Here is a 72,089-nt window from a genome sequence, read left to right as displayed (position 1 = left end):
GAAGGGGGGGGGACTGGGATGTGAAGGTATAACTATGAGGCATGAATGGGGGGGGGAGGAAACCATGTGATGAAAGAATTGTGATGTAGAAGGGGGGGGTTTACTGTGATGTAAATAGAGAACTGTGATGTGAATGGGAGGGGGGACTGTGATGTGAAGGGGGAACTGTGATGTGAATGAGAGGGGGGGACTGTGATGTGAAGGGGGAACTGTGATGTGAATGAGAGGGGGGGACTGGGATGTGAATGAGAGGGGGGGACTGTGATGTGAAGGGGGAACTGTGATGTGAATGGGGCGGGGGGACTGGGATGTGAAGGGGGAACTGTGAGGTATGTGTGTGGGGGGGGGGACCATGTGATGAGAGAATTGTGATGTAGAAGGGGGGTTACTGTGATGTAAATAGAGAACTGTGATGTGAATGGGAGGGGGGACTGTGATGTGAAGGGGGGACTGTGATGTGAAGGGGGAACTGTGATGTGAATGGGAGGGGGGACTGTGATGTGAATGGGAGGGGGGACTGTGATGTGAAGGGGGAACTGTGATGTGAATGGGAGGGGGGACTGTGATGTGAAGGGGGAACTGTGATGTGAATGGGAGGGGGGACTGTGATGTGAAGGGGGAACTGTGATGTGAATGGGAGGGGGGACTGTGATGTGAAGGGGGAACTGTGATGTGAATGGGAGGGGGGACTGTGATGTGAAGGGGGGACTGTGATGTGAATGGGGAACTGTGATGTTATTGGGAGGGGGAACTGTGATGTGAATGGGAGGGGGGGAACTGCGATGTTAATGTGAAGGGGGAACTGCGATGTTAATGGGAGGGGGGACCATGTGAAGAGAGAATTGTGATGTAGAAGGGGGGTTACTGTGATGTAAATAGAGAACTGTGATGTGAATGGGAGGGGGGACTGTGATGTGAAGGGGGAACTGTGATGTGAATGGGAGGGGGGACTGTGATGTGAAGGGGGAACTGTGATGTGAATGGGAGGGGGGACTGTGATGTGAAGGGGGGACTGTGATGTGAATGGGGAACTGTGATGTTATTGGGAGGGGGAACTGTGATGTGAATGGGAGGGGGGGAACTGCGATGTTAATGTGAAGGGGGAACTGCGATGTTAATGGGAGGGGGGACCATGTGAAGAGAGAATTGTGATGTAGAAGGGGGGTTACTGTGATGTAAATAGAGAACTGTGATGTGAATGGGAGGGGGGACTGTGATGTGAAGGGGGAACTGTGATGTGAATGGGAGGGGGGACTGTGATGTGAAGGGGGGACTGTGATGTGAATGGGGAACTGTGATGTTATTGGGAGGGGGAACTGTGATGTGAATGGGAGGGGGGGAACTGCGATGTTAATGTGAAGAGAGAATTGTGATGTAGAAGGGGGGTTACTGTGATGTAAATAGAGAACTGTGATATAAATGGGAGGGGACCCTGGAGTGAAGGGGGAACTGTGAGGTAAGTGGGGGGGGGGGACCATGATGTGAAGGGAGAATTGTGATGTAGAGGGGGGGGCATGATATTAAGGGAGAAATATGATGTAGAAGGGGCGTTATTGTGATGGAAATGGAGGGAGGGGCTGTGTTGTGATGGGGGAGCTGTAATGTATATGGGGGGGGGGGGCGTGATGTAAATTAAGAACTTTGATTTAAATGGGGGGGTGGGCGACTGTGATGTAAATGAAGGGAATTTGATGTGAAGAGGGGGCCAAAGACAAATAAAAGTCCATTCTTTTGCTCTCAGCCTCCTCCAGATCCCTTTTTTTCTTTTTTTTTGCTGCTGTGATCCGACTTCCTGTTAGAAGGTGACTACGTTCATTCATCATTGTCCCATGGAAGCAAGAATGTAGCCACTCCCACCTGCTCGCTTCCGAGATGTACTATGGGATTTGTAGTGTGCATAGAGCAGTGCACGTGAGCCCAACTAATGTGCACTGCTCATTCCAGGAATTCACGAAGGACAATACCAGGAGGAAGAAAAACCCAGTAAGAAACAATTCCATGAGAAATAGATGACTGGGCTCATAGTTGGATGGATGTGGATGGATATTGCTTAGTGTCACTCTAAACTTCCTAGTCAATGAGATGCATATAGTAAGTTTTTTTCTTTACATTGGTGCCATCTAGTGGTGATTTAGTACATCTACAGTCTATCACTTTGCTTTAATCTGATTTCTTATTACAATCTTTTATTGAAAAAATAATTTGCATTACAAAGAATCGTATTATATGACAAAAACCGACACGGTTTTCAAATTTAAGCAAAACATTGCAGATAGTAAACAAAATATTATTTGTACAATCACAATTCCCCTTATTTACATCACAGTCGCCCCCCCCTATGGTCATACTTTTTATATCCTTGGATTATAGCAAACGTATCAAGTTGTATAATGAAAAGTGCCAATAAAAATAAACCCCCCCCCCCAAAAAAAAACAAAAAAAAAAACAAATTCTGATTTCTTTGCCTTAAAAAAGTAAGGCTGGCTTACTTCTCTCTTTTTTTTTTTTTTTTTATTTATTATTTTTTTAATGTGAATAGTCACGTTAATTATCCAATCATGTGAAAAGAAAATTCCTGTTCACCTTATATATGCAAATGAAAGTATAGAACACTAAAAATAATCAAACATTTTAAATGTGAATTAAAATATACAAATAAAAAAAAGGGTTTTCCCCCTTAATGACCAGGCCATTTTTTGTGCTTCAGCACTATGTTGCTTTAACGGACAATTGCGCGGTCGTGCGACGCTATATCTAAATAAAATTGATGTCCTTTTTTCCCATAAACAGAGCTTTCTTTTGGTGGTATTTGGTCATCTATACGATTTTTATTTTTTGCGCCATAAACAAAAAAAGAACGACTTTTCTGAAAAAAAAAAAACAATATTTTTCACATTCTGCTATATAACATTCCTAAAAAAAAATTAGAAAATCTAATTTTTTTTATCATTTTAGGCCAATTTGTTGTCTGCTACATATTTTTGGTAAAAAAAAAAAAAAATCGCAATAAGGGTTGTGCAAATAAAATGTATGTCCTTTTTTCCCCCACAAACAGAGCTTTCTTTTGGTGGTATATGGTCATCTATGCGATTTTTATTTTTTGCGCTATAAACAAAAAAAGAGCGACAATTCTTAAAAAAAACCAATATTTTTCACATTCTGCTATATAACATTCCCCCCAAAAAATTTAAAAATCTCAATTTTTAAAAAAAAAATAAAAAAAATTAAATTTAAATAATTTAAAATTATTTAAAATAAATTTAAATTAAAATTTTAGGCCAATTTGTTGTCTGCTACATATTTTTGGTAAAAAAAAAAAAAAAAATCGCAATAAGGGTTGTGCAAATAAAATGTATGTCCTTTTTTCCCCCACAAATAGAGCTTTCTTTTGGTGGTATTTGGTCATCTATACGATTTTTATTTTTTGCGCTATAAACAAAAAAAGAGCGACAATTCTGAAAAAAAACTATATTTTTCACATTCTGCTATATAACATTCCCCCCAAAAAATTTAAAAATCTGAATTTTTAAAAAAAAATTTAAAAAATTAAATTTAAATTATTTAAAATAATTTAAAATTATTTAGAATAAATTTAAATTAAAATTTTAGGCCAATTTGTTGTCTGCTACATATTTTTGGTAAAAAAAAAAAAAAAAAAATCGCAATAAGGTTTGTGCAAAAGTTATCACGTCTACTAACTACGGGAAAGATTTATGTAATTTTTTTTTTTTTTACTAGTAATGGCGGCGATCTGTAATTTTTAGCGGGACTGCGACATTGCGGCGGACAGATCGGACCCCTAATTGACATTTTTGACACTTTTGGGGGTAACCAGCGACATTACTACAGTAATCAGTGCTAAAAATATGCAATTGCGCGGTCATGCGAAGCTGCACCCAAATAAAATGTATGTCCTTTTTTTCCCCACAAATAGAGCTTTCTTTTGGTGGTATATGGTCATCTATGCGATTTTTATTTTTTGCGCTATGAACAAAAAAAGAGCGACAATTCTGAAAAAAAAAAACAATATTTTTCACAATCTGCTATATAACATTCCTAAAAAAAAATCAAAGTTAGGTATTTGGTAATCTATATGATTTTTTTTTTTTTTTGCGCTATAAACAAAAAAAGAGCGACAATTCTGAAAAAAAAAACAATATTTTTCACATTCTGCTATATAACATTCCTAAAAAAAAAAAAATCTAAATTTGGTATTTGGTCATCTATACGATTTTTTTTTTTTTGCGCTATAAACAAAAAAAGAGCGACAATTCTGAAAAAAAAAAACAATATTTTTCACATTCTGCTATATAACATTCCTAAAAAAAAAAAAAAAAAATCTAAATTTGGTATTTGGTCATCTATACGATTTTTTTTTTTTTTTTGCGCTATAAACAAAAAAAGAGCGACAATTCTGAAAAAAAATAAAAAATATTTTTCACATTCTGCTATATAACATTCCTAAAAAAAAAAAAAAAAATCTAAATTTGGTATTTGGTCATCTATACGATTTTTTTTTTTGCGCTATAAACAAAAAAAGAGCGACAATTCTGAAAAAAAAAAAACAATATTTTTCACATTCTGCTATATAACATTCCTAAAAAAAAAAAAAAAAATCTAAATTTGGTATTTGGTCATCTATACGATTTTTTTTTTTTTTTGCGCTATAAACAAAAAAAGAGCGACAATTCTGAAAAAAAATAAAAAATATTTTTCACATTCTGCTATATAACATTCCTAAAAAAAAAAAAAAAAATCTAAATTTGGTATTTGGTCATCTATACGATTTTTTTTTTTGCGCTATAAACAAAAAAAGAGCGACAATTCTGAAAAAAAATAAAAAATATTTTTCACATTCTGCTCTATAACATTCCCAAAAAAAAAAAAAAAATCTAAATTTGGTATTTGGTCATCTATACGATTTTTTTTTTTTTTTTTTTTTTGCGCTATAAACAAAAAAAGAGCGACAATTCTGAAAAAAAAAACAAATATTTTTCACATTCTGCTATATAACATTCCCAAAAAAAAAAAAATCTAAATTTGGTATTTGGTCATCTATACGATTTTTTTTTTTTGCGCTATAAACAAAAAAAGAGCGACAATTCTGAAAAAAAAAAAACAATATTTTTCACATTCTGCTATATAACATTCCTAAAAAAAAAAAAAAAAAATCTAAATTTGGTATTTGGTCATCTATACGATTTTTTTTTTTTTTTGCGCTATAAACAAAAAAAGAGCGACAATTCTGAAAAAAAATAAAAAATATTTTTCACATTCTGCTATATAACATTCCTAAAAAAAAAAAAAAAAATCTAAATTTGGTATTTGGTCATCTATACGATTTTTTTTTTTGCGCTATAAACAAAAAAAGAGCGACAATTCTGAAAAAAAAAAAACAATATTTTTCACATTCTGCTATATAACATTCCTAAAAAAAAAAAAAAAAATCTAAATTTGGTATTTGGTCATCTATACGATTTTTTTTTTTTTTTGCGCTATAAACAAAAAAAGAGCGACAATTCTGAAAAAAAATAAAAAATATTTTTCACATTCTGCTATATAACATTCCTAAAAAAAAAAAAAAAAATCTAAATTTGGTATTTGGTCATCTATACGATTTTTTTTTTTGCGCTATAAACAAAAAAAGAGCGACAATTCTGAAAAAAAATAAAAAATATTTTTCACATTCTGCTCTATAACATTCCCAAAAAAAAAAAAAAAATCTAAATTTGGTATTTGGTCATCTATACGATTTTTTTTTTTTTTTTTTTTTTGCGCTATAAACAAAAAAAGAGCGACAATTCTGAAAAAAAAAACAAATATTTTTCACATTCTGCTATATAACATTCCCAAAAAAAAAAAAATCTAAATTTGGTATTTGGTCATCTATACGATTTTTTTTTTTTGCGCTATAAACAAAAAAAGAGCGACAATTCTGAAAAAAAAAAAACAATATTTTTCACATTCTGCTATATAACATTCCTAAAAAAAAAAAAAAAAAATCTAAATTTGGTATTTGGTCATCTATACGATTTTTTTTTTTTTTTGCGCTATAAACAAAAAAAGAGCGACAATTCTGAAAAAAAATAAAAAATATTTTTCACATTCTGCTATATAACATTCCTAAAAAAAAAAAAAAAAATCTAAATTTGGTATTTGGTCATCTATACGATTTTTTTTTTTGCGCTATAAACAAAAAAAGAGCGACAATTCTGAAAAAAAATAAAAAATATTTTTCACATTCTGCTCTATAACATTCCCAAAAAAAAAAAAAAAAATCTAAATTTGGTATTTGGTCATCTATACGATTTTTTTTTTTTTTTTTTTTTGCGCTATAAACAAAAAAAGAGCGACAATTCTGAAAAAAAAAACAAATATTTTTCACATTCTGCTATATAACATTCCCAAAAAAAAAAAAATCTAAATTTGGTATTTGGTCATCTATACGATTTTTTTTTTTTGCGCTATAAACAAAAAAAGAGCGACAATTCTGAAAAAAAAAAACAATATTTTTCACATTCTGCTCTATAACATTCCAAAAAAAAAATCTAATTTTTTTAACATTTTAGGCCAATTTGTTGTCTGCTACATATTTTTGGTAAAAAAAAAAAAAAAATCGCAATAAGGTTTGTGCAAAAGTTATCACGTCTACTAACTACGGGAAAGATTTATGTCATTTTTTTTTTTTTTTTTTTTTTTTTACTAGTAATGGCGGCGATCTGTGGTTTTTAGCAGGACTGCGACATTGCGGCGGACAGATCGGACCCCTAACTGACATTTTTGACACTTTTGGGGGGAACCAGTGACATTACTACAGTAATCAGTGCTATAAATATTCACTGTTACTGTAATAATGCCATTGGCAGGGAAGGGGTTAACCCAGGGGCGATCAAAGGGTTAATATAAAAGAAGAAGGGGATATATAATATCCTCCCACGTTTAGTGCGCTTGCAGTATGTCTATAAGGTATATTAAAGTGCATATAGGACCTCATGAAATTGTGAAAACAATGGGTGCCACTATACAAACATATACAACAATCAGCAAATAAATTCCAAAGAAAATAAAAAGTATTGACTACAATCCACAATAGGTCAATCTATGTGGTATGTGCACCATACATATAAGAAAACATAAATAAAATGAATCCAATGTTCCCAATGCTGTTATTCCAAAGACAAAGAAAAATAGGAAAATACGCTTATTGCAATTTTTTTTTTTACCAAAAATATGTAGCAGAAAACAAATTGGCCTAAAATGTTAAAAAAATTTTGATTTTTACTTTTTATTTTTAAGAATTTCATATTAAAAAAATGTGAAAAATATTATTATTTTTTCAGAATTGTCGCTCTTTTTTTGTTTATAGCGCAAAAAATAAAAATCGCACAGGTGATCAAATACCAGCAAAAGAAAGCCCTGTTTGTGGGGAAAAAAGGACATAAATTTTATTTGGGTACAGCATCGCACGACCGCGCAATTGTCAAAGTAACGCAGTGCCGAATTGCAAAATAAGGCCTGGTCATTAAGGGGGCAAATCCTTCCGGTCTTAAAGTGGTTAAAAATTGCGTTTGAAAGACCACAGCGCAAATACCGCGTGACCAAAAAAAATTGCAACGACCACCATTTTATTCTCCAGAGTTTGCTAAAAAAATATATATATATATATAATAGCCTTGTGAATAATGAACTCGAAATGTTTTTGTTGTCTTAATTACTAATTGATGGCTTAACGGTTTTCCAATTATTGTTGAATATATAAGGGTGTGTATACATAACATAATTGAGATGTTTATCTGAAGAAGGGCGTTATCATGTCAGCTCGAAATCGTCATGTGAAATACTTCTGATTAATTTGTATTCTATGGATCTTTTCTAATAAATCTTATGTACAGTAATCCCTGTGGACTTTATATATATATATATATACATTGGTAAAAATAAATAAATAAAGGAACACTATTTAATGAGAGTATAGCATCCTGGGATATTGATCTGGTCAGTTAAGTAGCAGAGGGGGTTGTTAATCAGTTTCAGCTGATTTGGTGTTAATGGAATTAACAGGTGCACTAGATAGGCAACAATGGGATGACCTCCAAAACAGGGATGGTTTTACAGGTGGAGGACACTGACATTTTTTTCCCTACTCATCTTTTCTGACTGTTTTTCTCTAGTTTTGCATTTGGCTGGGGTCAGTGTCACTACTGGTAGTATGAGGAGATACCTGGACCCTATAGAGGGGGTCAGTGTCACTACTGGTAGTATGAGGAGATACCTGGACCCTATAGAGGGGGGTCAGTGTCACTGCTGGTAGTATGAGGAGATACCTGGACCCTATAGAGGGGGGTCAGTGTCACTGCTGGTAGTATGAGGAGATACCTGGACCCTATAGAGGGGGTCAGTGTCACTACTGGTAGTATGAGGAGATACCTGGACCCTATAGAGGGGGGGCAGTGTCACTACTGGTAGTATGAGGAGATACCTGGACCCTATAGAGGGGGGTCAGTGTCACTACTGGTAGGATGAGGAGATACCTGGACACTATAGAGGGGGGGCAGTGTCACTACTGGTAGTATGAGGAGATACCTGGACACTATAGAGGGGGGTCAGTGTCACTACTGGTAGCATGAGGAGATACCTGGACCCTATAGAGGGGGTCAGTGTCACTACTGGTAGGATGAGGAGATACCTGGACACTATAGAGGGGGGGCAGTGTCACTACTGGTAGTATGAGGAGATACCTGGACACTATAGAGGGGGGTCAGTGTCACTACTGGTAGCATGAGGAGATACCTGGACCCTATAGAGGGGGTCAGTGTCACTAATGGTAGGATGAGGAGATACCTGGACCCTATAGAGGGGGACAGTGTCACTACTGGTAGTATGAGGAGATACCTGGACCCTATAGAGGGGGGTCAGTGTCACTACTGGTAGGATGAGGAGATACCTGGACCCTATAGAGGGGGGTCAGTGTCACTACTGGTAGTATGAGGAGATACCTGGACCCTATAGAGGGGGTCAGTGTCACTACTGGTAGGATGAGGAGATACCTGGACCCTATAGAGGGGGGTCAGTGTCACTACTGGTAGTATGAGGAGATACCTGGACCCTATAGAGGGGGTCAGTGTCACTACTGGTAGGATGAGCAGATACCTGGACCCTATAGAGGGGGGTCAGTGTCACTACTGGTAGGATGAGGAGATACCTGGACCCTATAGAGGGGGGTCAGTGTCACTACTGGTAGTATGAGGAGATACCTGGACCCTATAGTGGGGGGTCAGTGTCACTACTGGTAGTATGAGGAGATACCTGGACCCTATAGAGGGGGTCAGTGTCACTACTGGTAGGATGAGGAGATACCTGGACCCTATAGAGGGGGGTCAGTGTCACTACTGGTAGGATGAGGAGATACCTGGACCCTATAGAGGGGGGTCAGTGTCACTACTGGTAGTATGAGGAGATACCTGGACCCTATAGAGGTTGTACAGGCAGTCCAACTCCTCCAGGATGGCCCATCAATACGTGTCATTGCCAGAAGGTTTGCTGTGTCTCCCAGCACAGTCTCAGGAGCATGGAGGAGATTCCAGGAGACAGGCAGTTACTCTAGGAGAGCTGGACAGGGCCATAGAAGGTCCTTATCCCATCAGTAGGACCGGTATCTGCTCCTTTGTGCAAGGAGGGACAGGATGAGCTCTGCCAGAGCCCTACAAAATGACCTCCAGCAGGCCACTGGTGTGAATGTCTCTGACCAAACAATCAGAAACAGACTTCGTGAGGGTGGCCTGACGAACTGACATCCTCTAGTGGGCGCTGTGCTCATTGCCCGGCACCGTGGAGCTCGATTGGCATTTGCCATTGAACACCAGAATTGGCAGCTCCACCACTGGCACCCTGTGCTTTTCACAGATGAGAGCAGATTCACCCTGAGCACATGTGACAGACGTGAAAGGGTCTGGAGAAGCCGTGGAGAACGTTATGCGTCCTGTAACATCGTTCAGCATGACCGGTTTGGTGGGGGGTCAGTGATGGTCTGGGAAGCAAATCCATGGAGGAACGCACAGACCTCCTGGGTCCTGGGTTCCTCCTGGTGCACAACAATGCCCGGCCTCATGTGGTGAGAGTATGCAGCCAGTTCCTGGAGGATGAAGGAATTGATACCATTGAATGGCCCCCACACTCACCTGACCTAAATCCAATAGAACACCTCTGGGACATTATGTTTCAGTCCATCCGATGCTTCCAGGTGACACCTCAGTCTGTTCAGGAGCTCAGTGATGTCCTGGTCCAGATCTGGGAGGAAATACCCCAGGACACCATCCGTCCTCTCATTAGAAGAATGCCCCGATGTTGTCAGACATGCATACAAGCATGTGGGGGCCATACAACTACTGAGGACCATTCTGAGTTGCTGCAATGAAATTTCAGCAAAATGGACTCGCCTGCTGCATCATTTTTTCACTTTGATTTTCGGGGTCTTTGAATTCAGCCCTCTGTAGGGTGATAATTCTCATTTACATCAAACAATGTGGCATCCTTTCCTTCCTAACACATTACCCAGTCCATACCAGTATAGATCCTAACACATTACCCAGTCCATACCAGTATAGATCCTAACACATTACCCAGTCCATACCAGTATAGATCCTAACACATTACCCAGTCCATACCAGTATAGATCCTAACACATTACCCAGTCCATACCAGTATAGATCCTAACACATTACCCAGTCCATACCAGTATAGATCCCAACACATTACCCAGTCCATACCAGTATAGATCCCAACACATTACCCAGTCCATACCAGTATAGATCCCAACACATTACCCAGTCCATACCAGTATAGATCCTAACACATTACCCAGTCCATACCAGTATAGATCCTAACACATTACCCAGTCCATACCAGTATAGATCCCAACACATTACCCAGTCCATACCAGTATGGATCCTAACACATTACCCAGTCCATACCAGTATAGATCCTAACACATTACCCAGTCCATACCAGTATAGATCCTAACACATTACCCAGTCCATACCAGTATATATCCTAACACATTACCCAGTCCATACCAGTATAGATCCTAACACATTACCCAGTCCATACCAGTATAGATCCTAACATATTACCCAGTCCATACCAGTATAGATCCTAACACATTACCCAGTCCATACCAGTATAGATCCTAACACATTACCCAGTCCATACCAGTATAGATCCCAACACATTACCCAGTCCATACCAGTATAGATCCCAACACATTACCCAGTCCATACCAGTATAGATCCCAACACATTACCCAGTCCATACCAGTATAGATCCCAACACATTACCCAGTCCATACCAGTATAGATCCCAACACATTACCCAGTCCATACCAGTATAGATCCTAACACATTACCCAGTCCATACCAGTATAGATCCTAACACATTACCCAGTCCATACCAGTATAGATCCCAACACATTACCCAGTCCATACCAGTATAGATCCTAACACATTACCCAGTCCATACCAGTATAGATCCCAACACATTCAGCACAAGATTTTTCCCCATTGAGATCTGATGTGTTTTCAAAGTGCTCTTTTCATATTTTTTGAGCAGTATATATACTGTATATATGTGTGTATATACACACACACACTATACCACCAAAAGTATTGGGACGCCTGCCTTTACACACACATGAACTTTAATGGCATCCCAGTCTTAGTCCGAAGGGTTCAGTATTGAGTTGGCCCACCCTTTGCAGCTATAACAGCTTCAACTCTTCTGGGAAGGCTGTCCACAAGGTTTAGGAGTGTCTATGGGAATGTTTGACCATTCTTCCAGGAGAGCATTTATGAGGTCAGGCACTGATGTTGGATATATAGTTTAGTTTTTTTCTAAATTGTCAGTCGTTTGTTTCTAGTGCGAAAAATAAAAATCGCAGAGATGATCAAATACCACCAAAAAAAACTTTATTTATGGGGAAAAAAATTACATAAATTTCATTTGTGTACAGCATCGCACGACCGCGCAATTGTCAGTTAAAGTAACGCAGTGCCGTATTGCAAAAATAGCCTGGTCAGGAAGGGGGGTAAATTTTCTGGAGGTCAAGTGGTTAAAATATATATATTTTTTTTTTTTTCAAAGAAGTAAAATGATTTTTCATTTGCTTTGATATATAAAAAAAAAAAAAAAAAAAGACAAACAAGCTCTCCTCCTGGCCATACAGTGCATGCACAGTCCTCTATCACCTGTCCTATACACAGCACAGCCCCGCCCCTACAGCCTACACAGCTCCGCCCTCCAGCAGAGGCTCAGGCCGAGAACACAACCGCTCTAACTCCGCCCACTACACCTCCACCGAAATCGCCCCTCCCACCGCACAGCCGGTCACGTGAGCCTGACGTCGGCGTCCTCATGTGTGTAGTCATGTGACGGAGGAACATCCGGGTGTCGGTGCGCGGTGTGTGAGGTGGAGTGGAGTTCTGGGATAGGGATGAGTATTGGGGGGGTATAAGGGTGGGGGGAGGAGAGGGGTGAGCAGGTGTGACGGAGAGCAGAGAGACCACTATGGCGGGGGAGGGGAGAGACATGGAGCCTGAGGGGGAGGACAGAGAGGAGGCAGAGAGACCAGGTACAGCTACTGACCCCCCCCCTGTACTTCATTTATAGGGACACCCCCCCCGTCCTTCATTTTTATAGGGACCCCCCCCATCTGCCCTTCATTTATAGGGACCCCCCCCCCATCTGCCCTTTATTTATAGGGACCCCCCTGTCCTTCATTTTTATAGGGACCCCCCCTGTCTGCCCTTTATTTATAGGGACCTCCCATCTGCCCTTTATTTATAGGGACCCCCCCCCCCCATCTGCCCTTTATTTATAGGGACCCCCCTGTCCTTCATTTTTATAGGGACCCCCCCATCTGCCCTTCATTTATAGGGACCCCCCCATCTGCCCTTCATTTATAGGGACCCCCCCATCTGCCCTTCATTTATAGGGACCCCCCCATCTGCCCTTCATTTATAGGGACCCCCCCCATCTGCCCTTCATTTATAGGGACCCCCCCATCTGCCCTTTATTTATAGGGACCCCCCGTCCTTCATTTATAGGGACCCCCCCATCTGCCCTTTATTTATAGGGACCCCCCCATCTGCCCTTTATTTATAGGGACCCCCCCATCTGCCCTTCATTTATAGGGACCCCCCCATCTGCCCTTCATTTATAGGGACCCCCCCCATCTGCCCTTCATTTATAGGGACCCCCCCATCTGCCCTTTATTTATAGGGACCCCCCGTCCTTCATTTATAGGGACCCCCCCATCTGCCCTTTATTTATAGGGACCCCCCCATCTGCCCTTTATTTATAGGGACCCCCCCATCTGCCCTTTATAGGGACCCCCTGTCCTTCATTTATAGGGACCCCCCCTATCTGCCCTCTATTTATAGGGGCCCCCCGTCCTTCATTTATAGGCACCCCCTCTGTCTGCCCTTTATTTATAGGGACCCCCCATTTGCCCTTTATTTATAGGGACCCCCTGTCCTTCATTTTTATAGGGACCCCCCCTGTCTGCCTTTTATTTATAGGGACCCCCCCATCTGCCCTTTATAGGGACCCCCCGTCCTTCATTTATAGGGACCCCCCCATCTGCCCTTTATTTATAGGGACCCCCCGTCCTTCATTTATAGGGACCCCCGTCCTTCATTTATAGGGACCCCCCCCATCTGCCCTTTATTTATAGGGACCCCCCGTCCTTCATTTATAGGGACCCCCCCCCATCTGCCCTTTATTTATAGGGACCCCCGTCCTTCATTTATAGGGACCCCCCCCCATCTGCCCTTTATTTATAGGGACCCCCCGTCCTTCATTTATAGGGACCCCCCCATCTGCCCTTTATAGGGACCCCCCCGTCCTTCATTTATAGGGACCCCCCGTCCTTCATTTATAGGGACCCCCATCTTCCCTTTATTTATAGGGACCCCCGTCCTTCATTTATAGGGACCCCCCCCCCATCTGCCATTTATTTATAGGGACCCCCATCTGCCCTTCATTTATAGGGACCCCCCATCCTTCATTTATAGGAACACCCCCCCCCCCCATCTGCCCTTTATTTATTTATAGGGACCCCCCCCACTGTCTGCCCTTCAATTATAGGGAAACCCCCCCCCCCGTCTGCCCTTCATTTATATGGACAGCCCCCCCCCCTCCCTGTCCTTCATTTTTATAGGGATCCCCCCTCCCTGTCCATTTATAGGGACCCCCCTCTGTCCTTCATTTTCAGGGAGCCCCCCCCCCCCTTCTCCAGTGTCCCTCATTTGTGGGCACCTAGCTCCCCCCCCCCCCCCCCCCAGTGTCCCTTGTTTATAGAGACTAAACCCCCCTCCCCCCAGTGTCTCGCGTTTGTAGGGACCCAGCTCAACCCCTGACCCCCCCCCCCCGGCCGGTGTGCCTCGTTTGTATGGACTAATCCCCCCCCCCCCCCTCCTTCTCTGTTTGTTGGGACTAAACCCTCCTGGTTTGCCTCGTTTGTAGGGACAAATCCCCCCCCCCCATGTGCCTCGTTTGTAGAGACTAAACTCCCCTCTTGTGTGCCTTGTTTATAGGTTCTAAACACCCCGCACCCTCCTCCTGTTGCCCCTCATTTATAGGGGGCCTAACCCACACCCCTCCTCGGTGTCACTCATTTGTAGGGACTAAGCACCATACTCCAACCCCCCCCCCCCCCCCCCCCAGATCCATAGGATCTAAATCTCTCTCTCCCTTTTGGGGGGGGGGGGGGCTGTCTTTTTCAACCAAATTCCCTGTCCTTTGTAGGGACTGTCACTGCTTTGGAAATGGATGCCTCTGTCCTTCATTTGGGGGTGGGAATATCGGTTTCAGAACTAAATCCCTCTGTGCCATCTGTAAGGAATGTCCCTCTTCAGGAACCAGATCCCTACATTCCTCCTTGGTAAGGACTCCCTATGAGAACTAATTCTCTCTCTCATTAGTAGAGACCGTCCCCCTATAGGAAACCACTCTCTTGCTGGGACCTCCTTTTATGGGACCGATCTCCCTGGGTGCTTAATTTGGGCAGGCTGTACTGCTTGCAGTGCCAAATACCTCCCTTGGTGGGGGCCGAGCCCCCCCCTCTGTGGTCCTCCCTTGGTGGGGGGCCGAGCCCCCCCTCCCTCTGTGGTCCTCCCTTGGTGGGGGGCCGAGCCCCCCCTCCCTCTGTGGTCCTCCCTTGGTGGGGGGTCGAGCCCCCCCTCCCTCTGTGGTCCTCCCTTGGTGGGGGCCGAGCCCCCCCTCTGTGGTCCTCCCTTGGTGGGGGCCGAGCCCCCCCTCCCTCTGTCGTCCTCCCTCTACAGATATCAGATCTCTGTCCCTCTATAGATGTCGGGGGCTGTCCTTCTATAGCTATCAAATCTGTCCCTCATTTGTCGGGGGGCTGTCCCTCTATAGATGTAGGGGGGCTGTCCTCCTATAGATATCAGATCTCTCTGTCCCTTATTTGTCGGGGGGGGGGGGCTGTACCTCTATAGATGCCAGATCCATCTGTCCTTTATTTGTTAGGGGGCTGTCCCTCTATATAGATATCCAATCTCACTGTCCCTCATTCTTCGGGGGGGGGGGGGGGGGGGCTGTCCCTGTATAGATATCATATCCCTCTGTCACTTATTTGTCGGGGGTTTTTCCTTCAAAACATCAGGTCCCTCTATAGATGTCGGGGGGCTGTCCCTCTATAGATATCAGATCCCTTTGTCCCTCATTTGTCAGGAGGACTTTCCCTCTTTCAGAACCAGATCCCTGTGTCTCTCATTTGTCTTGGGAACTGTCCCTCTATAGATACCAGATCCCTCTGTCCCTTATTTGTTGGAACTGTCCCTCCTCTAAATTCCAGATCCCTCTCTCCCCTATTTGTCGGGGCAATGTCCCTCTAAAGATACCAGATCCCTAACCCAAGCTGTACTAAATAAATTTAAAGGGGCAACTTGAATTTTCTGGTGTAATCCGCCGTGATCTCTGTTATTGGGTGGTGCCCTTTGGCTAAATCTTCATTTCTGGGAGTATTGGGGGGGGGGGGGGGACTGGCACTATGTATAGTAATCTGACTTTGTGTTCTTTGTGCAGATTCTTCCCTCTGTGTGATGCCCAGCTCAGCCATGAAGAAAAAGGTAACCATCACCGAGTCATCCATTTCTCTGCTTGTTTAGGGCTGATGCAACCACTACACTGCATGCATGTAATCTCTGCACTAAAGTTCCATCAGTGTTTTGTGGACGAAAACCTTGTCGACTTTATTAACCACTTAAGCCCCGGAAGTTTTTACCCCCTTCCTGACCACGGTGTTTTTTGTGATTTTAACTGCGTTATTTTAACGGACAAATACGCGGTCGTGTGACGCTGTACCTAAACTAATTTGACGTCTTTTTTTTTTTCCCCACAAACAGAGCTTTCTTTTGGTGGTATTTGATGACCTGTGCGATTTTTACTTTTTGCGCTATAAACACAAAAAGAGCGCCAATTTTGCAAAAACAACAATATTTTTCACATTTTTTTTTTATATGAAATTCCCCAAAATGTAAAAATTAACATTTTTTTTTTAACATTTTTGGCCAATTTGTTTTCTGCTACCTAAGCGTATTTTGATTGGTTTGCGCAAAAGTTATTGCGTTTACTAAGGGAAAGATTTCTGTCATTTTTGGTGTTTTTTTTTTTTAACGCGTAATGGCGGCGATCTGCGATTTTTTTTTTTTTTTTTTTTTTTTTTTTTGCAGTACTGCAACATTGCGGCGGACAGATCGGACCCTTGACTGACATTTTTGACACTTTTGGGGTTACCAGTGACATTACTGCAGTAATCAGTGCTATACATATGCACTGTTACTGCAAAAATGACACTGGCAGGGAAGGGGTTAACTTTATTTGAGGGAGGGGTTATGTGTGTCCCTAGGGGCGTGATTCCTACTGTGATTGGCTGTGGCTTGAAGTGTAGGAACAGTGATCAACGGTCCTACATAGTAGAACCGTATGAACACTGTTTCTACACAGGGGAGAATGACAGGCGGCTTGTTTACATCAGCCGCCTGGCTTTCTCCCTGCCTTTCTCCCTCTGCACCGACGATCGGTGAGTGACCGGCGGACATCGGGTCCGCCGGTCAGACGCACGGACTTGCTGGGGAACGAGCCGGGGCGGGAGCGCGCCTCCGCGGGCGCGCACTCGCCCGCTATTGGCTCCCAAGCAAGTGACAGGCTAGTGAAGTGTATATATACGTCACTTTGCCTGGCCGGGGCTGACTGCCGACGTATATCGTCGTGCGGCGGTCGGCAACCGGTTAACACTGTTTAAGATGACTAAAATGCAACTAAAACTGCAAAAAAAAAATCTAAGTTTGACGTCAAAAGTAACCCTGCGTATTATTATTATTTATCATTTATTCTTCATTATTTATTCAATATTCTTTATTCATTAAACGCCAGTGCTTTACAAAATGAGTGCAGACAGTACAGTTATCATTCAATACAGGAGGAATCGGAGGGCCCTGCTCATTAGCACTTATGATTTAAAAAGGAGGGTCAAGAGATACAAAAGGTAATAACTGTGTGGGATGGGCTTATAGAGGAAATTAAATGCAGTTGTTAGGAGGGGGCAGAATAGACTTCTCTGAAGAGAAGGGTTTTCAAGGATTGCCTAATAGTGGACAGAGTAGGGGGTAGTTGGATAGATTTGGGCTAGGTAGTTCCAGAGGATGGGAGAGGCTTGGGATAAGTCCTAATGGTGAGCATGGAAGGAGTTGCTCAGGGAGCTAGAAAGCAGGAGGTCTTGGGAGGAACGGAGAGAACAATTTAGTTGGTATTTAGGGACTAGGTTAGCGATGTAGCTGGGGGGCAGAGTTGTGGATGGCTTTGTAAATTGATATTAGTATTTTGTATGCAAGTCATTGGGTAATGTCAAGGCAGTGGAGTGATTTGCAGAGAAGGGTAGCAGACGATGAGTGGTGGGTAAGGTGGATGAGTCTGGCGGCAGCATTTATGATGGAAATTTATTATTTAGCGCCAACAGTTTGCGCAGCGCTTTACAATATAAGGGGGGACAATACAATTACAAAACAGAAGGAATAGGAGGGCCCTGCTCGTGCAGCTTGCAAAGGAATAGGAGGGCCCTGCTCGTGCAGCTTACAAAGGAATAGGAGGGCCCTGCTCGTGCAGCTTACAAAGGAATAGGAGGGCCCTGCTCGTGCAGCTTACTAAGGAATAGGAGGGCCCTGCTCGTGCAGCTTACTAAGGAATAGGAGGGCCCTGCTCGTGCAGCTTACTAAGGAATAGGAGGGCCCTGCTCGTGCAGCTTACTAAGGAATAGGAGGGCCCTGCTCGTGCAGCTTACTAAGGAATAGGAGGGCCCTGCTCGTGCAGCTTACTAAGGAATAGGAGGGCCCTGCTCGTGCAGCTTACTAAGGAATAGGAGGGCCCTGCTCGTGCAGCTTACTAAGGAATAGGAGGGCCCTGCTCGTGCAGCTTACTAAGGAATAGGAGGGCCCTGCTCGTGCAGCTTACTAATGGCCCGTACACACGATCCGAAAATCGGACGAAAATTAACGCTTGTGAAAGGATCGGACGATAATCGGATCGTTAGTACACAGCTTACGAGAGGCGATCAAGACAGTTCACCCGATATTATCCGGTCGTGCAAGCATAAAAATTTTGATCGTATTATAACACATCGTACGATAATCGTATTATCAGTATGTTGTTTGTCCGAAAAAAATGGTGAGCAGTAGACATCATTTTCCCCTCACACGCTACAGCGTGGTTACGCATACCGGAAGCTAAGAATTATCGTCCGAGAAAATTCGTATCGTGAGTAACCTCTCCCGTTAGCGAATATTATTGAGAGCTGCTAGAATACGAAAAATAACGGATGGAACGTCGCCCGATTTTCGGATCGTGTGTACTGGGCATAAGGAATAGGAGGGCCCGGCTCGTGCAGCTTACAAAGGAATAGGAGGGCCCGGCTCGTGCAGCATACAAAGGAATAGGAGGGCCCTGCTCGTGCAACTTACAAAGGAATAGGAGGGCCCTGCTCGTGCAGCTTACAAAGGAATAGGAGGGCCCTGCTCGTGCAGCTTACAAAGGACTAGGAGGGCCCTGCTCGTGCAGCTTACAAAGGACTAGGAGGGCCCTGCTCGTGCAGCTTACAAAGGAATAGGAGGGCCCTGGTCGTGCAGCTTACAAAGGAATAGGAGGGCCCTGGTCGTGCAGCTTACAAAGGACTAGGAGGGCCCTGGTCTTGCAGCTTACAAAAGAATAGGAGGGCCCTGGTCTTGCAGCTTACAAAGGAATAGGAGGGCCCTGGTCTTGCAGCTTACAAAGGAATAGGAGGGCCCTGGTCGTTCAGCTGACAAAGGAATAGGAGGGCCCTGGTCGTGCAGCTTACAAAGGAATAGGAGGGCCCTGGTCGTGCAGCTTACAAAGGATTAGGAGGGCCCTGCTCGTGCAGCTTACAAAGGAATAGGAGGGCCCTGCTCGTGCAGCTTACAATCTAAAGGGTGGGGGGAGATGGTACAAAAGGTAATATCGCAAATGTACCCTCCTTCCTGGAATGCAGGCAGCTTCTGACAGTATACAGTGGCAGTAGCAAACATTTACACCACGCATGTTAAGAGATATTAAAGGCTTTTTTTTTTTTTTTTTCCTTTTTGGCTACAAAAGACGATCCACTTACTAGCTCTGTGCAGCAGTATAGCACAGAGCCGTCCCTTGCCAGCACTGTCCACTGCTTCTTCCTTGGATGCCCCCTTAGCAAGCCACGTGCTATGGGGGCACATGTGCGCATGCCCTTCTAAGAAGGGATGTGTGCGTCCAAAGACACACAGCGCCAGCAAGCGATCTCCCCCACCCCTCCATCCTCAGTTTGGGGATGGCCCCTCCCTGTTCCAACATGACTGCACACCAGTACACAAAGCAAGGTCCATAAAGACATGGATGAGCGAGTTTGGGGTGGAGGAACTTTACTGGCCTGCACAGTCATGACCTCAACCCGACAGAACACCTTTGGGATGAATTTGAGCGGAGACTGCGAGCCAGGCCTTCTCTCCAACATCACAAATGCGCTTTTCTGGAAGAATGGTCAGACATTCCCATAAACACACTCCTAAACCTTGTGGACCGCCTTCCCAGAAGAGTTGAAGCTGTTATAGCTGCAAAGGGTGGGCCAACTCCATATTAAGACTAAGACTTGGATGCCATTAAAGTTCATGTGTGTGTAAAGGCAGCCGTCCCAATACTTTTGGTAATATAGTGTGTATGGTGACTTATGAAGAGAACAATTCTGTTTACAGGTGCTGTTGATGGGGAAGAGTGGGTCTGGGAAGACCAGTATGAGATCCATTATCTTCGCAAATTACATTGCACGGGACACTCGTCGTTTGGGAGCCACAAGTAAGTTTTTGCTTCGGGAAAAACCTTTTTATATTGATTTAAACCAACATCCACCTCAATCTAATCATTCTGTCTTTTCCATGCAGTTGATGTTGAACATTCTCATGTGCGATTCTTGGGTAACCTGGTGTTGAATCTTTGGGATTGTGGTGGGTAAGTACAGTTTTCCCAACTGCTTTACCTGTGGAATGTTTTTAGGACTAGTTCACACCACACGCAGTCCAGTGTGGGGGGGGGGGGGGGGGTTCTGCATCAAAAATGACTGGAAAGAAGGTTTAATGGTTTTAAATTGCACGCCAGTTCACACCAGTGTGGTAATTTCCAGTGCGTTACAGAAAAAAGTAGAACATACTGCGTTTTTTTTATTGCACTGGAACACCTCAAAAAATGCACCAGACCCCAGTACAAAAAAAAAAAAAGGAATCCAGAAACTCATTAAAAAATGCACCGAAACGCTCCAAAAATGCACTCCAGATCTGTTCCAGATGCATTTCTGCGTGTGTTTATACCAGCCGTTACCCCAAGAAGCGGAGCGCCTCTAAGTGCAGTATTTATTCCAAGGAAGCACACGACAATCATAACTCGCATAGGTCGGTTCGGTGGTCTGCGGGAAGGGCTATAGGGTCCAGCGTAGCAGCCAGGAGATGACGCCGGGAGACGGAGAGGCCTGCTGCGCCTCTTCCAGGTTCGGCTGTTTCCGGGAACCAAGCTGGAACGCAGCGTGCGCGGCGTGACGTCACTGGGGCCGAGAGAATGACACCATGGAGAGGTGTTCCAGAGCGCTTGCTTTCTTTCCATTATGTTAACCTCTTCATCAGTGGTCCTCAACCCTGGCCTACAGGGCCCACTAACAGGCCAGGTTTGCAAGATAACTGAAATACATCCCAGGTGATATCATTTGCTGCTCAGTGATTGCAGTACTCTAGTCTGCATCTCCCCAAGGTAATACTTAAAATCTGGCCTGTTAGTGGGACCGGAGTTGAGGACCACTGATCTTCATGACCCGAGTATTTTTTGCTATTCAGCACTTCGCTGTTTTAACTGGCAATTGTGCGGTCATGCAACGCTGTATCCAAATAAAATTTTATATCAATTTTTTATATCAATTTTTTTTTTCACGCAAATGGAGCTTTTTAGTGGTATTAAACACTACTTTTTTCGTTATCGTAAAAAAAAAAAAAAAAAAAAAGACCAACATTTTTTTGTTACAGCGCATCCAATAAAATTAAATTTCTTAATTTAGGCCAAAATGTGTTCTTTTGGTTAAAAAAAAAAAAAGGAAAATCCCAAATAGCGTATATTAACCACTTAACCAACATACCTGTACATCTGCTTGAGACAGTCCTTGTACCGGGGTGATGCCTGCAGCTAGAGGCATCACTCTGGTTCCGTTTTCTTTGAGTCGGCGGTTGGCTTTCTAGTGATAACCACCGGCTCAGCAGCCACTTGGCCGTTCTGCCCGGGTCTCTCATCCCACTGGGGTCCCAAACTAAGTCACGTCGTCCCTTCCGGTTTACTTGGCTGCCGATGGCGCCGATTTAAAAAAAAAAAAAACGAATTCAAAAATGCAAATGTTGGCGTTTTCAATACTTTTAAGTGCAAAAGAGGGATTTTTAAGTGCATAAAGAGTACCTGACTTTTACTGTCACAAGGGATGTTCACATTCCTTGTGACAGCAAATAAAGTGATCAGATTTATTTATTTTTTTAAAGGGATAGTGAAGAAAAAAAAAAGAATAAAATTTTAAAGCCGTCGTTCCAAACCCCCCCCCCCCCCCCCCCGGTCCCTGCGTGCTCAGCCGCACCTGCAAATGTAAACTGTGTTCAAATCACACATGTGAGGTATCGCCACGATAGTCAGAGCTAGAGCAATATTTCTAGCAAAAGACCTCCTCTGTAACTCTAAACTGGTAACAGTTTAAAAAAATTTTAAAGTGTCGCCTATGGAGATTTTTAAGTATTGTAGTTTGTTGCAATTCCACTTCCAAGTGTGCACAATTTTAAATCGTAACATATTTGGCATCTATTTACACGGGGTGACATCTTTCACAATATACAAAAAATCAGGCTAACTTTATGGTTTTTCTTTTGTTTGTTTTTTTTAATATTTAGGGAAGTGTATTTTATTCAAAAAATTGTGTTTGAAAGGCTTATGCGCAAATACCATGTGACATAAAATATTGCAACTACTGCCATTGTATTCTCCAGAGTGTACACACACCACACACATTATATATATATATATATATATATATATATATATATATATGTGTATATGTATATGTGTGTGTGTGTGTGTGTGTGTGTGTGTGATTTTGGGGGGGGGGGGGGGTTTCTAAGTAATTTTCTAGCAAACAATACTGATAACTTGTAAGCAACAAGTATCAGAAATAGGCTTGGTCCTTAATTGACTTGTGTGAAAAGTTATAGCGTCTACAAACTATGGTAAATAATTGAAAATTGATTAATTCTGATGTACTGATCTCATATCTTGAGTCACATGACACCGGAGAGGGAAAATGGCTAATTAGGCCCAATTTGGACATGTTCACTTAGGGGTGTACTCACTTTTGTTGCCAGCGGTTTAGACATTAATGGCTGTGTGTTGTTATTTTGAGGGGACAGCAAATTTACACTGTTATACAAGCTGTACACTCACTACTTTACATTGTAGCAAAGTGTCATTTCTTCAGTGTTGTCACATGAAAAGATAGAATAAAATATTTACATAAATGTGAGGGGTGTACTCACTTTTGTGAGACACTGTATATGCGTACAGCTGGCGTCTGTTCTGGGAATAGTGTGACCGTGCTGACACTGACCGCTTCTGGTCACTGTTTATAATCAGGAGCCTGGTAGGATGGGCTCCCGATAACTGTTTATAATCAGGAGCCTGGTAGGATGGGCTCCCGATAACTGTTTATAATCAGGAGCCCGGTAGGGTGGGCTCCCGATAACTGTTTATATAATCAGGGGCCCGGTAGGATGGGCTCCCGATAACTGTTTATAATCAGGAGCCCGGTAGGGTGGGCTCCCGATAACTGTTTATATAATCAGGGGCCCGGTAGGATGGGCTCCCGATAACTGTTTATAATCAGGAGCCCGGTAGGGTGGGCTCCCGATAACTGTTTATATAATCAGGGGCCCGGTAGGATGGGCTCCCGATAACTGTTTATATAATCAGGAGCCCGGTAGGATGGGCTCCCGATAACTGTTTATAATGAGGAGCCTGGTAGGATGGTCTCCCGATAACTGTTTATAATCAGGAGCCCCGTAGGATGGGCTCCCGATAACTGTTTATAATGAGGAGCCCGGTAGGATGGGCTCCTGATAACTGTTTATAATCAGGAGCCCGGTAGGATGGTCTCCCGATAACTGTTTATATAATCAGGAGCCCGGTAGGATGGGCTCCTGATAACTGTTTATGAGGAGCCCGGTAGGATGGTCTCCCGATAACTGTTTATAATCAGGAGCCCCGTAGGATGGGCTCCCGATAACTGTTTATAATGAGGAGCCCGGTAGGGTGGGCTCCCGATAACTGTTTATATAATCAGGGGCCCGGTAGGATGGGCTCCCGATAACTGTTTATAATCAGGAGCCCCGTAGGATGGGCTCCCGATAACTGTTTATAATGAGGAGCCCGGTAGGATGGGCTCCTGATAACTGTTTATAATCAGGAGCCTGGTAGGATGGGCTCCCGATAACTGTTTATAATGAAGAGCCTGGTAGGATGGGCTCCCGATAACTGTTTATATAATCAGGAGCCTGGTAGGATGGGCTCCTGATAACTGTTTATAATCAGGAGCCCGGTAGGGTGGGCTCCCGATAACTGTTTATATAATCAGGGGCCCCGTAGGATGGGCTCCCGATAACTGTTTATAATGAGGAGCCCGGTAGGATGGGCTCCTGATAACTGTTTATAATCAGGAGCCTGGTAGGATGGGCTCCCGATAACTGTTTATAATGAAGAGCCCGGTAGGATGGTCTCCCGATAACTGTTTATATAATCAGGAGCCTGGTAGGATGGGCTCCCGATAACTGTTTATATAATCAGGGGCCCGGTAGGATGGGCTCCCGATAACTGTTTATAATCAGGAGCCCGGTAGGATGGTCTCCCGATAACTGTTTATAATGAGGAGCCTGGTAGGATGGTCTCCCGATAACTGTTTATAATCAGGAGCCCCGTAGGATGGGCTCCCGATAACTGTTTATAATGAGGAGCCCGGTAGGATGGGCTCCTGATAACTGTTTATAATCAGGAGCCTGGTAGGATGGGCTCCCGATAACTGTTTATAATGAAGAGCCTGGTAGGATGGTAGCCTGGTAGGATGGTCTCCCGATAACTGTTTATATAATCAGGAGCCCGGTAGGATGGGCTCCTGATAACTGTTTATAATGAGGAGCCCGGTAGGATGGTCTCCCGATAACTGTTTATATAATCAGGAGCCTGGTAGGATGGGCTCCCGATAACTGTTTATAATCAGGAGCCCGGTAGGGTGGGCTCCCGATAACTGTTTATATAATCAGGGGCCCGGTAGGATGGGCTCCCGATAACTGTTTATATAATCAGGGGCCCGGTAGGATGGGCTCCCGATAACTGTATATAATCAGGAGCCCGGTAGGATGGGCTCCTGATCACATGATCATTGTGATGGCTAAGCATAGTGACCACATGATTGGGAAGCCACGGAAACACCTCTGGCGTTGGAAGTAAAACTTATGAAATGCAAGTAGTGTCTGTACATGTGTGACCTGGTATCATTGTTGTAGTCTCTTTACAGCAGGGCTGGAATGTGAAAGAAGCAGCACAAGGAGCCAATTAGTTCATGTGCTTACAAGCGTACTGATGGGAGGAGTTCATGTGCTTACAAGCGTGCTAATGGGAGGAGTTCATGTGCTTACTAGCGTACTGATGGGAGGAGTTCATGTGCTTACAAACGTACTGATGGGAGGAGTTCATGTGCTTACAAACATACTGATGGGAGGAGTTCATGTGCTTACAAGCATACTGATGGGAGGAGTTCATGTGCTTACAAGCATACTGATGGGAGGAGTTCATGTGCTTACAAGCATACTGATGGGAGGAGTTCATGTGCTTACAAGCATACTGATGGGAGGAGTTCATGTGCTTACAAGCATACTGATGGGAGGAGTTCATGTGCTTACAAGCATACTGATGGGAGGAGTTCATGTGCTTACAAGCATACTGATGGGAGGAGTTCATGTGCTTACAAGCATACTGATGGGAGGAGTTCATGTGCTTACAAGCGTGCTGATGGGAGGAGTTCATGTGCTTACTAGCGTGCTGATGGGAGGAGTTCATGTGCTTACTAGCGTACTGATGGGAGGAGTTCATGTGCTTACTAGCGTACTGATGGGAGGAGTTCATGTGCTTACTAGCGTACTGATGGGAGGAGTTCATGTGCTTACAAGCGTGCTAATGGGAGGAGTTCATGTGCTTACAAGCATACTGATGGGAGGAGAGAGAGCAGAGTGACCAATGCTGTGCTGCTTCTGAGGGGATAAGACTTAGGCTGGCCATACATGTTCAATTTTCTTGTAAAGTTTTCCCTTAAATTTTACCAAAAACCACATAATATGAGGTCAAAACTAACCTTTTTAATTGTATCCTATAAGGCAGACCTTTGAAGGTAAATCTAAAGAAAATTGTACAGAAAATTGTAGAGTGTATGGCCAGCCTTAGATTAGGAAATGTCTTTTTCCTGACACTAGGTGTCTGAGTATTGCCGCTAGAGCTCGCTCTTTGCCTTTTTAACGGGTTATGCATTTTCATTTTTTTTTTTTTTTTTTTTTTTTTTTTTTTCTTCCTGGAATTCAGCTCTAATGTCGATTTTATAGAGATGTTCTCTAATTTTGAGTTCTGCTATTTAGAAAAATGAAGCTTAATTATTGCAGAGAAAATCGGAGTAATCCGTCTCTCCTTTTCTCGTTCTGTTATTCAGTCAAGACACGTTCATGGAGAATTACTTTACCAGTCAGCGGGACAACATCTTCCGCAACGTTGAAGTTCTCATCTACGTTTTTGACGTTGAGAGCCGCGAGCTGGAGAAAGACATGCATTACTATCAGTCCTGCTTAGAAGCCATCTTACAGAACTCTCCCGATGCCAAAGTGTTTTGTCTGGTACACAAGATGGATTTGGTGCAGGAAGATCAGCGAGATCTGGTGAGTGGAGAGGAGTCAGTCCTGTAAGTTCTCTCACGGCAAGGTAGCAGCAAGAACTACAGCCCCCCCCCATGAGCAATTGCAGCAGGCGGGGCTAGGTGTGTTTAAAAGTGGAACTTTAGGCTAAAAATAAAAAGGGGTGAACCAGCAGGAATCTTGCTGCAGAAGAGACATGTGGTGTCTCTTCTGCATTAAAGTGATACTAAAGTCTCGTGTGTGGGGGTTTTTTTTTTTTGTTTTATACTTTCCTCCTCTTTGTAGCTGGTTTTGCAAAGAGGAGCCCAGATCTTCATTTTCTTGGGTCCCTCTTTGGTGCTCCTGGCTCCTCCCTCCTGACGAGTGCCCCCACAGCAAGGAGCTTGGTGTGGGGGACACCTGAGCCGAGCCACAGCTCCCTGTGTCCATTCAGACATGGAGCCGTGGCTAGGCCCCGCTGCCCTATCTTCATTGGCTCACAGCGGGAAACAATGGCGCCACACTGCTCTCTGCTGCCTGGGACTCCCCTCCTTCTTATTGGCTGAGAGTCTCTCCTGCAACATCGATGGATCAAGTTGGGCTCCGGTAAGTATTAGGAGGGGGGGCTGCTGCACACAGGGGTTTTTTTTTTTCTCTTACTGCATGGAATGCATGAAGATTAAAAACCTTCTGCCTTTACAATCCCTCTAACCATGTGACCTCCGGAAGAATTACCCATTACCCCCCCATTCATGACTATACCATTATATGGCACTGCATTACTTTAACTGACAATTGTGCGGTCATGCGATACTACACAATTTGTCGTGTTTTTTTTTTTTCACACAAATAGAGCATTTCTTTTGGTGGTATTTGATCACCTCTGCGTTTTTTTTTTTTTTTTTTTTTTTTTGGGTGTCAGTAAAACCGTTGCTCAGCTGCCTGCTTTTACATCCCCCCCCCCCCCGGCTCTAAGGGGTTTGTAATCAGAGGTGACTAAGCTAATAGGCACCCCCTGAGATGTCATTGTATTGTGCTATAGTCCTAGTGGACATAGCAGACACAAGGGACTACGCTGCTTTGAACTGAGAAAGAGGAGTGCAACGTTGTCACCCTGTGAAAGGTGGAGCGGAGGAGTTTCTTACAGAATCAATAGGTAACTGACGTATTGGTAGGGCATTAGATGCAACCTTTAACACTAAAGGCTGCATTATATTTACTTGCAATTTCCCAAAGATGCACAAAAATTTCTCCACCGAAAATGGTGTTTTGGTAATTTTTGCCGATCAAGACAAAGGTGGCAATAATGCCGCCGAAAACTCGCGCAATTTTTTACTGTGCTTATGGTGTGTGTTTCACCATAACACGGGTCCATTTTATTGATGCATTCTTGCTGTATTTTCAATGCATTTCAACCAAAAATGCAGCAAGAGTAACACTGCAACAGACCAGTGTGAAGGCATTACATAGAATTTAAAGGTTATAAAACGGCGCTACCAGGCGTGTGAAAAAATATTCAAATAAAGTGCACTAATGATAAAAACTAGATCACTCAATAATAGCAAGCAATAATAATAAAGTGCATCAGTGATAAAAAATGTAATGCCATACAATCATATAATTATTATTATTATTAAAGTGAAAGAAAATGCTTTTTGAAGTAGAGTTCCAAAATGTGCAAAAAGTGCCAAGTATAGTGCAGTCCAAAAATTAAAAACAGTCCACTTGTATAAAATAAGGTGGTGAATATCGTGCTCCACACAAAGTGCCAAGTGCTTCCAGAGAAACCCTTTTGGGATCCTCTCACCAGACTTAGGATAATTCTGAGCCATTCTATCTATCTATCTATCTATCTATCTATCTATCTATCTATCTATCTATCTATCTATCTATCTATCTATCTATCTATCTATCTATCCAAGCGTATAACCAATAGGAAGGGATGAGATGGCTAAGCCTCCGAATCAGCTTCCAACCTCAGGTGCGGGATATAATACAGCCTTAGTGTCCCCCAGGATATCTATATGGATGAGCCTTCAATATACCTCCAATCTCCTCTGAAACTCCTCCACGCTTAAATGCTCAAACAAAAGAGGGAAGGAGCCGACAATAGTGAAGCCCGTAGGGTGTTTTTATTATAAAAAGTATTTTGAGGCTACTCGCAAACCTAAATCAAGTATCAGCGTTGCATTGGGATCAGTAGTTACAGTAAGCCGATCCACTTCTGGGTACGCTGCCGGCGTGCGTTCCACGGTGGTTTGAGGAAGTGACGTTGTGTGATGAATATCTGCCAGGAAGTTACGTCGACGCGTTTCGTCTATCAGGGGCGTCATCAAAGACTTTGATTTTATATGTGTGTATGTATGTATATGTGTGTATGTATGTGTAATATATATATATATATATATATATATATATATATATATATATATATATATATATATATATATATATATATATATATATACACACACACATACACACACATACACACACACACACACACACACACACACACACACACACACACACACGCGTGTATATATATATATATATATATACAGTAAAACCTTGGTTTGAGAGTAACTTGGTTTGAGAGCGCTTTGCAAGACAAGCACATTTTTTAAATACATTTTGACTTGATATACAAGTAGCGTCATGTATAAAAAAGAAGAGAGGAGCCTCTAAAGTGTAGCAATACGGTTACATTTAATGAAGGTTCAATATTTAGCAACTCACATGGTTGATGATTAAAACAGGCACAGCTAAGGATGCAGGCATCTGGGGTAAAGCTGTCCACATAGACCGTCCTCTGCACAGCCATCTTTGCCATCCCTTCCCCGCTGCGCTCCACGAGTGATTCAAAGCCTCACTTTCAGATCACTCTACTGCAGGCTATTCTTCCCGGTCACGATTGCAGACTGACAGTGGTGAGAGTCGGTGGTTCAGAAGATGGTCTATGTCAGGGGTCTTCAAACTACGGCCCTCCAGTTCAGGAACTACAATTCCCATCATGCCTGGTCATATCTGTGAATGTTAGAGTTTTACAATGCCTCATGGGATGTGTAGTTCTGCAACAGCTGGAGGGCCATAGTTAGAGGATCCCTGGTCTATGTGGACAGCTTTACCCCGGATGCCTGCATACTTGGGTGTGCCTATTTTAATTATCAACCATGTGAGTTGCTGAATGTTGAACCTTCATTAAATGTAACCATATTGCTACACTTAGAGGCGCCTCTCATCTCTCTTATATTCTGTAGCTCTGCTAGATTTTGCTTCTAATCCCCTTGGGAAGGCTGCATATTGTGGATGGACATTTTATGGTTACACAACCTATCACATTGCTATAATCTTTGTATACAGACTATAAACCGAAGGACTTGTGGAACGAATCATCTGAGTTTCCATTATTTCTTATGGGGGAATTCGCTTTGATATAAGAGTGCTTTGGATTACAAGCATGTTTCCAGAACGAATTATGCTCACAATCCAAGGTTTTACTGTGTATGTGTGTGTGTGTGTGTATATATATATATATATATATATATATATATATATATATATATATATATATATATATATATATATATATATATATATATATATATATATATATATATATATATATATATATATACACACACACTAATATATATGTGTGTGTGTGTGTGTGTGTGTATGTATATGTGTGTGTGTATATATATATATATATATATGTATGTGTGTGTGTGTATGTAATATATATATGTATGTGTATATTAGTGTGCCATTTTCGTGTTTTTGGCCAGGTGCATTTTCGGTTTCGGCACCAGTTTCCATTTGGTCGTGTGTGTGTGTTGGGTTTTCTTATATCTAACCTCCCCAGTCTTTTCAGTCTTGCACAGTTGTAGCGGCTCCTCTCCTGGACTGAAATGGCTTCCTCTGATTTCACCGCACACTGCGAGCTTCTCATGATGTGCATCAGAAGCTGCAGCAAGTCGGGTAGATCTCTCCTTATTTCCTGGCTGGAGGACATCTATTATCTAGCTTTTTCCTCCCCTGCCTGCTGTTTTTATTCATTGATTTCAGTTCTTTCATTCATGAAGCCTTGGCATCACATGTGGGCGGTCTGCCTGCAAATACAGCCTGCCTAGGAACGCCCATTCCTCCCGATTGACCTGCCCCAAAAAAGCATTTTGACATTCACACGATTGTCAGCCCCCTGCTTGTATCAGAACTGAGGGCTCTTGGTAGGAGTACAGAGCCCCTCCCACCAGCCACGATCTGCCTGCATTTCATGGAGCAGCACAAAGACCCAGTGATGACATCACTGGGTCTAAAAAAGAAGCATGTCATTCAAATGTTAAAGTTTAAAAAAAAATGTGCTTGTTGATGGGAGAAGTTAGAGGGAGGAATCAGGGAAGGAAAATTGATTTAGCTTCAAAGTGATTGTAAAGTCTTTTTTATTTTTGAGGAAAAAAAAAAAGTTATTTACCTCCTCTGTGCAGTTGGCTTTGCACAGGGCAGCCCAGATCCTCTTCGGCTCTCCTGGCCCCTCCCTTCTGTCGAGTTTCCCCACAGCAAGCAGTTTGCTATTGGGACACTCGAGCCGAGCTGCAGCTCCCTGTGTCCAGTCAGACACGAAGCTGCCATTTGGCCCCGCCCCCTCTCTCTTCTAATTGGTTGAGACAGAGCCGCGATGCCTTTGGCTGTCAAAGTCAGTTACCCAATCGGGAGGGAGAATCCCGGAAGGTGGAGGAATTCACGGACCTTGCAGGACAGAGATGGGGCTCAGGTTAGTATTAGGTGTTTTTGGGGCGGCTGCTACATCCTGAAGGTTTTTTTATCTTAATGCATAGATTGCATTAAGATAAACTTCTGACTTTACAACTCCTGGTTCCAAGTCATAAAGTTTTTTTACCTTAATGCAGTCTTTGCTTTAACCTCTTCCAGCCTGCGCTATAGCCAAATGAAGGCTACGGCATAGGCTTCCTTTGCCGGAATGGCATCTATTGAGGTCCTTCTGTGATTGTGCTTTCCAAAGGACTCACGTGATCAGCTGTGTTCAATGACCGCTGATCACGGATGTCGACAGCTAGTTATCGGCTATTTTTCTCCTCACACTGTAAGCATGACCAGAAAAGAAGGCTGATAACCGGCTTATGTTCAAGGGACGTGGACACTAATTACCAGTGCAGCGCCCGCCAGTGCAGCGCCCGCCAGTGTAGTCCCGCCAGTGCAGTCCCGCCAGTGCAGCGCCCATCAGTGCAGTCCCGCCAGTGCAGCGCCCATCAGTGCAGTCCCGCCAGTGCAGCGCCCATCAGTGCAGTCCCGCCAGTGCAGCGCCCGCCAGTGCAGCGCCCGCCAGTGCAGCGCCCATCAGTGTAGGCAAAACAATTACCTGTTTGCAAAATTTTTATAACCAACTGTGAAAAATAAAATGTGTTCAAAATGTTTGCTTAAAAAAAAACCCAGTGGTGATAAAATACTACCAAAAATTTTTTTTTTTGTATGAAAAACGCAGAAAATTGGCCTGGGCGGGAAGGGGGTAAAAGTGCCCAGTAGGCAAGTGGTTAAGGTAAAAAAAAGCTGAAATGGAAAGCCGCTCACGTGAGACAAAGCACTGCGGTGCAGGTCGGATCCGCCATTCAAAACTCGATAAACCAAAAGGAAAATGGACTGCACTCAGAAGTAAATGAAATTAGAAGTGCCTTTTATTCCTCATGAAGAACCAATACAGACAGTGCATCACAGGGACATGCAACAGGTTGACGCGTTTCACGATACACTAGTGGTTGAGTAAGCGGTCTTCTGTATCGTGAAACGCGTCAACCTGTTGCATGTCCCTGTGATGCACTGTCTGTATTGGTTCTTCATGAGGAATAAAAGACACTTCTAATTTCATTTACTTCTGAGTGCGGTCCATTTTCCTTTTTGGTTTATGGAGTTAAAAAAAAAAAAACTGTGTGCAGCAGCTCCCCTCAGTCATCCTAATACTTACCTGAGCCCCATCTCGATCCAGTGATGCTGCATGAGAGTCTTAGCTGTCCTGGACACGAAAAAAAACGGGACTTTACAATGAAATAATAATAATTTGTCTTAGAGGTTCTAACAACATCCCATTTTACTGAAGAGAAAACGTGTTGCAGCGTGTGTCCCCACTTGAGATATTTACCATTACTTCCTGTTCCGACAATCTCATTTCTTTCCGTTCCCCCAGATATTTAAGGAGCGAGAGGAAGATTTGAGGCGTCTCTCCAGGCCTTTGGATTGTGCGTGCTTCAGGACCTCCATTTGGGATGAAACGCTATACAAGGTACCTAATCCTGCCATTGCCATGTAACATGCATAGCTTAGTACTGGATCTGCACGATTCTGGAGAAAAAAAATCACAACTTTTTTTTTGCTTAGTATAAAGCTCACGATTCTCTCACGATACTGAACTTTATTTTAAAGATTTACAACTCCTGAACATTAGGTTATGAAATGAGATGGCAATAAAGTAAGACCTAATACTCTGCTCCAGTCAAATTTTAAAGAAATGTAACGTGTAAAGAAATAAAATAAAAAAATGCCTTTTTAAGTTATATTAGGGTACCAATGAGGCCCCGTTCACATAGGGGCGACCTCGGAGCGGCCGCCACGGACTTCATAACATTGAAGTCTATGGCAGTCGCCTCCTGGTCGCCCCAAAGAAGCTCCGGACCCTTTTTCTAGGTCGGAGCGAATTGTGTCGCTCCTATTAGAACGGGTCCGTAGCTTCCCTATGGGAGGCGACCTGTGAGGCGACCAGGTCGCCCTAGTGTGAACCGTGACTTACAGATACCTACTGCAACATTTGTTTACACTTCATCTGTCAGCAATGGTACAAAGCACTGAATGCCGGTGTTGTAAAATTTTGTCGGACCCGTGAAAAAATCGGACCTCGTCACTTCCGGTTATGGGAGTCTCAAGTGCGCATGCGCACCAGACATTATCTTGGTTTGGTAAACTTATAACACAGAGCGACCAGTTGAATGAGAGGAGGCGGGGCTGAGGTGGGATGGAAGACACCGCCGCGTCATCTGCAGAGCTGAATAGAGGAGGCGGGACGGAGGCGTGGCCGTGTAATATATGCAGGACTTTAGCGACTCCTTCTGTTTTATTATCTTTACTAATTATCGTATTATTTACCCTTAGGATTTCATTACATTTAGTATTTCTTATTTTGCATTATAGAAATACTAAATGTCATGAAATCCGTAGGATAAATAATACGATAATTACTAAAGATAATAAAACAGGGAGTCGCTTAAGCCCTGCATGTATTACACGGCCGCACCTCCGTCCCGTCGCACCTCAGCCCCGCCTTCTCTCAATCAGCTGTCCGTTCTCTGTTATAATTTTGCCAAACCTCGAAAAATGTCTTCTGCGCATGCGCACGGACGACTCCTATCAACTGTTTTGTGACGCTCTGTCACCGGAAGTGACGAGGTCCGATTTTTTCACGGGTCCGACGAAATTTTAGAACACCGGTTTACACTTATGTGATGCGGGAAGGCTGCGAATTCGCAGCCTGTTCCCGCATCGCACACGCACCCCAGGCAGTTAACACTGCCATATGCGATACGCTGGGGGTGTCAATGTAATCTTAACGACACCCCCAGTTTGATCGCATATCGCAGTGCGATCGTGCAGTTCGCACAGGATCGGATCGCACAAGTGTGAACCACTGTGCGATCCGATCCTGATGCGGCTGCAAAAATGCCTCCTGTGCCTCCAGCCATACAAACTGTATGGCTAAACTCGCACCGCACAGCCGATCGCATGTAATGTCAGAGCAGTGCGCTCCGATATTACGTGCGAACCCCGCACACGCAGAAGTGTGAACCGGGACTAAAATGTTATTTTACAAATTAATTTTTCTCTTTTTTTTTTTTTCTTTGCGCTTTTTTTTTTTTTTTAAATGTGAAACCTGTAAAAATATGTTAAAGGTGTAAAAAAAATTTTTGTTAATAGTTATTTATATATATATATATATATATATATATATATATATATATATATATATATATATATATATATATATATATGAAAACGGGGGGGGAAAAATCAGCAGGAAAAAAAAAAAAAGAAAATGGGGGGGGAATCAGCAGGAAATAAATTGGGGGAAAAAAATCAGCAGGAAATAAAAAAAAAAGAAATGGGGGGGGGGAAATCAGCAGGAAATAAAAAAAAAGAAAATGGGGGGGGGGGGGAAATCAGCAGGAAATAAAATAAAAAAAATGGGGGGGGGGGGGATATCAGCAGGAAATAAAATAAAAAAAAATGGGGGAGAAAAAATCAGCAGGAAATAAAAAAAAAAAAATGGGGGGGGGGGGGAATCAGCAGGAAATAATAAAAAAAATATTCCTGCTGATCTTCTTCTTTTTTTTTTTCCCCCTTCTATTTTATAAATTATTAAAGAGGAGTTCCGGCCACATACACATTTTTGAGCTAAAAGTACCCCCCCCTAATTCTAAGCTATCCCCAATTACCCTAACACTAACCCCACATTACAGTACATTACAGTTAGAAAATAAAGATAAATTCTTACCTTTAAAATTGATTGCAGAGCGCGGCCATCTCCGGTGTGGGCATCTGAAGCCTCTGTGTCCCTCTTCCTGTTTCTGGGCTACCCAGAATGCCGATCGCAATCTTGCGCATGCTCTGTAGATTGCGGCCGGCCGTTCACATTGCATTCATGATTCTCATCTCTCAGGACGCAATGCAAAGGAGGAAGTGACGTCGGGGGGGGGGGGGGCTGCGGCCGCACAAGGAGGAAGAGGAAGAAAGGTAAGTTTATTTTCAAGGTAAAAACAAGGTAAGTGAAACAAAAAATAAAAATATTAATTATCCAATTCTTTTTCATGTTTTTTTAAGCTAACTGATGCTGGAACTCCGCTTTAATAATAATAAAAAAAAAAAACTGTTTGCTTCGTTCATTAAAATTTTTACACCTTTAACATATATTCACACGTTTCAAATTGTAAAAAAAAAAAGCAAAATGTATTCTTTTAATTGACAGCTGTGAGCAGGGAACTGCTGACAACTGAATGAGTCATCAGTAGTTGAAATAACCGAGCCTAAAAGTATCGTAGAAATGCTGGATTAGGATCGTGTTTTGGGGGGGTCGAATTGGGATTGTGATCTTTTAATGATTTATCATGCAGCTCTAGTTAGTACAGTGACCGCTGTATGAATGATTGCCGCTCTCCTGTATTCAGGCCTGGTCCAGTATCGTCTATCAGCTCATTCCCAATGTGCAGCAGCTGGAATCCAACCTGCGTAATTTCGCTCAGATCATCGAGGCTGATGAAGTGCTGCTATTCGAGAGAGCAACTTTTCTGGTGAGAGATCTGTGCAGCATTGTTACTAATATAACTATTCTATAAAATGTTTTGTAACTGAAATTTCCATTTTTTTTTTTTTCTCAGGTAATATCTCACTACCAGTGCAGGGAACAGAGGGACATTCATAGGTTTGAGAAGATTAGCAACATTATAAAACAGTTCAAATTAAGCTGCAGGTAAGAAATATGAACTATTTTCATTTGCTAACACCGAAGGCCTCCTTTCGCAAAGGGTGGAAATAATGATAATAATATTGTTGTTATACAGGATCAGATTTGCTCAGCAGGGGATCTGTCTGCTGAGCTGATTGGATGACAGGTTTGTGTCTGCTCAGTTAATGCAGAGCAGGCGAAGTCAGCCGCTCTGCTCTATTGGTGGGCGAGTGTAAACGGACTGCTTGTCCCTTTTTACATACGACTGCCCTCGGATTTGATGTGCCTAGATAAAGAAGCGGATCCATCCCCCTCTATCTAGGCAGATCAAATCAGAGGGCAGTCATGTGTAAAGAAGCGGATCCATCCCCCTCCATCTAGGCACACGCTTCTTTACATACGACATATTTACATACGACTGCCCTCTGATTTGATGTGCCTAGATAGAGGGGGATGGATCCGCTTCTTTACACATGACTGCCCTCTGATTTGATGTGCCTAGATAGAGGGGGATGGATCCGCTTCTTTACACATGACTGCCCTCTGATTTGATGTGCCTAGATAGAGAGGGATGGATCCGCTTCTTTACACATGACTGCCCTCTGATTTGATCTGCCTAGATAGAGGGGGATGGATCCGCTTCTTTACACATGACTACCCTCTGATATGATCTGCCTACATAGAGGGGGATGGATCCGGTTCTTTACACATGACTGCCCTCTGATTTGATCTGCCTACATAGAGAGGGATGGATCCGCTTCTTTACACATGACTGCCCTCTGATATGATCTGCCTAGATAGAGGGGGATGGATCCCCTTCTTTACACACGACTGCCTTCTGATTTGATCTGCCTACATAGAGAGGGATGGATCCGCTTCTTTACACACGACTGCCCTCTGATATGATCTGCCTAGATAGAGGGGGATGGATCCGCTTCTTTACACATGACTGCCCTCTGATATGATCTGCCTAGATAGAGGGGGATGGATCCGCTTCTTTACACATGACTACCCTCTGATTTGATGTGCCTAGATAGAGAGGGATGGATCCGCTTCTTTACACATGACTGCCCTCTGATTTGATGTGCCTAGATAGAGGGGGATGGATCCGCTTCTTTACACACGACTGCCTTCTGATTTGATCTGCCTAGATAGAGGGGGATGGATCCGCTTCTTTACACATGACTGCCCTCTGATTTGATCTGCCTAGATAGAGGGGGATGGATCCGCTTCTTTACACATGACTGCCCTCTGATTTGATCTGCCTAGATAGAGGGGGATGGATCCGCTTCTTTACACATGACTGCCCTCTGATTTGATCTGCCTAGATAGAGGGGGATGGATCCGGTTCTTTATGCCCCATACACACGTGCAGATTATCTGCAGACTTTTGTCAGCAGACTTACCTTTTCTATGTAGTGCAAGGGCCTGCCGGATTGCATACAAATTGAAAGTGTTTAGGTTTGACCTCATATTATATGGTTTTGGTAAGTCTGCAGACAAAAGTCTGCAGATAATCTGCACGTGTGTATGGGGCATTACACATGACTGCCCTCTGATATGATCTGCCTACATAGAGGAGGATGGATCCGCTTCTTTACACATGACTGCCCTCTGATTTGATCTGCCTACATAGAGGGGGATGGAGCTATCAGCCAAAACCCCAGATGTTTTTTTTTTTTCCCCAGCTGACTGCAGGCGCTTTTAATTAAAGTGGTCCAAGCGGCTCTTTAGCCACTGAACATCTCTTAGACCCCCCCCCCCCCCCCCCACCAACACGTTTTCTCAGGCTTACCGTTTTTACCGGAATGCCCCAGAAACGATCCAACGGTGCGGCCGGCAGGTCATAGAGGCGAACAGAGACCAGATTGTCTCTGGTTTCCTCTGTGGCCTTGGGGGACTGGAGCGACCTCAGAACGTCACTTCTGGTCTAGGGTGGAAGTAAACCGTTTTTTTGCAAAAAAAAAAAAAAAACCTTTACGTTTTTAGAAAGAGAAAAAGAGATTTGGGGTCTTGTTAATCCAAAAAAAAAAAAAAAAATGATTTTGATAATTTGAAAACTCCCTGAGCTCTCGCGCAAATTGCACCACACATATGTAAGGTATCCTCGCAAAGGTAGGTGGCATCATCCGAGTGAGAGCAATAATTCTAGCACCAGACTTCCTGTGTAAAGCCCCGTACACACGTAGCGATCGTCGGCCGAACGATCGGCCGTCTTTTGTCCGAGGGCTGTCTTGTCTGTTGAAAAGTGCAAAAGACTGCACACAAATTTTGTCGGCCAACAACAGCCGACTGCAGAAGTGATGTCATGTGATGGTTAACTTTCCCTGTGTTTTTTCTTTTCTGAGCATGCCCAGTCTTGCAAATCTGCTGTCTGTCGGCCGAATTCTGTACTGACTGACGAACAATCGGCCGTTCTGCGCTGTTGGCTGTCGGAAGCATCATACTAACAAGCCGAAAATCGGCCGATCATTCGGCGGCCGAACAGTTTCGGCCGACAATCTGCACGTGTGTACGGGCCTTAACTCTAAACTTGTATCCTGTAAAATCCTTTAAAGTGTCTCCTATGGAGATTTTGGAGGTACCATAGTCGGGGGCGGTTCCAAAAAATGTTTGGTACCTAATTTACTTGGCGAAACCAATTTTTTCCGAAAAAAAAATTGGTTATATCGTTTGTGCGCTTAAAGCGCGTGGTTTCTTTTTTTCTTTTTGCTGTTGCGAAACTGCTGCACAAATATTGTGCGACAAACAAAATTGAAACGCCAACCATTTTTATTCTCCAGGGTCTCTGCTTAGAATTAATAAAATGTTTGAGGGTTTCAAAGTAATTTTCTAGGAAAAGGAAAAAATGCTGATTTTTTTATATGTATGACAGAATTGACTCCGACTGCCTGTGGGAGTCATAGCTCTGGCTGTCAGTCTTGCAGTGCCTCATGGAATTTGTAGTTATGCAAAATCTGCAGGGCTGAAGTTTGCCTAGCCCTGTTGTAAATGTAAACCCAGCCTCTACCACTGAACTTCTACAGTAAAGTTTTTGCTCTGTTACACCTTTTTTTTGTCTCACTCATTTCTTGTTGTTTACAGTAAACTGGCGGCCTCTTTCCAGAGCATGGAAGTCCGGAATTCCAACTTTGCTGCTTTTATAGATATCTTCACATCCAATACCTATGTCATGGTTGTAATGTCCGACCCCTCAATTCGTAAGTTTGTATGGTGGTTTTTTTTTTTTTAATAAAAAAAAAAAAGCATAGTTTTGCAAAAAAGTTTCAAAAACTACTGCGCAAATACCGTGTGACATAAAAAAATTGCAATGATTACCATTTTATTTCATAGGATCTCTGATCGAGAGCGAGAGATCATAAAAAAAAAAAAATTAAAGGAATACTTTGAAAAAATCAGATCTCAATGGGGGAAAATATCATGCTTGATAGCTATACTGACATGGACTGGGTAATGTGTTAGGATCTATACTGGTATGGACTGGTAATGTCTTAGGATCTATACTGGTATGGACTGGGTAATGTGTTAGGATCCATACTGGTATGGACTGGGTAATGTGTTAGGATCTATACTGGTATGGACTGGGTAATGCGTTAGGATCTATACTGGTATGGACTGGGTAATGCGTTAGGATCTATACTGGTATGGACAGGGTAATGTGTTAGGATCCATACTGGTATGGACTGGTAATGTGTTAGGATCCTTACTGGTATGGACTGGTAATGTGTTTAGGATCCATACTGGTATGGACTGGGTAATGTGTTGGGATCTATACTGGTATGGACTGGGTAAGGTGTTGGGATCTATACTGGTATGGACTGGGTAATGTGTTAGGATCTATACTGGTATGGACTGGGTAATGTGTTAGGATCCATACTGGTATGGACTGGTAATGTGTTAGGATCCTTACTGGTATGGACTGGTAATGTGTTTAGGATCCATACTGGTATGGACTGGGTAATGTGTTAGGATCCATACTGGTATGGACTGGGTAATGTGTTAGGATCCATACTGGTATGGACTGGGTAATGTGTTAGGATCCATACTGGTATGGACTGGGTAATGTCTTAGGATCCATACTGGTATGGACTGGGTAATGTCTTAGGATCCATACTGGTATGGACTGGGTAATGTGTTGGGAATGAAAGGATGCCACATTGTTTGATGAAAATGATCACCCTACGGAGGGCTGAATTCAAAGACCCTGAAAATCAAAGTTAAAAAAAATGATACAGCGGGCTAGTTTATTTTGCTGAAATTTCATTGCAGCAACTCAGAATGGTCCTCAGTAGTTTGTGGCCCCCACATGCTTCTATACATGCCGACAATGTCGGGGCATGCTCCTTATGAGACAACGGATGGTCTCCTGGGGTATTTCCTCCCAGATCTGGACCAGGACATCACTGAGCTCCTGAACAGATTGTGGTGCAACCTGGAGGCATCGGATGGACAGAAACATAATGTCCCAGAGGTGTTCTATTGGATTTAGGTCAGGCGAGTGTGGGGGCCATTCAATGGTATCAATTCCTTCATCCTCCCAAGAGCTGGGTGAATACTCCTCTCACCACATGTGGCTGGACATTTCCGTGCACCAGGAAGAATCTAGGACCCACTGCACCAGCTTCTGGAGGAGTTAAACTGACTGTGCAACCTTAATTTTATAACCCTCTCTGCTACTTAACTGACCAGATCAATATCAAAGGAGTTTATTTGACTTGATGCTATACTTTGATTAAAAACTGTTCCTTTTAATTGTTTTGAGCAGTGCATGTAAACTGCTGGTGTACACTACGCTGGTGCAGGGGGTCCTGGGTTCCTCCTGGTGCACGACAATGCCCGGCCTCATGTGGTGAGAGTATGCAGCCAGTTCCTGGAGGATGAAGGAATTGATACCATTGACTGGCCCCAGCGCTCGCCTGACCTAAATCCAACAAAACACCTCTGGGACATTTTCGGCCCATCCGACTCCCCCAGATTGCACCTCAGTCTGTTGAGGAGCTCAGTAATGCCCTGGTCCAGATCCGGGGGGAAAAAATACCTCAGGACACCATCCGTTGTTTAATTAGAAGCATGCCCCGAAGTTGTCAGGCATCCATACAAGCACGTTGGAGCCATACAAACTACCGAGGACTATTTTGAATTGCTGCAATAAAATTTCAGCAAAATGGACTCGCCTGCTGCATTTTTTCACTTTGATTATTAATTATTATTATTGATTATCACGTATTGGCGTATAACACGCACTTTTTCCCCCTGAAAATATAATGCAAACTGTGGGTGCGTGTTATACGCCAATCCTTTCTACATAATATATCACTGTCATAAACGCAGCCTCTAAATACCTTGTTAGCTTCGTTCTTGCTGGCTGCTCTCCTCCTCCTCTGAGTGTAGCTTCAGATTGGTGGAGGAGAGCGATCACATGACCAACCATTGAACATCAGAGAAGAGCAGTCACATGACTGGCCATGAAAGAACGGAGCTACTGAGGTATTTAGAGGCATCGGTTTACAACAATAACAGTGACACATTGTAGGAAGCATCTATAGAAAGGGTCTGGCAGTGTTTTTTTTTTTACTTTAGAGTACGCTGTCAGGGCTGTCCCAGGAGACTGGGGGTCTCCTGGGAGTGCAGGGGGGCTGTGCAATGTAAAGGGGGCTTTGTAATAAAAGGGGATATGTAGTGTGCATGGGGGGAACTGTGCATTTATAGGGGGGGCTGTTTGAAAGGGGCAGTGTACTGTTATTTTTAAATGTTTTTTTAAAACCTTTTCTAAAACTTCCCTCTTAAAGTGAAGGTGCGTGTTATACGCCAATAAATACGGTATTTCTCACAATTTACCTTCTTTTACAGCTTCAGCTGCAACTTTAATAAATATACGAAATGCAAGGAAACACTTTGAGAAGCTGGAACGCGTAGATGGTCCTAAACACAGCCTGCTCATGCGTTGAGGTTTTACGCCGAGGTCACTAATTCCTGGACAGTCTCGTTATGGAGATGACCACCTCAGTACCCCATTTACAATATAATTTTGTTGTTTTTAAGAACACCATTGAACTGCGGTGCACGTGACTCCCCAGTGCCCTGTGTACTTGTGTGCAGCCCCATCTATCTCCTGGTCCCCCTCATTGTCCTGGCTTCATGTATGCAAATGCTGCTGACTGGGAAAGCTAACAGCATGCTCATGTTTACATGCTAGTGAGCTCTGACCACTGCGGAAGCAGCTTGAAGCTGTGCATACATGTGGTCAGTACATAAAGCTGAACTCCAGGCTGATATATAAGACACATTCCTGCAGCTAGGTATTCATTAATAAAATGCACCCAGTGTAAGCATTTGGCTTGAAGTCAGTCTCTTGCAGTCCCTGGCAGAGGGAGGTGCAGGATTGGGATCCAGTCATGGGGATGGGAGGAGACGGCAGAGTGAGCAGAGGTATTTGATCATTGATGATCTGCTGTTCTTTCACTGTCCAGCCAGCAGGCTTGGGGTGGAGAGAGGACACCCACTGTACTACTTCTCCTGCAAGTCTATCACTGTAATTGCTGGGTGTCCTCTACCTCAGTGGTCCTCAACCCTGGCCTACAGGGCCCACTAACAGGCCAGATTTTCAAGATAACTGAAATACATCACAGGTGATATCATTTGCTGCCCAGTGATTGCAGTACTCTAGTCTGCATCTCCCCAAGGTAATACTTAAAATCTGGCCTGTTAGTGGGCCCTGTAGGCCAGGGTTGAGGACCACTGCTCTACCTGACTTGCTAATCCTAGACCTGGATAGACAAAAATACAAATCCTTCAGCGGGTAAGGCAGCTCCTGCTTTTGTATTCCTCTGTTTGCCTGGAGTTCAGCTTTACCAGCCCCCTTCCGCTGAGCGTATGAAGACAGACAGGGCTGTACCTGATTACACAGGTCATTGGGCGTGTTTTTACTTTTACAGGTTAGCGAGTACCTGACCTTTCACCTAGGACAGGCGACTTCTGCATCACATCATCATTGCACTCAAAATACACACTTGGCTTGCACCAAAAAGGTCTTCGGTTCGGGGGTTGTGCTGGTAACTTGTGTTCAGATTTCCTACCTTTACCAGACCATCATCACATCATTATTTCTTTATTTTTATTTTTTTTTAGGGTAGTCTGCTTTTGGATCGGTTCTGACCTCCTTTTTTCTCTCTCTCTCTCAAAATATTGTTACGTGAATTCTTTGTAGATTTAAACATGAAAATTACGACTGACCTTTTAAACTACTACAATTTTGTCCCTAATGTTTATACATTGCATTTGGTCCTTCATCTTAGTTGGGATAAAATGGGACTTTTTTGATGCGAAAAGTAGACAGTACGATTACACTTGAGTTTTATGCTTCAGAATAAAATATTTATGCTTGTTAAGTGTCTGAAATTTTTATTCCCGTTCCTGATCGCGCTAAAGCTGAATGACCGCTACATCGCGGTCGCATATTGCCAGGAGGATGACACATGATGCCCTTCGGTGATCACGCGCCTGGCATGCTCTGTGGTTGCCCTGTCCTGAGGACTCCGCAGATCAAAGAACGGGGTAAAGAGCCTGGTTATTGGCATTCCTTTCCTCATGTTGACAGCGTGAGGAGAGGAGAGCTGATACTCTGGCTTGTTAAAGGGACATGTACACGGATTATCCATACCCACCAGTGCAGCCTCATTAGTGCCTATCGGTGCAACCCCAACAAAATATGAAAAACCTGTTTGGTTTTTTTTTTTTTTATTTTGCAAAATTAAAAACTTAGTGGTGATCAAATACCACTAAAAGAAATTTTATATATTTTTTCACACAAATAGAGCTTTCATTTGGGTACAGTATTGCATGACCGCTTAATTTTCATTCAAAGTGTGACCGTGCTAAAAGCTGAAAGTTGGCCTAGGCAGGAAGGGGGTGAAAGTCCCAGTAGGCGGCAAGTGGTTAAAGTAGTAAGGCTTAATTCAGATGGGCGTTGAAATTCATTCTGCTTGCATTTGTTGTTGCGCCTTCATCTGCCCTGGGCTGAACGCAGGCAGCCTGTAGATTGCCGACGCAGCAGCTGCGTGTCATAATTGGGACACGCGTGATGGCGCTGGTGTATGGTTCCAGATTCACATTGCCTGCTTTAGTATCCATGCACCCAGGGCTGCCATCAGGCGGGTACAGCCCATACACATGTAGGGGGCCCAGGCATCCTGAGGGGCCCCAAACACGGTAGGGTTGCCACCTGTCCTTGCAATACCATTCAATTTCAAGTTCCGCCATTCTCCACAGACTGGCACTATGTGTGGGGTCCTGCCCCTCACTAGCCCTCACACACAGCTGTAGACCCTGCCCTCCCCTGTTCACTCCTGAACAGGTGGAGCGACATTTACTAGAACCGTTCACCTTTATGTTCCTGGGATTGAGGACATGGGACTGGAGGAGGACATGGGAGTGGAGGAGGACGATGACATGGTAGGTGGGCCCCGGGAAATGTTGGTCATCAGGCTCGGGGGTGGGGGGGGCAGGCCTAAAACTGTGTAAGGGACCTCAAAATCTCTGATGGCTGCCCTGCATGCACCCGCCCGGTCCGCATGTCACATGTCAAACGTTACATACTCGTGTCCGCTGTCTACACATTAACTGTGTCTTTATCCACCTCTGTAGGCTGCCTGTGCACAGCTCAGGGCAGATCCAGCCACCACCTGCACGCAGAATGGGATTTGAATTGATGCCCCTATGAATGAAGCTTAAGATGGATAAAGCAATAGAGTTATGACACAAATTAATACAATCGGTCAGCGCACAGATAGAGTAGCTCGAATGTTTATTAAAATTTCATTCAACTATTCTCACAAAGATTGACAGAGGTGTCAAACTCTATTTCATCATGGGCCGCATCAACAGTATGGTTGCCCTCAAAGGGCTGGTTGTATCTGGGGTGCGCAGTGTGTAGGGTTCAGGGGTGTGCTACGTGTATGGTTCAGGGGTGCGCTGTACGTGGAGATTTTAGGGTTCAGGGGGATGCTTTATGTGCAGGCTTCAAAGGGAGCTGTACGTGCCCAGTGCAGTGGTGTGCTACGTGTACGGTTTAGTGGTGCAGTGTGCTGCCCCAACATTCCCTTCTGTGTCTATAAGTGACAGTGAGAAGCTAGAGGTCGGTTAATAGAGTTCTGGTGGGGCTGCAAAACTGGGTGCAAGGGCTACATGACAAGGCCTTGGCAGGCCAGATTCGGCCCCCAAGCCTTGTGTTTGACAGATTTGGATTATTATATTCCGAGCTGTGCAGCTCCATCCTGTCCAACACTATGGAACAAATAGATGGCTCATCAGCATTATGTGATATCTTCAATAAAACGTATATATTTACAGTCCCAAAGGTACTTGAAAAAAAATGACAAACACATCCAAGGAGAGACCAGCTTAACCCACTGGATATAAATGTTCCCCTGTCAAACCCAATTAGTAACCCAATATATATCCGCATCGTACACAGCTAGGGACAACCTGCACATGCTCAGTTTGGTGTGTATTGCTAGAGGTGTGTGTGTGTGTTTTTTTTTTTCTCCTTGGGATAGTGCATGTGATCAGCACAGAGCCAGAGCAAATCAGCACTGTCCAGACAGAGGGTCAGGAATCCTGCAGCCTCCTAGGACAGTTGGATGAGAATGAAAAAACTCCTCCTATAAGCTTTAACCAGACGCTGATAGAAGTCACAGGACTACTATACACTGCTGATGAGAAAAGGTAATTAGCAGTTTTATATTTACTAAAATAATTGCATTTCCATGTTCTGTGTACTGTGGGGGACCAGATATAGTGACTGCAGGCTCCTGGGTTTAGTAACTTTAATATTTTTTACAGGTTACCAGTTTAGAATTACACAGGAGCTCTAGTGCTAGAATTATCGCTTTGCTAGAACGTTTGCGGCAATACCTTGTGTGGTGCGAACACCGTTTACACTGTGCGCAAGCATACTGTCCCTTTTTAAAAAAAAAATGTATTGATGCTATTGCTACAAATGTAAACATCCCTTGCGAAAACAATACAGCATGACGGATTCTCTTTATGGAGAGATCTGGGGTCCATACACATAGACCCCACATCTCTCTACACCAACCTTTTTCAAGGTTGACCCTGGGGTGCCTTAAGGTTTCTTCAGGTGTGCCTTGGAAAAATGCCTAAAAATTGCCCAAAAATTTGTATACAAGACTGTGTATGAAGGCTGCCTTTAAAATACACTGAGTCAAGAAGAAGAAAAACATAGGAATATTAGTCGGAACCAGTTTATAAATGTGTATTTGCTTTGGAAGAATAAATCACCTTTAATGGTGGGTGTCCTACTTGGACGTGTGGATGTTGCTGCATTATGTAAAACTATTAGTATAAGGGTGCCTTGAGACTGTCCTTAATTTTTAAAGGGTGCCTCGAGACCGTCTTTAATTTTTAAAGGGTGCCTCGAGACCGTCTTTAATTTTTAAAGGGTGCCTCGAGACTGTCTTTAATTTTTAAAGGGTGCCTCGAGACTGTCCACAATTTTTAAAGGGTGCCTTGACTGAAAAAAAGGTTGAGAAACACTGCTCTACACTGTCGCCCATTAGATAACAAAAAATTGATCTAAAGCTTAACCACTTTAGAGCTCACGCGCAAAAGCGAACGCATACGCAAGTCGCGCCCAAATATGTAAACTGGTGTTCAAATTACACATGTGAGGTATTGCCGCGATCTTTGGAGCGAGAGCAATAATTCTAGCACTAGATTCCCTCTGTAACTCTAAATGGGTAGCCTGTAAAAAATGTTAAATCGACGCCTATGGAGATTTTTCCCTCTGTAACTCTAAATGGGTAACCTGTAAAAAATGTTAAAGCATCGCCTATGGAGATTTTTAAGTAGCAACGTTTGTCGCCATTCCACGAGCATACGCAATTTTAAAGCATGACCTGTTAGGATGAGTAAATTGATATCTAACATTATCTTTTGCATTATCGAAAAAATTGGGCTAAATACACTTTTCAAGTGGGACCTAGTATTGCACGATCTCCATTTTATTCTCTCTGGTTTCTGCAAAAAAAAAAGGATGTTAGGGGGTTCCAAGTAATTTTCTATCAAAAAATACTTGTAAAGAACAAGTGTCAGAAATAGGCCTGGTCCTTAAAGCTGATTTCCAGACACATACACATTTTTACCTAAAAATACCCCCCTAATCTTAAGCTAACCCCAATTGGGCGGCACAGTGGTGTAGTGGTTAGCACTTTCACCTAGCAGCAAGAGGGTCGCTGGTTTGAATCTCAACCACAACACTACCTGCCTGGAGTTTGCATGTTCTCCCAGTGCCTGCGTGGGTTTTCTCCGGGTACTCCGGTTTCCTACTATGTATGTATGAATGTGTTAGGGCATTCGATTGTAAGCTCCTTGAGGGCAGCGACTGATGTGAATGTGCAATGTATATGTAAAGCGCTGCGTAAATTGACAGCGATATATAAGAACCTGAAATAAATAAATTACACTAACCCCACATTACAGTAGTGTTCAGCAAATTAATATAGATAAAATCTTACCTTTTAAAATTGAAGAGCGCGGCCATCTCCAGTGTGGGCGTCTGAAGCCGGTGTGTCCTTCTTCCTGGTTTCAGCTACCCAGACTGCCGATCGCTATCTCGCGCATGCGCAGTAGATTGCGATCGGCAATCAGAGTAGCAGCCGGCCATTTGCAATGCATCCTGGGATTGATGACGCTCCTCTCCCAAAGGGGGAAGTGACGTCGGGGGGCCGTGGCCGCACAAGTAGGAAGAGGAAGGAAGGTACGTTCATTTTCTTTAAAAACAAGGTAAGTGAAAAAAAAGATTATCCAATTCTTTTTCAGGTTTGTTTACTCCATCTGATGCTGATATCTGATGTTGTTGTTGTGTTTTTTTTTTTTTTTTTTTTTGGGTGGAACTCCGCTTTAAATGGTTAAAAAATGGCATTGTTTGCATCAGACCGGAACCAGAAGTGACGTCATGACGTCGCTCTGGTCCTCCTAGAGCAGGGATCCTCAAACTATGGCCCTCCAGCTGTTGCGGAACTACACATTCCATGAGGCTTTGTAAAACTCTGACATTCACAGACATGACTAGGCATGATGTGAATTGTAGTTCCTGAACTGAAGGGCCATAGTTTGAAGACCCCCTGTCCTAGACCATAGTTCAGCTGAGGCCATCTTTCCTCCGCTAATCTGTGGTCAGTCGCCACGACTGCTGATTAATCGCTGAAAGTGATCACTACTTTTAGAAGCTAAAAAAAAGAAAAATATTTGCCGGGGATATGGCATATTGCTGCCACCATAACCACCGTATAACCTCTTCAAACCTAGGACGTGGGTTTTTTTTTTTCCTACTAAGGGCCAGCAAGGAAGTCACTAAGCTGGGTATGCAGTAGTAGATTATAAAAAATTCTTACTGCTCTTGGCATTCAATTGTTCATATTTCGTTTACTTTTAACATTTGGTTTTAAAATGAATGGACTTTTCCCAAACGAAAACCACATCCAGTCTTTAAAAAAAAAAAAACTTCCATCCTGCTCCTTTGCCATCCTCCTCCTCCTCTTCCTCTTCCTGTCGCCAAAAACTAACTTTGATTTGACTCCACAAATAATTACAAAATCGAATGTTCTTAAAATTAGAAATTTAAATCTACCTAGTGTATACACAGCTGGAGTTTACACTTGATGTTAAAAGAGGGGGTTGAGCTGTATTTTTACAGCCTCCTTCCCCCCCACCCCCCAGATGCAAAGGTAGACAGATGGCATTTATGCACTTGTCACGGTGTGGTTTTCAAGTCTATGGGGCAGTGGTGCAGGCTTTTAGCCCCCGTTTGAAATCGTGTGATTTTTGAAGCCGCACATCAGTGTGATTTTTGCACAGCCGATTTCATTGCCACTTAATTTAACCACTCCTACTGCACATATACTGCGGCGGGGCGGCTACTCTGTCAGATCATGTACCTCATACGTAAATCGACACTTCGAGTCTAGGATGCGCATGCGCACCATCAGTGTCTCACAGACACAGTGGGTACCACAGACTTAACCGCTTCCCACCTGCTCTATATGGCAGGAAGGTGGTTACATTATCCTTACCGGACGTCCTATGACGGGTCAGAGCGGCGTTCAGGGTGATGCGACATGTCACTCTGACACACCGCATGTCCGACACAGGCTCTTTACCATGTGACCAGATGTGTCCAATCACAGCTGGTCACATAGTAAATGCCGTTGATCGGCTTTCCTCAGTTCGTGCCTGACAGGCACGAGTAGAGGAGAGCCGATCTGCGGCTCTCCTGACGGGAGGGTCTGTGCTGGTAATCAGAGTATTGATTACCAGTGCAGACCCTTGGGGGGGGGGGGGGGCGGGAGTACCACTAGAACCACCAGGGAGCCCACCAGTGCCCTCCCCATCAGTGCTACCCGCCAGTGCCCATCATTGCCATCTATCAGTGCCCATTACTGCCCACCAGTGCTGCCTGTCAGTGCGGCCTCATCAGTGCAGGAAAAAACATATCTATTTACAAAATGTTATAACATAAACTTTTTTATTTTTTTTTATTTCAAAGTTTTCGGTCTTTTTTTTTATTTGTGTAGCAAAGAAAAAAACCTTGCGGTGATCAAATGCCACCAAAAGAAAGCTCTATTTGTGGGGGGAAAAAAAAGACATAAATTTGGTTTAGGTACAGTGTTGCATGACTGCCATGCAATTGTCATTCAAAATGCAACAGCGCTAAAAGCTGAAAATTGGCCAGGAAGGGGGAAAAGTGCCCTGTATTGAATTCAAGGCTGGCCTTAGGTGTTCAGGCGCCCTTTACGAGCTAATCCTGTGGCCCCCCCCCCATCCTCGCCCCTTGGTCACCTAAACATACACAGAGGAAAAAAATATTCTCCCGTTGCCTGTAAGAAGAATCAAGCAGCTGAACTGCCGCTATGATTGTTCGCCGGGCATCGCCGGCAGAAAATTATGATATCTGAATGATGCCTTTAAGCTACAGGCATCATTCAGATATCCCCACTCAAAGCCCATGATCGATGCAGGGGCCGCGGGCATGGTGCAGGAGATGCAGGGCCTGCGGACATGGTGCGGGGGCTGTGGGCATGGTGTAGGAGATGCAGGGGCTGTGGGCATGGTGCAGGGGCTGTGGGCATGGTGCAGGGGCTGTGGGCATGGTGCAGGAGATGCAGGGCTGCGGGCATGGTACATGCAGAGCTGTGGGCATGGTACAGGAGAGGCAGTACAACACTAGGCCAATAAAGTCTGGCTATGCCTATGGTGGGCAGTCCCAGAGGGTTTACTGCCTCTTCTCTTCTATAGGAACTCCAGTTTTTTTTTTTTTTTTTTTTTTTTCCCCTTTACTGCCTAGTCAGGCGTAAGGACCTTGTTCCTTGCTGGGATCTCTGATCCTGGCATTTTTTATTTGTAAATAGTTTTTTTTTTTTTTTTTCCCTGTGTGATCTACAATCAACTGGGCGACTGTCAGGTCACCTGTGGCCAGGTGACAACTGCACCCTGTTGGAGGCAGGGGCGCAGCGCAAGGTAGTGAACCCTATAGCAGACTGCTGCAGATGGACCGGAACGTGAACCCAAGATTCCCCAGGGCGCGGAGTCTAAGACCCAGCAGGTGTTCACCAGAGCCTCTAGTGGTGAGGATAGACTTCGCTGCAGCTGGGCCCAGGTCGCGGCCCCTGGGGTCCCCAAGGTCACACTCCGTAGGGAGTGAAGGGAAGCAGCCACTCAAGACACACAGAATGGTGAAGGGTAAGCCGAGGTCGGGGTAACAGGCAGACAAGGGTAGTCAAGGGACAGGCCAAAGGTCAGGGTAACAGGCAAACAGGACTAGTCGGAGACAAGCCAAAGTCGGTACACAGAGGAGTAGGTTCAAGCACACGGGAAACAGGAAACTAATACTGTTGAACAGCAAGGCAGGCCTGCAGTGCGCTGGTTAATATAGGTTTCCTGTGATGACCTGGGCGGGCCAGGAACAGGAAGTAGAGGGGATAAAAGCAGCCACAAGGAAGAGTCTGGCCCTTAATGCAGACATGAAGAACAGGTAAGCTACCAGATATTATTGCATATCCATGACCCCAGTCTGGCCAACGAGCGGGCGCAGACTTCAGCTCTGTGCTAGGTCTGCTGCAACATAGCACCACTGGATGGGAGCTGGCCTGCAAGTTAAACGCCTCACGAGGTCGCAAATGACCAGGTCTCGGCCCGAGTTGCAGCAATCCTCCTGGCTGGGTGTGGGCAGGGTGTTGTGCTGGCGATTGGGGGGCAGGGGGTGCGCTGCTGATCAGCTGTGGGGGGGGGGGGCTCCTGCCGGGAGGCCATCCCTTCCTGCCCGTCCCTTTTTCTGAGACCTAGGGATCATTCCTGGGTCCCCGGGAGTCTAGTGATGCCGCCATTTTGCTGTAGCCGGTATGCTCAATGTTTGTGTAGTCTGGCGGCCATTTTTGAAGTGGTCTCTAGACAAGCAGATCCGGTTGAGCCGGGAAACGAAAGAGACTCTGATAATGGTGGGTTTGGTGTCTGAGGTTTCGGCTGGGTAAATCCTTCCTTCCCTTGTATTGGACGGTGGTTACCATGGATACCAAATAAAAACAAAACTGTAGCGCTAAAAACCCTTGGTTATGACAGTCCCACTTAAAGATGCGAACAAAGCAATATAATGACAGTCCATATAAATCCGACTCTTCATTCAAAAGATAATTTCTAGGATAGAAAACCGCCACCAGACAGCACTCCAACACCAGTAATTCTAACTTCTTACCAGAAGCTGTTGATCCCTATGACAGAGATCAAAAATTGCGTATAACCAGTGATAGGTGAAGGCTTCTCCAGTGTGTTCCTTGGGTGCGTCTGGCTCTGTCTGCACTTTCTTGGGTGTCCCCTTGGGCTCCGGAACTTTTGAAGTGTCCTTAGCGGAGGGTGAGTCAGTGTGTTCCCCCTGGAGGTTCACGTTGATGTTATCCGCGCTGGCAGGGTGGTCGATATTATTGGAGTTCCGATTGCAATGAATAGCTTCCACAGCCATGAAATAATGTGTGCATCAGGACAGTGCTGAGATCATGGCTGTGGAAGCTATTCATTGCAATCGGAACTCCAATAATATCGACCACCCTGCCAGCGCGGATAACATCAACGTGAACCTCCAGGGGGAACACACTGACTCACCCTCCGCTAAGGACACTTCAAAAGTTCCGGAGCCCAAGGGGACACCCAAGAAAGTGCAGACAGAGCCAGACGCACCCAAGGAACACACTGGAGAAGCCTTCACCTATCACTGGTTATACGCAATTTTTGATCTCTGTCATAGGGATCAACAGCTTCTGGTAAGAAGTTAGAATTACTGGTGTTGGAGTGCTGTCTGGTGGCGGTTTTCTATCCTAGAAATTATCTTTTGAATGAAGAGTCGGATTTATATGGACTGTCATTATATTGCTTTGTTCGCATCTTTAAGTGGGACTGTCATAACCAAGGGTTTTTAGCGCTACAGTTTTGTTTTTATTTCTTTTTAATCTGCTACAATTCGGATTAGTGTGGCTGCTGGACCCAACTACATTTGCTGTTTTTACAGTTTTTATATATATTTTTTCTTTAGCGCAGCAATTTTATTGTTTTGTTTACCATGGATACCAGTCTGTCCTGCAGGGGAGGCGTCCTCTGCAAAAAGTCCAGACTACCGATCATTGTCTTGGAACTCTGAGCATTCAGACTGTCTGGAACATTGGACCATTTGTCTTCAGGGATGTTCATTGCACATTCAATCGGACAATGCCATTGCTTTGACTTAGGTCAATCACGGGAGGGGGGGGGCACAGGAAGTGCACTGTTGTCTCTGGAGGTAGCTGGCATTCTAAGGTGGGCAGAATGGTTCGTTCCAGCCCTCTCTGCCGTACACATTCCCGGGGTAGAATATTGGCAGGCGTTGGACCAAGGGGAGTGGTGTTTTCATCAGTTGTGTCTCTGGTGGGGCATTCCCGCGGTGGATCTGTTGGCGTCCCGGCTCAACAGAAAGGTGCAGAGGTTTGTGGCTCGGTCATGGGGATCCTTTGGCGGATGCCACAGATGCGCTGGTTTCCCCGTGGGGTCTGTATTGTCTGATTTATGCCTTTCCTCCTCTCAGGCTTCTGCCAGGACTTCTATGCAGAATCGAGGCAGAAGGGATTTGGTTCATTTTGGTGACCCTAGACTGGCCTCGCCAGTGACTACGGCGAAATTCACGAAAAAAAAAATCATGCTGTATGCAGATGACATGCTACTAATGCTAGGAGATACGACCCTGTCACTGCAAGCGATCATGTCATCAGTCCTTGAATTTGGCCATTACGTTGGACTGATCATTAACTGGACCAAATCGGCACTGCTCCTACTGGTTTGTGATTCCACGAAATCAATCGCTCCCACTTGTCCCGTACCTTGTCCCATACCTTGTCCCATACCTATCACAGACAAATTTAAATACTTAGGGATCTATGTGACTTCTTCTCTATTAAAGTACAGCCCACTGAATATTTCCCTCCTACTGAATAAATTTAGAGCTAAAATAAAAATCTGTAACAAACTGCCATTGTTTGCTGGTAAAACAAATCTTATCAAAATGATACAGATGTCCCAGTTGCTCTACCCATTACACAACCCCCCCCCCCCTACTGTTGTTCTTTTAAAAACATTTAGAATAGTGAATTCCATTTTTTGCAATCTGCTATGGGGAAAGTGCACAACCAAGAATCAAACTAGAACAATTACAACGGCCAAAAAGATGGGGGGGTCCTTGCCCCCTACCCCCCCTTCCTCTTCCTAATCCCTGGCTCTATTATATAGCAGCGCAATTGCAGTAGCTAATTGACTTCAGGTTTGTCCCTACACAAGGTGTTGAAGACCGCATCCCATCCATGACCCACATTCTGCTTGCCCAAATCCAGGGAGACTCGGTCTCAGAGGGTCTTGAGGCCCTTGACTTTACTAAACATAATAAGCTCCTACCGACGTACGGCCTCATTCAAAAAATATGGGGCAAAGCCAATATCTACAACATGTTACCGGATATACGAAGTATAGTCCGATTTGGCGTAATGATAATTATCTGGACCTTGCCAAGTTGGTGCATGGTACTTGGTGGACGATGTATGGGATAGATATGTCCCAGATTTTTAGAGATGGAGTTCTGCTACCTTTTGCCTCACTGCAAGCCACATACTCTTTACCTGCGCTTATGCATTTTTATTATTTTAAACTTACCTGCGCTTATGCATTTTTAGTATTTGCAACTGTGGCATGCCGTCAGGGCACAAGGGGATGTGCGGCAATGGCAGATCTCTCCCACCCCTATTTTTAATCTGATTCAAAGGACTAAAAGCTCTAAAGGCTTTATTTCACAATGTTTTAGCATATTACTGTCTGAATTCCACAAAGGCTATCCTAACAAGGTGGCATCAACCAATGACAGGTGACCAATGGGAGGAGGTAAATCAGGCTGTGGTAACCTGTTACTTAAATGTAGCCCAGAAGCTCTCTCAATTATATATTCTCTTATGCTCTCATTATACTCCCCTAAAGCTTTACAAGATGGGATATGGCACGGAACCAAACTGCCATAGATGTAAAAGGGACCATGGGGATTTAATACATCTACTATGGCGTTGCCCTAAACTACATTTATATTGGAAGCAGGTTATAGACGCATTTTAAATATGGTATTTAGGGTACAAATCCCAATAGACCCTAAATGTTGTCTACTCAATGTTCTAGAAAATATCATTGGAGATCAACATCTTAGGATAGCGGTAGGAAGGCCCCTATTTCACGTTCGTAGGTTACTGTTGGGGATGTGGAAGTCTCCAGATCCCCCTACCCACAAGTCTTGGGTGTCCGCTATAGCCCAGGCTTTACTTCTGGAAAACCATATTTTCCCTAAATGTCTTTCAGGACAACACCTTGAGAGATGGCTCCTCCCTCTTACCAACAGGAAACACCCCATCCACTAGACTTTAAAAGGTTTCTCCCTCAATTCCTCAGTTTTTGTTTCCTCCGGCCGAGGAACACCTGTGTGGGGAGTCTGGTGCTCTTAAGGTGCTCTCCTGAGAGACCTTGCTCCCTGCGTCCACCTTACCCTTTTTTTTATGGAGAAGTTGCTTCCTCCCATCCACGCGACCGATTACAGTGCATGGGCTCCCTCTTCCCTTTCAGTGCTCCGGTGAGCCAGGACCCCTGGGAGTGCAGCCCCTGGGATGGCCCTGGGTTTGCCCTGGCAAGTTTGAAAAGGTATGGGGACCATGGTTGGACTCCCCGGGTCTCCGCCCATGGGAACTGGTATACCAGAGAATATTATGCTGTCCAAATAGGCCATAGGACTTTGATATTCACTTGATTTGGATGAATATTTGTTACTTTGCTTAGCTACAGGTGAGATGGTGTTATGGTGGTGAGGTGCCTGCTTAGCTTTTGCTAGGTGTATATGAACACCAATCCCTATATTTGACAATGTATCTGAGATTGTTTTTGGATTTGTAAGTTACTGCATCATTTGTTGTATTCCCTGTTCTATTGGATTGATATGTCTTTTTGTTAGAATAAACGTTTTCCTGATTTAAAAAAAAAAAAAATCACCAAAAGAGAGCTCTATTGGGGGGGGGGGGAATGTCAATTTAGGGTACAGCGTGGCATGTCCGTGCAATTGCCAGTTTAAGCGGCGTTCCACCCAAGAGTGGAACTCCGCTGATCTGCTTCCCCCCCCCCCCCTCCGGTGCCACATTTGGCACCTTTCAGGGGGGAGGGGGGGGAACGGGTATCTGTTTTTGACAGGCACCCTTGCCCGCGTCCAGGAGACAGTGCCGCGGCTCTGTCCCTCTGAAGTTCGGCCCCCTCTCCTTTTTTTTTTTTTCCTCCGCAGGGCCAATTACAAAGCGCAGCGAGCTTTACGCATGCGCAGTAGGGAACCAGCAGTGAAGGGGCTTCCTTACCCTGGATGGCGGCGGCACCTAAGAGCCAATACGAAAATCTGCTTCGGGTGCCGACATCGCGGACTCCCTGGACAGGTAAGTTCTACTATTTAAAAGTCAGCAGCTACAGTTTTTGTAGCTGCTGACTTTTAATTTTTTTAAGGGGGGGCGGAACTCCGCTTTAAAGTAACGCAGTGCCGTATCGCAAATATAGCCTGTTCATAAAGGGGGTAAATGTTCCAGAGCTGAATTGGTTAAAAGAAGGGGGATAAGCTGCATTTTTACAGCCCCCCCCCCCCCCCCACTCCTACAGAGGTAGACAGATGGGTTTTGGTTACTTGTCAGGACATGTCTTTCATGTCCAATAGGGCAGTGGTGCAGGCTCTTAGTCCCCATTCACACTGGTGCGGTGTTGAAATTGCGTTACTTCCGAGAAATTTCAAAGCCACACATCAGTGCAATTTACACCGCCGATTTCATTGCGGCTTGCAGCTTCTTTTAACAGAAGTCTAAGGTAGTCGCAATGATAACGGTAAAAAGTAGTGTAGGGACCTTTTCCATAATAACATGAACTGTTCTATTGCCGGTAATGGGGGTGCGACTTTTCATGTGATTTGGAACTGTCAAATTGCATGACAAGTTGCACCAGTGTGAACAGGGGCTTAAATTGGGCTGTGAGGGGGCGACCTTGCCTCCTCCCCACTTGTCAAACGTCCTCCTTTGTAAGGCAATCCACCACGGATCGCTCTTTACGGGGCAACGCTAATGTAAATGAGCCCTTTGGGTAACTTCAGTTTTGCAGAGAAAGCAAAAGCAACACCCCCAGTCATTTGTGTAGATTGCAAGGAATTCAGCAAAATTCATTGTGGATTCTCTTATACTGCTGATTGTATTGGAACTCACACTTCCCCCCACTTCCTACAGCTGTATGCTGAGTGCTATGGTCACATGACCAGGTCGGGAACAGGGAACTTGCCACTTCAGCAGGAAATTAAATTTGTGGCAAACATCCATCATTTTACATTGTGCACAACAAGTGCCTAGCAGGAAGCCACTGTAAAATGCTTTTTTTCTTTTGCTGGTTTAAAAAAAAAAAAACACACAAAAAAAAAAATATATATATATAATAAAATATACAAACTCTCACCGGCCACTTTATTAGTTACACCTGTTCAATTGCTTGGTAACACAAATTGCTAATCAGCCAATCACATGGCAGCAACTCAATGCATTTAGGCATCTAGACCTGGTGAAGACAACTTGCTGAAGTTTAAACCGAGCATCAGAATGGGGAAGAAAGGGGATTTAAGTGACTTTGAACATGCCATGGTTGTTGGTGCCAGACGGGCTGGACTGAGTATTTGAAAAACTGCGGATCTACTGGGATTTTTACACACAACCATCTCTCGGGTTTACAGGGAATGGTGGGAAAAAGAGAAAATTTCCAGTGAGCGGCATTTGTGTGGAGGAAAATGCCTTGTTGCGGTCAGAGGAGAATGGGTGGACTGGTTCCAGATGATAGAAAGGCAACAGTAACTCAAATAACCACTCGTTGGTTCTGAATAGAAAAGGTCTGACCAGCTAGGGGGAGGGGCCTGAGCATGGCGCGTATAGACAGTGCTGGCTAGTACCTCCGAGAGGCACCTGTCAGGAGCGGTGAACGGCTAGGTGCTATCCCCATGCGGTGAGTGGCCAGTGTGAGAGGAGGACAGCGTAGCTTTGGGTGAAGGACCTCTCTCAGATGTGGTGACTCACCCCTGGCGGGATCTTGGAGCCCAGGAGGAGCAGAGAGGGGAACGGCAAGGAGAAAGCTGGACCGGGGACGAAAGAAGCGGCCACAGGGCACTGAGGGGGGAGAGCAGTGGAGCCAGCTATGCGCAGTGCCATCCTAAGAGCAATAAAGGGTCCCAGGCAATGCAGTGCACTGGGGCCCTGCCTACACAATCGCCCAAGAGAATAAAAATGCAAATTATCAATTAGGCGATATTTATTGGTACAGCCGTACCAGGCTAATGACAGCTTCCAATTACGGTGGCTGGGTCCGGTGAACACACACACGGACGGGAGTCAGACTCGACTGTCCTGTGGAGGCAGACAGGCATTCCTGCAGTTGTGCCCCCCCCCACCACACAGCTCAAGTGGCCTGACAGCAGCGCAGGGCCGACAGACGCTTGCAACCTGCTACATTCGGCGGCGGGATGCACACAGGAATCGGGACTATTGCATGACTGGGTCGCTGGGCAGGTGCCCCCCCCCCCCGGGCAACTGCCCAGGGTGCCCATTGGGTAAGATGGCCCTGGCTATGCAGCCAGGCTGGATCCTCCTCTGAAGCAAGATGCAATAAAGTAACAGCATTGAAGACCGCACCACCGTAGATCTGAGGCCCTGCAGCTCTCAACCCGGCAGTACTACAGCCTTGCAGACCCACAGCTTTGCAGCCCTATAGCCCTGACAGCGGAGTCGGCTATGTGCCCTGAGTTGACCTACCTATGGAGCGGAGCACAGCATAACAAATCAGCCTTACAGACCTATAGCTTTGTAGCCGGACAGCCGTGCGTACCTGTAGCTCCAAAGACCCAGGCTGGGGCTCTTGTGACTACGCAACGGATCGGGAAAAGGAGAGGAAGATCCGAGGAGGAAAACTGGCAGCCAGGCAGGGGTGAGTCAAAATTTACAGTCAAAGCCTACAGCTATAAAAATTAAAGCATTTATTTTAGTCGGTCATTTGAAGTTTAAAAAAAAAAATTGTTTTAAGGACTAATAGGACATAATAAATGGCGGGACTGTCATAAAGAGACCTACAGTACACAGTTAAAGCTGAGGGGAAAAGCAGGAGGTCCTAAAGCGTAACTCCACTTTTGTTGAGAAAAAACCTTCTCCTCTGGGTGATCTCTGTACATTACAAGGATTTTAACAAACTTTGTTGCAGATTCCTACCTTTTGTTATTCTGAAGAAATCATTGTTTGTTCCTCTGTGCTGAGTGGGTCTAGTGGGAGTGGTTTCATAATTATCAATCAGCTGTGGCAGCTGCAGGGCTCTGAGGAAAGCTGCTGGGCCTGCATCCCTTTAGACATGTTCCTAAGTACCCCATGTACTTCCAGATTCTGATAAGCTCCCCACTGGCAGACCCCCACATTCACACCCCAGGGTTGTTGGGAAGAGGCCCTTGTCCCCCATCAACATCCAGGCTAGTGGTTTATTAGAGATTTCTCTGAGTTCTACTTTAAAACGTAACTCCACTTTTGTTGAGAAAAAAAAAAAACATTCCCCTCTGGGTGATCTCTGTACATTACAAGGATTGTAACAAACTTTGTTGCAGATTCCTACATTTTGTTGTTCTGAAGAAATCATTGTTTGTTCCTCTGTGCTGAGTGGGTCTAATGGGAGTGGTTTCATAATTATCAATCAGCTGTGGCAGCTCCAGGGCTCTGAGGAAATCTGCTGGGCCTGCATCCCTTTATACGTGTTCCTATTGGGAGGATCCCACCAAAAAGGACATGTTTGTTGCAGGGGATGCCAGAAATCTGACTTGTGTCTTAGGCAGACTTCTGGGAAAATTGGTGAGCCAATCACACAAGCAGGAAATGATGTTTCTGGGGGTGTGGTCAGTATACATTCTGTGTACAGAACAGCTCCAGGCGGCCATATTGCATTGCAATTTCAGAAAATTACAACAGCTGCAGATTGAAAAAAATGACATTTTTGTTGCAGGGGATGCCATAAATCTTAGAAAGACTTATGGGAAAATTTAGTGAGCCCATCACACAAGCAGGAAATTATGTTTCTGGGGTGTGGTCAGTACATATTCTGTGTATAGAACATCTCCAGGTAGCCATATTTCAGAAAATTGGGATGAGGGGAGAGTGGGGAAGGAGATAACGGAAATACAATAAAAGTAAGTAGGAGAGGGGAGCCCCATATCAAGCCGAGGGGAAAATTTACGAAATAAGTAAAAACGGGCCACACGGATCACTAGGGCGCTTCCAGACCCGCTCTGTATGATCAAGGGACGGGGATCGGCAGGAGTACGTGAACAGAGTTGAACCCCAGGAGTGTGGAATTAACGGCGGAAGGAAGTCTAATGGATTCCCCGTTGATTCTAAGGCCAGAAAATGACCAAAATTTCGTTGGGGTGAGTGCCTCCTTTTTCAGGTGATATCAATGTAATCTTTCTCACTTCCTGGGCGGCCACTTTTCTCTCTTTTGCCCTGATACTTAATTTCTCTGGGGATAAGCCTTTGAGCGAGTAGCTACGATATGGATGCCGGGGGAGGTAGAGAGAAAAGGGAACAAAGTGGAACAGAAACTCGATGACTAAAATTAAACTAACAAGCAAGCCGGCGGAGACCCTTTTCGTGCGAGAACCGGGAGGAGGCTGTTTTTTTTTTTTTGTGCAGGGTCGAGCTTTTTTGTTGCCCCCCTGCAAAGTGCCGCCCTAGGCCTTGTTGGCCTAGGCCAAGATACAGCACTGACTGTAGCACTCCCTTGGGAGCTGCTGGTTACAGGTTCCCCTGCGTTACCCTTAGCAACGACATGACAGTTCAGCATTTTTAAAGTGCTTTGGCTCAGTCAGTTTTTAGTTTTTTTGTAGTTTTATTGAGAACTTGGATGGAAGAAGGGAATGAGTGGGATACTCCAACTTGTATAAACTATGCACAGTTTGCTGGGACGACTAGATATTGCTGATTGCGACAAGGCCGCTGCTTCACCATGTCACTAACGATGAAGAAGTAATTATTGAACCGCTTTAGATAAGCTGTACTGTACTGCAGAACACTCTTCAGGGCCCTTCCTGGCACCCCCTTTCTTTCTATTCTTCAGGGCTTTCTAAATGGCACCCCCTTTACTGCATTACTCTTTGTATGAGCTAGCTCCTTGATCCCCTGACTTCACTGGAGTGGTCCCCCCTTCCTGGGCAGACCCTTAGGCAAATCTCCGGGTACTCACGGACACTGTTTTTCCCGTGAGACTCTGCCAGCAGCTCCACTGGATCTTCTGCAGCTCAGCTCCACACCGGGTTCACTAGGCAGACCGCCCAAGACCACCTTCCTCACACCTGCAGGAGGAGAGACAGCTGTCCACCTCCTCCTGGGACTCTGCTTCCCGCCAAAGACGCCCTGTTACATGTCCCCTCTGTATTTATGGTCAATCCCAGGATGCATTGCAGGAATGACCTCCCACTGGGACTGCCATAAACCCAGATGTGTCACTGGCTGGGTTTCCTCCACTGTCCAACAAGCTCCCTCATTGGATACAGTGGGGACACTCCCTCAGACCCAGTGAATCACACCTGGAGAAATGCAACAGGCACCCTAACAGATCAGGCTCCCCTGATAAGCAGAAGGAGCCAATAGATACATTTTCCTAGCACCTACCTAGGATGGTGCTACATAAGGTTTAAGATAAGGGAAAGAAAGATTCATGTTTTTGAAAGGGGAACTATTTGATATGGAAGTGACGCTGGCAAATATATACAGCCCTAGAAAGAACTCTACGCACTACCTAAAACAGACGCTGGGGAAACTTTACTGAATTTAAATTGGTTACTTTGCCATATTTAAGTTAAGTAATAGTTGCAGGATATTTTAAGGATACTATGGATCCACAGCTTGACGTGTTGTCCAATGCGGAGAGGAGCAAAGCGGAGCACCTTTAAAGCAATTAAAAAAAACACCGTACCAACATCACCTAATAGATATCTGGAGAATCCAACATCCCACAGTGAAGGATTACTCAATTTACTCCCCCGCGCATGGAATTTACTCGAGGTTGGATTATATATTGGTGGAACACGGATTACTGGAGGTAATGGGCAAAACATCTATTGAAGCAATAACTTTGTCGGACCATGCCCCCGTAACGGTGAAAATAAAGATGGCAGAGGTAGTTGACAGGGAAAATAACTGGAGACTAAATGACTCCCTAATATAAGAACAGGAAAATGAAGAAAGATCTTAAACTCTATTTTAAGATAAATATGACGCAGGATGCATCGATTGCCACTGTATAGGAAGCACATAAAGCCTTTATCAGTGCTTTTTTTCAGCTGGAACTTGGTCGAACTCAGTTCCACCACCTTTGGCTTAGGCCCCCTGCTCACCACTATCACTTGTAAACAAGGGGGTCTGGCTTCTTTGCTTACAGGTGGCAGCTTGTCTCCCAACGGCTCTCCTGAGCGGCTCCCACTGAGTGCAGGATGGGGACAAGGGAGATGCAGGTGCCGAGGGTGCAGTGGGGATGCTGACAATCCTACTGGATGATCTCCCTGCAAGTAAGAGAGGCGAGGCAACCCACAGTGTGCGGAGAGGTACTAGAGAAGAAGAGGGGTGAAAGTGAGATGTGGATGGGGGATGCAGAGGTAAGCAGCTGTGGAAGAAGGCGGAGCTCTGCACTCTGTGTGTAGCGCACTCCCGAACTCTGCACATACAGCACCCCTGAACTCTGTGTGTAGCGCACTCCCGAACTCTGCACATACAGCACCCCTAAACTCTGTGTGTAGCGCACGCCTGAACTCTGCACATACAGCAACTCTGAACTCTGTGTGTAGCGCACTCCTGAACTCTGCACATACAGCACTCCCCGAACTCTGTGTGTAGCGCACTCCTGAACTCTGCACATACAGCACCCCTGAACTGTGTTTAGCGCACTCCCGAACTCTGCACATACAGCACCCCTGAACTCTGTGTGTAGCGCACTCCCCGAACTCTGCACATACAGCACTCCCCGAACTCTGCACATACAGCACTCCCCGAACTCTGCACATACACCACCGCTGAACTCTGTGTGTAGCGCACTCCCGAACTCTGCAAATACAGCACCCCTGAACTCTGTGTGTAGCGCACTCCCGAACTCTGCACATGCAGCACCTCTAAACACTGCACTCTGTGTAGCGCACTCCCGAACTCTGCACATACAGCACCCCTGAACTGTGTGTAGCGCACTCCCGAACTCTGCACATACGGCACCCCTGAACTCTGTGTGTAGCGCACTCCCGAACTCTACACATACAGCACCCCTAAACACTGCACTCTGTGTTTAGCCCCACCAAACTCTGCCCTCTGTACAAAATGCACTCCTGGTATTTAATGCCCCTTTAAGACCCTCCCACTGTTTGATGCAGTTTGGAGGATGTATGTGTCGATGGGGGGGGGGGGGGGAGCCGTTGAGTTCCTGCACCTATTTTCTGAGAAAAAAAAAAGCAAATAAAATATTAAAGGAGTTACTTGAGTTAAAACAAAGGCATAAGAAAGGAAATGAAAAAGAAATACAACATCAGTTGGCGTTAAAAATAGATAAACTAAACACATTAAGGGAGCTGGAAATTAGGAGAACCCTTAATAGAGTAAGTAAGAGAGATATCAATGGAGAAATAAGCCAGGGAAATACTTGGCAAATATAATAGAGAAAATATCTGTGGGTTATATAGAGAGAATTAAAAATAGGATGGGAGACCTAGTACATTCAACAAAAGATATAGCTGAAGTATTTCGGATGTTTTCTAGTGCGTTGTACACAGTAAGACCCCCAGGGGGAACAGTTAAATGATCTAGAGAGAAAAGGAAAGATACAGGCGTATTTAAAAGAAGCCAAGCTTTCTAAATTAAAAGGAGGAAAACTGATAGAAATAGGAAGAGATATATTTCAGGAAGAAATCTTAAAAGCCTTGAAAGAGTTAGCTGTAGGAAAGAGCCCGGGGCTGGATGGTTTTTCTGCAACTTACTATTAAAAAAATGTAAGAAATACTTGTTCCCAAATGATAGATATGTATTGGAATTCATTGAAACATGGAAGGGAGATAAGAAAGGAATCAGCACTAGCTCACATCACAGTAATACCTAAGGGAGATAAGGACCTCAGGCAATTCTCTAGCTATAGACTGATATCAATATTAAACATAGACATAAAACTACAGTATATGCAAAAATACTTGCCACCAGGCTAAAGGGTCTAATGCAGGGTGTGCCCTGCCGTGGGTCCATTGGACCCAGGCAGCACAATGTCCTGGGCCAGCCCTGGTCTAATGTCAGAATGGATACATACAGGTCAAGTTGGGTTTGTGCAAGGGAAGGAAGGAATGGATACATACAGATCAAGTTGGGTTTGTGCCAGGGAAGGAAGGAAGAGACAATTTTGGTAAGAACATTGCTACTCCAACAAAAAAAAATGAAAAAAAGAAGGGCCCCGAGCTCTACTCCTGTCAGTAGATGCCAAAAAAGCGTTTAATTGGGTAGACTGGAGATTTATGATGGCAACATTGGAGGAGTCACGTATTGGACCAAGAATGATTCAATGGATTACAATGCTATAAATGCTATATTAAAAACCAAGGGCAGCAGTTAAGATAAACGGGACATTTGGGCTGAAAGATGGCACGAGACAGGGGTGTCCCTTATCACCCCTATTCATTCTGACACTGGAGCTTTTACTGGCAACCATCAGGAACTAATATATATATATATATATAGTGAGAGTCGGAGGAGAACACAAAGTGGCAGCATATGCTGATGACCTCTTGTTTTGGGTTTCTAGCCCCAGAACAACCCTACCAAACATAAGTAAACTTTTGAAATGCTACAGAGATCTATCAAATTTTAAAATAAATCCCCTCAAATCAGAAATTTTAAATCTAAACATAGATAAGAAAGACAGGAAAAAGTTTACAGTTTTCCTTTTCAATCTGCAATACAATATGGCCTAAATTAAATAAATAAAGGTGCGCTATATATTGAATCACAATGTACATAACAAATATACAAAACAAAAGTGTAATGTACAATATATGTTATTGTCAAATGGGAACCAAGGTGTCAAAAAAGGTGATCTTCTACAATACCGTGAATATAACACGTATAGGAAGTGCACAAATAAAAACAACAAAGTCCCAAAATTATTCCAAAATGTTCAATTCCAAATGGTGCTCTCAATCAAGGTGATAAATCAAATGGAAACAAAGTGCTGTGTCTGGTGCTTCGTGACTGAAGATCCCGCCACCAAAAGGGCTTGCCTCCTTACCAGAGATGTATTATAGGTAAGCAGAAAAATCCACTACAAGGATGGCAAAAGAAGATATCTTATAAAAAGTCACCCCCGTGGTAAGGTATGAATGGCCTCTTACCAGCTCTTGGGATAAAACATGCCTAGACAAAATCCACTGTTGCGAACTTCATATATGGATCAAGTTTTCAGACAATGCAATCCCGCTCCTGCTACCGGTTCTTTAATTCTTATGGCTTCCACAAATAAACATGTGTGGGGCAAAGAAAGAAGACCATAGCATAATACCCCACAAAATAGCGTTTTATTGTAAGGTGGTTGCACTTACATTTAAAACAGGGGATGCGAGCGTTGTATGCAGTAAGTAACACAGGTCCCGGCTGCAGACCGGGCTTGTGCGTGTGACGTCACGTGGCGGCGCGACACGCCTCCTCTCTAACGTCGTTTCTTCTCAACGGGCTTCTTTCTTCTGAGAACGACGTTAGAGAGGAGGCGTGTCGCGCCGCCACGTGACGTCACACGCACAAGCCCGGTCTGCAGCCGGGACCTGTGTTACTTACTGCATACAACGCTCGCATCCCCTGTTTTAAATGTAAGTGCAACCACTTTACAATAAAACGCTATTTTGTGGGGTATTATGCTATGGTCTTCTTTCTTTGCCCCACACATGTTTATTTGTGGAAGCCATAAGAATTAAAGAACCGGTAGCAGGAGCGGGATTGCATTGTCTGAAAACTTGATCCATATATGAAGTTCGCAACAGTGGATTTTGTCTAGGCATGTTTTATCCCAAGAGCTGGTAAGAGGCCATTCATACCTTACCACGGGGGTGACTTTTTATAAGATATCTTCTTTTGCCATCCTTGTAGTGGATTTTTCTGCTTACCTATAATACATCTCTGGTAAGGAGGCAAGCCCTTTTGGTGGCGGGATCTTCAGTCACGAAGCACCAGACACAGCACTTTGTTTCCATTTGATTTATCACCTTGATCGAGAGCACCATTTGGAATTGAACATTTTGGAATAATTTTGGGACTTTGTTGTTTTTATTTGTGCACTTCCTACACGTGTTATATTCACGGTATTGTAGAAGATCACCTTTTTTGACACCTTGGTTCCCATTTGACAATAACATATATTGTACATTACACTTTTGTTTTGTATATTTGTTATGTACATTGTGATTCAATATATAGCGCACCTTTATTTATTTAATTTATTCACACTATACACAGTTCAGGTAGCAGCTTTGAGTTATCAGCGCACCCAATTATCACAATACAATATGGCCGTCTGGAGCTGTTCTGTACACAGAATGTATACTGACCACACCCCCAGAAACATTTCCTGCTTATGTGATTGGCTCGCCAATTTTCCCAGAAGTCTGCACTAAGATACAAGTCAGATTTCTGGCATCCCCTGCAACAAAAATGTCATTTTTGGTGAGATCCTCCCAATAGTAACACAACTAAAGGGATGCAGGCCCAGCAGCTTTTCTTATTAGAGACCTGCAACTGCCACAGCTGATAGATAATTATGAAACCACTCCCATTAGACCCACTCAGCACAGAGGAACAAACAATGATTTCTTCAGAATAACAAAAGGAAGGAATCTGCAACAAAGTTTGTTAGAATCCTTGTAATGTACAGAGGGGAATGTTTTTTTTTTTTTCTCAACAAAAGTGGAGTTACGGTTTAAAGTCGAACTAAGAAAAATCTCTAATAAACCACTATCCCGGATGTTGATGGGGGACAAGGGTCTCTTCCCGACAACCCTGGGGTGTGAATGTGGGGGTCTGCCGATGGGGAGCTTATCAGAATCTGGAAGTACATGGGGTACTTTAGTACCCCTACCAATTCACCAAAAAAGTGTCAAAAAGAAACTGTTTTTGACATTTCCTATATTAAAAATAAAAACCATGTCCCTCGATGTAAATCTATCCTCAATCATGATGCCCGCTGCACCCTATACCCGGACCAAGAAAAAAAAAATGCACAGTCTGCGAAGAAGGCTAATTGCTGACTACCCACTCAGTCGTTTGACAGTTCTTCTGTAGGTAAGGGGTGAGGCCACCTGGCGACATCACCTGGTTGCACTGCTCCCATGTGACGTCACTGACTGGTGCCCCTTACTCATTCACATGGGGGGGGGGCGGGATCTGGGGCCCCACCTTGTTAAAACAGTCTTCCAGATTCTGATAAGCCCCCTGCCCACAGAGCCCTGCAACCAGAGGGCTGAATTTAAAGACCCCCCCGAAAATCAAAGTGAAAAAATGATGCAGCAGGCGAGTCCATTTTGCTAAAATCTCATTGCAGCAACTCAGAATGGTCCTCAGTAGTTTGTATGCCCCCCCCCCCCCCCCACATGCTTGTATGCATGTCTGACAATGTGGGGACATATTCCTAATGAGATGACGGATGGTGTCCTGGGGTATTTCCTCCCAGATCTGGACCAGGGCATCACTGAGCTCCTGAACAGACTGAGGTGCAACCTGGCGGTGTCGGATGGACAGAAACATAATGTCCCAGAGATGTTCTATTGGATTTAGGTCAGGAGAGTGTGGAGGCCATTCAATGGTATCAAATCCTTCATCCTCCAGGAACTGGCTGCATTCTCTCACCACATGAGGCCGGGCATTGTCTGCACCAGGAGGAACCCAGGACCCACTGAACCAGCGTAGGGTCTGACAATGGGTCCAATGATTTCATCCAGTTCCCTAATGACAGTCAGGGTGTCATTGTCTGTCCTGTAGAGGTCTGTGCGTCCCTCCATGGATATTCCTCCCCAGACCATCACTGACCACCACCAAACCGGTCATACTGAACGATGTTACAGGCAGCATAACGTTCTCCACGGCTTCTCCGGACCCTTTCATGTCTGTCACATGTGCTCAGGGTGACCCTGCTCTCATCTGTGAAAAGCACAGGGTGCCAGTGGTGGAGCTGCCAATTCTGGTGTTCAATGGCAAATGCCAATCCAGCTCCAGGGTGCCGGGCAGTGAGCACAGCGCCCACTAGAGGACGTCGGGCCCTCAGGCCACCCTCATGAAGTCTGTTTCTGATTTGTTCAGAGACATTCCCACCAGTGTCCTGCAGGAGGTCATTTTGTAGGGCTCTGGCAGCGCTCATCCTGTTCCTCCTTGCACAAAGGAGCAGATACCGGTCCTGCTGATGGGTTAAGGACCTTCTACAGCCCAGTCCAGCTCTCCTAGAGTAACTGCCTGTCTCCTGGAATCTCCTCCATGCTCCTGAGACTGTGCTGGGAGACACAGCAAACCTTCTGGCAATGACACGTATTGATGGGCCATCCAGGAGGAGTTGGACTGCCTGTGCAACCTCTATAGGGTCCAGGTATCTCCTCATACTACCAGTAGTGACACTGACCCCCTCTATAGGGTCCAGGTATCTCCTCATCCTACCAGTAGTGACACTGACCCCCCTCTATAGGGTCCAGGTATCTCCTCATCCTACCAGTAGTGACACTGACCCCCTCTATAGGGTCCAGGTATGACCTCATACTACCAGTAGTGACACTGACCCCCCTCTATAGGGTCCAGGTATCTCCTCATACTACCAGTAGTGACACTGACCCCCCTCTATAGGGTCCAGGTATCTCCTCATACTACCAGTAGTGACACTGACCCCCCTCTATAGGGTCCAGGTATCTCCTCATACTACCAGTAGTGACACTGACCCCCCTCTATAGGGTCCAGGTATCTCCTCATACTACCAGTAGTGACACTGACCCCCTCTATAGGGTCCAGGTATCTCCTCATACTACCAGTAGTGACACTGACCCCCCTCTATAGGGTCCAGGTATCTCCTCATACTACCAGTAGTGACACTGACCCCCCTCTATAGGGTCCAGGTATCTCCTCATACTACCTGTAGTGACACTGACCCCCTCTATAGGGTCCAGGTATCTCCTCATACTACCAGTAGTGACACTGACCCCCTCTATAGGGTCCAGGTATCTCCTCATCCTACCAGTAGTGACACTGACCCCCTCTATAGGGTCCAGGTATCTCCTCATACTACCAGTAGTGACACTGACCCCCTCTATAGGGTCCAGGTATCTCCTCATCCTACCAGTAGTGACACTGACCCCCTCTATAGGGTCCAGGTATCTCCTCATACTATCAGTAGTGACACTGACCCCCCTCTATAGGGTCCAGGTATCTCCTCATACTACCAGTAGTGACACTGACCCCCTCTATAGGGTCCAGGTATCTCCTCATCCTACCAGTAGTGACACTGACCCCCCTCTATAGGGTCCAGGTATCTCCTCATCCTACCAGTAGTGACACTGACCCCCCTTTATAGGGTCCAGGTATCTCCTCATCCTACCAGTAGTGACACTGACCCCCCTCTATAGGGTCCAGGTATCTCCTCATACTACCAGTAGTGACACTGACCCCCTCTATAGGGTCCAGGTATCTCCTCATACTACCAGTAGTGACACTGACCCCCTCTATAGGGTCCAGGTATCTCCTCATACTACCAGTAGTGACACTGACCCCAGCCAAATGCAAAACCAGAGAAAAACAGTCAGAAAAGATGAGTAGGGAAAACAATATCAATGTCCTCCACCTGTAAAACCATCCCTGTTCTGGAGGTCATCCCATTGTTGCCCATCTAGTTCACCAGTTGGTAATTTAATTAACATCAAAGCAGCTGAAATTAACAGCCCCCTCTGCTACTTAACCACTTAAGCCCCGGAAGATTTTACCCCCTTCCTGACCAGGGCCTATTTTGCTATTCGGCACTGCGTGATTTTAACGGACAATTGCGCGGTCGTGCGACGCTGCACCCAAATGAAATTGAAGTCCTTTTTTTCCCACAAACAGAGCTTTCTTTTGGTGGTATTTGATCACCTGTGTGATTTTTTGATCATTCGCTATAAACAAAAAAGAGCGACAATTTTGAAAAAATAACTATTTTTAACATTTTTTCACTTGAAATTCCCCCCAAAAAAAATGTAAAAATCTAAATTTTTTAACATTTTATGCCAATTTTTTTTCTGCTACATATGTTTGGTAAAAAAAATCGCAATAAGCGTATTTTTATTGGTTTGCACAAAAGTTATTGCGTTTACTAAGGGAAAGATTATTTATTTATTTATTTTATTTTTTAGCGAGTAATGGCGATCTGCGATTTTTTTTTTTTCTTCTTTTTTTCTTTTTTTTGCGGGACTGCGACATTGCGGCGGACAGATCGGACCCTTGACTGACATTTTTGACACTTTTGGGGGTACCAGTGACATTACTACAGTAATCAGTACTATACATATGCACTGTTACTATAAAAATGACACTGGCAGGAAAGGGGTTAACTTTATTGGAGAAGGAGGGGTTAAGTGTGTCCCTAGAGGCGTGCTTCTAACTGTGCAGGGATGTGGCTGCTTGTGTAACTACAGAGAGATACGATCCTGCATAGCAGGATCGTATGATCTCTGCACTTACACATGGGAGAATGACATGCGGCTGTGTTTACATTAGCCGCTTGCCTTTCTCCCGCTGTAACGAACAATAGCGAGTGACCGGCGGACATCGGGTCCACCGGTCACACGCGCGGGGATCCCAGTGAGCGAGTGGGGGCAGGAGCGCGCCTCCGGCAGCGCACGCTCGCCCCCTATTGGCTCACAGGCGAGTGACTTACCCATATGTCGCTTTGCCTGCACTAGGCTGACCGCCGTAGTATATGTACTTGCGGCGGTCGGCAAGCGGTCAAAGAGGTTGTAAACCCACTTTTTTTACATTTACCTATAGGTAAGGCTATATTAAGGCTTACCTATAGGTGCTATAAATGTTTCCTAAACATGCACCGTTTAGGAAATATTTACAATGCATGCAGCCGATGACGTCATCGGCGCATGCGCTCTGGAGGAACGGCCACCCGTGCCGTTCCTTCAGAACCCTATGCCGTGACCGGCGGCTCCCGAGCACATGCTCATGTTATCACGCCTCCGGCCAATCAGATGGCCGGAGGACGCGAACAAGGAAGCAGAGTGGCCGGACATGTTGGCCTATGGGGGGGGGGGGGGTTGGCAGCCCACGTGCTGCCAGGCAGAGGCACCAATTGGCAGCCGTTCTGGGTGTCACCGGGGCGCAGAGCAATGCGCCCCGACACTCCCCACTAGTCCTGTCCTGGCTGTGATTGGTCCAGACTCCAGCCTGGACCAATCATTCAGGACATCCCGGCTGACGTCATGTGGGGGCGGTGCGTGCGTCAGTCACTCACCGTCCTCACCTTCCCGCCCGCCGTCAGTGCGAGGAGGAGGAGCAGCGGCATGCAACGTGTCTCAGTCTTCAGCAGCCCACAGCACAGCAGTCGGTCCGGTCGAGTGAGCCAGCCCAAGAGCAGGTAAGTGACATGACTGTGCCATGCCTGTACCACGGCCTGTGCCATGCCTGTACCGTGACCTCCCTGTTCCATGACCTGTGCCATGCCTGTACCGTGACCTCCCTGTGCCATGCCCTTACCATGACCTGTGCCATACCTATACCATCTCCTGTGCCATGCCTGTACCATCACCTGTGCCATGCCTGTACCATCTCCTGTACATGCCCTGTGCCACGGCCTGTGCCACGGCCTGTACCACGACCTGCCTGTACCATGATATGTGCTATGCCTGTACCATGATATGTGCTATGCCTGTACCATGATATGTGCCATGCCTGTACCATGACCTGTGCCATGCCCTTACCATGACCTGTGCCATGCCTATACTATTGCCTGTACCATCACCTGTGCCATGCCTGTACCATCACCTGTGCCATGCCTGTACCATCACCTGTGCCATGCCTGTACCATCACCTGTGCCATGCCTGTACCATCACCTGTGCCATCACCTGTGACATGCCTGTACCATGACCTGTGACATGCCTGTACCATGACTTGTGACATGCCTGTACCATGACCCGTGACATGCCTGTACCATGACCCGTGACATGCCTGTACCATGACCCGTGACATGCCTGTACCATCTCCTGTGACATGCCTGTACCATGACCTGTGACATGCCTATACCATGACCTGTGACATGCCTGTACCATGACCTCAAAGTCATGCAATTTTTTACCGCGAAGCAATACCTATTACATTTTTCT

At 44.7% G+C, this 72,089-nt stretch overlaps 1 protein-coding gene across 1 annotated transcript; it reads left to right on the top strand.

Annotated features, from left to right (window-relative positions):
- The first annotated feature begins 14,910 nt into the window (after window positions 1–14,910).
- LOC309560337 (ras-related GTP-binding protein A) lies at window positions 14,911–42,542 on the top strand. Its single transcript, XM_082263961.1, has 10 exons — window positions 14,911–14,935; window positions 16,099–16,142; window positions 20,307–20,406; window positions 20,493–20,559; window positions 26,369–26,591; window positions 32,746–32,841; window positions 35,771–35,893; window positions 35,981–36,072; window positions 39,133–39,248; window positions 41,899–42,542. The coding sequence occupies exons 2-10, from the start codon at window positions 16,116–16,118 to the stop codon at window positions 41,994–41,996; spliced, it is 942 nt and encodes a 313-aa protein (XP_082120087.1). The 5' UTR covers window positions 14,911–14,935; window positions 16,099–16,115; the 3' UTR covers window positions 41,997–42,542.
- Window positions 42,543–72,089: the final 29,547 nt, after the last annotated feature.

This window comes from Pelophylax lessonae, assembly GCF_965119305.1.
Source record: "Pelophylax lessonae genome assembly, chromosome: 7".
NCBI classification, from domain to species: Eukaryota; Metazoa; Chordata; class Amphibia; order Anura; family Ranidae; genus Pelophylax; species Pelophylax lessonae.
Note: the sequence above shows the minus strand (reverse complement) of the source record. Positions and strands in the feature narration are given on the sequence as shown.

What these genes read in the sequence shown, in the direction of transcription:
- LOC309560337 (XM_082263961.1), top strand. Translation starts at nt 16,116, where the DNA reads ATGCCCAGCTCAGCCATGAAGAAAAAG. An exon ending in TCGTCGTTTGGGAGCCACAA is followed by an intron (nt 20,407 to 20,492) that starts GTAAGTTTTTGC and finishes TTTTCCATGCAG; the next exon opens with TTGATGTTGAACATTCTCAT. An exon ending in TCGAGAGAGCAACTTTTCTG is followed by an intron (nt 35,894 to 35,980) that starts GTGAGAGATCTG and finishes TTTTTTTCTCAG; the next exon opens with GTAATATCTCACTACCAGTG.